We start from the raw sequence: 72089 nt of genomic DNA, 5'->3' as shown, positions 1-72089 counted from the left end.
GCCCGACTGTTTATATTCCCCAGTCCTGTGCCCCGTGAATGAAGGGGTTGTGGTGAAGATCATGTCAGACAGAGAATCAGGCCTTTTGAAAGCAGGGGAATATTTTAATGTGTGTGACAAGTTCTTAATGGGTAGGTGTCAGAAGAACTCAGGCTGCCTTTACTACCATACTCTGCTCCCGTTCTACTGGCAGATCTTCTCTAAGGAAAATTGCTCATGGTGCAGCCTCTCCTTTAGGACCCAACTGTACTTGGAGATGCTCTTTTCAAGTCCCGGTTACTTCACAAGGGTGTCTCCTAAATTGTGAGTACTGTTCCAATGGGGACGGGGAGCCAGGAGTGTAGGAAACCTAAAGTCAGGGCTAGAACCCATGTCAGAAGAGAACTGGATGCTTGAGGGGAAAACGATTAGCAGTGGAAAGAATGCAGCAACTGGGTGGCATGGGAGAGAAGGTGCTGGATTTAGAAATCTCAGGTCTTCCTGAATTAAAATTTTGCTCCAGACATTTATTACCTCTGTGGCTATGGGCAAGTCATTTAAGCTCTTCCTCATCTGTAAAATGGGAATAATAACATCTGTGCTGCAGGATTGTTTGGAGGAACAAATGAGATAATATAAGTAAAGCATGTGTTAAATCTGAAAGGTCTGTATAAATGTAATTCTCATCTGTAGGTCTGGTTTTGGCAGTGACTAGCTATGCGACTTTGAGCAAATTATTTCCTGTCTGGTCCTGAGTTTCCTCATCTGTAAAAGTATGTGTTGAAGAGAAGAGGGTAGCTGTGGGGTCTTTGCAGTAAAAGAACTTAATGTTCCATCATTCTAACACTTTTCTATGACTTCAGAGAAGGGAGGAAAGTCACTGAAGACTAAAGTGGAATGGGGGAGGAAGTAGAGAGGGGTCCAAAAGGATAGCTGGGACTTAGCTAGATAGACAAAAAAAGGGAGAGAGAAGATTCCACTTTGGAAGAAAAAAAGCAAAAGCATGGACTTTAGACAGTTTGAAGTTTAGACAAGGAATATTCAGGTAGGGGAGAGAGGCTAGAAAATAGCCTTTTTAGGAGAATTCAGGAAATGGTATTTCATTTGCTAGATAAAGGGGAGCCAGAGATTTTGAGTAGAGGAATATCCATTGGAACATCATTGTAAAATCACATTTTGGAGAGTTTAAATTGCCCTGTATAGGAGAGATGGGAGTAGGGAAGGAGAGCAGGAAATTCTAGTAATGCAGAAAAGAAAATGGTCTGAACAAGAAAACCCACAGAAGGAAGGAAACAAAATACTATTGTGTTTTTCAACCTGAGTGAATAGGACAATGGTGATTCCATTAACAGAAATAATATGATCAAGAGAGAGAAGATCATTTTCTTTGCTTTGTTTTTTATAGAGTTAGATATGATAAGGTGAGATAAGATAGAGGAAATTAATTCATTTTAAGAGATTGCATATGAGCTAAAGGTTGAACACCCAGCGGGGATGACTTCTCAGGACAAAGGTCGGAGATCTTGCTGTAAAAGCAAAAATGGGGAAGGTTGAACTCTCCAAAGTTGAGAGAAGGTACAAAGGAGCCATGGGTAGAACTGGAGAGGTGTCTACTTTTGGAGGATGAGAATGTTCAGTTATTTCCCAATCTATTAATGACCATCTGCTTCCCTCTACCCAGTTTATTGCTATGATGTTGCTGCTAAAAATATTTTGTCTTGCACATAGTGCCTTTTTTGCCCTTTTTCTTTTGGACTTGCCCTTCCTGGAGGCATATGTCCAATGTCCAATAGTAGGATTGTTGAATCAAAGAATGTTAAATTTATTGAATTTTTAAAATATTTTTTTAATTTTGAACTTAACACATTTAGATATGTAAGAACAAGAAAGAACATTATATGTAAACCTGTAACTATTACATAGTTAATGAAATATTAAATTTAAAAATTAGTGGCACACTGTTTTTGGAGCTCCTTCTAAATTACTTTTTCTTCTGAGTATTTATGTCTTTCTAATGTCACTCCCTATCAACTCACCATGTCCCAAGTATCAACAGTCCTCTCTTGTAATGTTCTAGTCCAGCAAAACAAATAGATAAATTATTTCATTTCACATCTCTCATCTGTCACTTCTCTGCCAAAAGTCAAAAAGCACATTTCATCACTAATATTCTAAAAGCACAACTGATTGCTAAATTAATCAATTTTAAAGTCTTTCTAAGTTATTCTTCTTTACCATATTGATGTCATTGAATAGATTGTTCTCCTGTTCTATGTATTTTGCTCTTCATCAGATCAGACAATCTTTTCCCCAGTCTTTTTCCCTGAATTCTTCCTGTTCATCACTTCTTCCAATACGATAATTTTCTTTAACAGATTTATACCCAGACATATACCATGATTTGATCAGCCATTATTCAATTAATGGGCATTGCTTCTGTGCTACCATAAAAAGTGATGCCAAGATATTTTTGTACATTCCTTGCTCCTCTAATTTATTTTTACTGTGATTTCATATCTAGGTCACACATCTATTTGAAGTTTGTTTTGGTAGTTGTTGTAAAGTATTAGTCTAATCCAAATTTCAGCCAGATTGCTATTCACTTTTCCCAGCATTTTTTTAATGTAAAGGTATTTTATTTTCCCAATTACATGCAATAACAATTTTCAACATAGATCATCCAAAATTATAAGACCCAATCCGTCTCCCTCCCTCTCTTTCCTCCCCCCACTCAGAGATGGTAAGCAATTTGATATGTACCATACATGTATTATCATGCAAAACCCACTTACCATCTTGGTCCTTGTTGTAAGAGCACATTCATACAAAACCAAAACCCCAAAACAAAGCCATAAATAAACTGATGTCCCAGCAGTTTTGGTTATCCACTCTAGAGGAAATGCATTCCATCATTGGTTAGACCTAATTTTAAGGAAGCTTTTCCTGATATCAAACCTAAATTAGCCATTTCCCAACTTCTGCTGTTGCTCTTGTTTCTGCCCCTGGAATCAAACAGATCAAGCCTATCCCTGCCTCCACATGCTAGCTCCTCAAATAATGAACAACTATCACACTCCCCTAGAATTCTTCTTTTCTAGGCTAAACATACACAATTCATTTAATCAAATTCTCATATTACATGGACCTGCCACCCATAATTACTTTGGTTGCCTTTCACTGAACAATCTCTGGCTCATCAGTGATTCCAGTACAGATCACAATCTTCCAGAAGAGGTCTGGCATGGATACAAGAATTCAGGAGGATGATTCCTCCCCTATTTTGAGAAGCGAGGGTTCTCCTAATGCAACCCAGGATTGAATCAGCTTTGGGTTGACACGTGAGTTTATTGGCCACTTAAATTTCAGATCTTTTTCAGAACAATTGCAGGCTAATCATTACTACCCTACCTTATGAAGTTGAATTTTTTTGTACCCAAGAGCAAGATTTTACCTTTATCCTGATGGAATTTCACCATAATAGATGTGGACCAATGCCCTAGACTATAAAAGCTCCTTTGAACCCTATTTGTTATCCAGTGCATTAGCTACCTCTCTCAGCTTTGGGTCTTTTGGAAATTTGATGAACATATCAACTATTGCTTTATTAAAATCATTAATAAAAATATTAAGCAGAACAGGATCATTGACAAGTTCCTGCAGTTCTCCACTAGAGGCCTCTTGATGCCTTGATCATAAATCATTGACACCTGATGTTTGGGGCATCTAACCAGTTTTCCATTGTTTCTAGGAGTTTAGCCCCTTTCCTCTATGTAAGCTATGAAACAGAGGTCTGGAATGGTTGAATCTTGCCCAAGATCACAAGTATTTAAAAAATAAAGTCAGGTTTTGAATGAATGCCTTTTAGCTCCAATTCCACGGCTCTTTCTGTTCTACCCATCTACTCTATAGCAGATGTGGCATTTAACTTCCACCCCTTTCTAAAATGTATCCTTGAGTATTCTCATTCACTGCTGTAGTTCCATTTATTAACTTTATATGGGTGATCTTTCATTTTGTTTATTTCCAATGCTTTCTATATTCTGAATTCCAAACCCATTCCTGGTATCTTCGAGGAATTCTCACTCTGATTGTCTTTCAAATATTTATCCAAATCATTTTATCCCTCAGATTAGCTGCCTTTTTAAAAAACCCTTACCTTCCATGTTAGAATCAATACTGTACATTGGTTTCAATAGGGATTAAGTGAATTGCCCAGTGTTGAACTGCTAGAAAATATCTTAGGACAGATTTGAACCCAGGACCTCTCATCTCTAGGCTTGGCTCTCAATCCATTGAGCCAGCTAGCTTCTCCCTATGTTTTTATTATATTATTTTTTTAAAACCCTTTCCTTCCTCCTTAGAATAAATACTAAGTAATGCTTAGTATTAATACTAAGAAGAAAAGTGATAAGGATTACACAAATGAGGTTGTGACTTGCCCAGAGTCACACATCTAGGAAATGTCTGGCACTAGATTTGAACCCCAAACTTCTCATCTCCAGGCTTGGTTCTTTATCCATTGATCACCTAGCTGGCCCTTGATTAGCTGTTTTTTGGTGATACACTTAGAATTTTTGTTGTTTTCTAAAATGTAGTTCAATATTCATTTTACTATTAACAAGAACTGCAAAGAATTACACACCGAGAAAGAACCCTCTTTTAGTATTTATCTTGGGCTGTCTGTCACGCTAACTTTTAGGAATGGTTATCTCTTTTAGGTATTTTTGAGACTTGAAGAGCAAGCAATGAATAGAACTGGATGAGGGGAAGAGAGATTTTCAAAGCATATTCTAGTGAGAAATATCCCATTATTGGGGACTGCTTTTTGCTTCTCTTTTCTCAGAAATGATGCAACCTCTTTTGTGGACATGGTTTTACCAACATTCTATCTTTCCTGTGATTTCCAACATAATTTCTACCGGAGAATCCCTTGTAGAGGAGACAGTTCCTTCCCCCCTATATATATCCTTTATTGGTTTAATGGTCAAGTCTGGAGCTACCTCAGCCAAGTAAGTATTAACAAGGGGAGAGAAAGAATGGGAGACTTTTGACATTTGACAACTGCAGAAGACAGGCATTTTCTTGGCCTTTGGAGTAGTCTGTGCTCTTTTCTGTAGATGAAGGTTCACTTAAACCTCTGGAAACTACCTGGTCACCTGGTATTTTGCCCAAACTGTATCTGAGATATAATCCTCTGGGTCTAAGTATACATCAAATATGTCTATGTGTTGCCTCAAAGAAGGGTATGACAAACTAGTAAGGGGGATATAAAACTCCAGAATAGTATCTATTATGAGAATCTTTCTCCTAATGCTTCACTATTACTTGAAGGTTCTTTAAAACATTTTTAACCGAAATCTTTTGTTCTAACATCACCTTCAATTTTCAATGTATTTCTACCTTCCTCACCTACCTGGTGAGTTATCTAGTTTAAGAAAGAATTTTAAAGGAGATAGGAAGGTGAGGAAAAGTGAAAATAACCAGTCTACCAATTGGGTTTTTTTCTCTGTGGTCAAGTTTGTGTGAATTAAGGTTCTCAAAGAGTGTATCAAACACATTTGAACTCCGGTACTTCCAAATCAAACTAGAAAACCTCAGGGATAAGACTATGATGTATCTATAGTTAACCTAAAGTAGGTCAGATTAGCCAATCTCAGATTAGCCAAGGTGACACTTTTTCTTTCTTTCTTTTTTTCTTTTTTGGCCACAGTTACTTGTTTGGCAAATGTAGAGGAGATCTGTGTCAGTGGAGGGAGCATGACTAACTACAAAAGTAAAGACCACTGAAAAAATGTCATAAGATTTGGTTAATTCTGCACTAAATGCTAGAGAAGATATAGAAACACAAGATGCAGACATGCCCTCAAAGAATTTAATCTAGTTGAGGGGGATAAGATTAACACATGTAAAAAGCTAAACAATAGCATAAATGAGCCACAGGGCAATATATGATTAATTGCCAAACGAGTGGTATTACAATTCAATGCTATAGGAATTAAAAGGAAAGCAAAATTACAAGTAGAGATGAGAGTAGAGCAGGAAGGTTTTATGTAAGAGGTGACGTGTGAATTTAGGACTTGAAGGAGAAGGATTTAGAGGGAGGATGCTTTGAATGGAAGAGGGAGAACATGAGTAAAGTCATAAAGGTGGGTACAAGGTGTATTTGGTGGACAGCAAGAAAAATAATCCAATTCCCATTATTTTCCTCTGTGAACCCTGTGCATTAGTTAAAACTGGAAAGACCAAGATTTCCTTGAATGACAGAAAAAAGATATTTGGATCTATCCTATAGGAAGCAGGAATCCATGAAGATTTTTGAGCAAAAGGACTTGTGGAATCACAGAAATCGAGTGGCAGAGTTCTTTAGAGACCCCTTAGTTGTCTAATCTACTCATTTTAGAATTAAGGAAATCGAAACTCAGATATTAAGTGACTTTTCTGAGGTAATTTAAGCACTTGCCTCAGGAAATCCAACAGATAGAGAGTCTTGGCCTTTTTCATAAAGCCAATGAGAATCTGAAGAGGTATCCAACCCCAGGTCTTCCTGCTTCCAAATCCAATACACTATCCATACTATCATAAACCCTAGCAACAAACTAAACAATATATTTTCAGAAGATTCAAAGGGAAGACAGTGGTATGTAGGATGGACTGAGAAAAAAGAGCTAGGCTATTTGAATAGTCCAGTTTAAAGATGATAAGGGTCTAGAAAAGTGATATTAGATGAAATACAAGGGAGGAGCAGGTCCTAGAGAAGACTAAAGAAGACCCAGTGCGACTTGCTAACCCAACACAAACTTGGTTTTCAGGTAAAACCATTGAGTCAACAGGTATTAATAAGTGCCAGAGGCAGTTGGTTGACATAGTTCACAGAGAATTGGGTTTGGAGTCAGGAAGAGCTAAATTCAAATCCAGCCTCAGACATTTATTTGTGATGGCAGGTAGATTGCTTAAATTTCTGCCTGCCTCAGTTTTCTCATCTGTAAAATGGTAATCATAAATGACACCTCCCTTCCAGAGTTATTGTAAGGATCAAACTAGGTATTTTTAAAGCTATGAAGGCAAATTGATGCTTAGTAAATATCTGTTTTTTTTTCTTCATTATTAAACACCTACTATTTATAAGACAGTGTGATAAAGTGAGAAGTTACTTCTCTCTGCTTAATTTTCCTTATCTGTCATATTGGAACAATAACAGCACCTCCCTCCTAGGGTGGTTGTGAAGAATGAGATCATAATGATGATGTGCTTAGCAGAATATCTGGTGCATAGTAGACGAAAAAATGCTACTTATAATGAGTCTCTTTCTACAAAAGCACTTACCTAGGAATATCAGTACCGAGATTGGGTGCCTACAAAGGAAGACCTTCTCATGGTTTTGTCTTTTATCTTACTCTATCTGATTCTTGGAGACCAGGCATGGACATGTGACTACAATTCATAGACTAGCTTGTCTTCTTAATGGGTGGGAGAGAGGAAAGAGGGAGCCAAGACTGGCCCAGCCAGGGTGGCGAGTGCTTCCTGTAAGACTAGGATAGCATGGAGAGTGGTTCTTGGAATCGTAATCTCACTTGGCTCTCACTTTATCTTCTTCAGAAAATACCTCATGAAACCCCCATTGTGGAGACCCAGAAGTTGGAAAGCACTAGGAGTTATGGGTCAGGAGCACTATCAGCAATGGCTTCAGGTCACCCTTCCCTTTCAAGCCCTTCTCCGTTACTAATGTATTGGCTGAAATACATTCCTCTCCATGAACTTATTCCTAACATAAGGTGAGGATTTGGGCATCTAAGTGGGGTTAGGATGGTCTTTCTACCTCTAGTCTCTTTCTTTGTGCCTCTCCCACTAGAGACAGGGATGGGATAGCTTCTCCAGAGCAGGTCTATTTAATAGCAGGATCCCTCTCATGCTGAGGACACCACCAAAGGAAGCTTCCTTTGAATGCAGTTCTGTTCATCTATCCCAATCCCTTTCCCTCAAAGACTTAAAGTGGAGAGGATCCTCCTCCCTTCTCAGGCTGACCAAGGGGTGTAAAAGCTTGTCTCTTCATTCTTTAAGATACCTTCCTCCATCCTGAGCTATCCATGACATCACCATATCCCAGCCCTTTAAGAACCTAGCTTTAGTGAGATGAGGAAGCCTTATGAAAGAGCTGAAAGAGTTCTGGATTTGGAATCAGAGGATCTAGTTCAAATCTTAAATATGCTACTGCATGAATATGGCCAAATGGCTTTGATTTTCTGAACCTCAATTTTTCCTTTCAAAAAAATGAGGGGGAGCCAAGCATGGTAAAGCACATCTAGAATCCCAGCCACTGGGAGAAGATGAAGTTGTTGGGATTGTTTGATCCTGGGACTTCCCAGCTCCAATGGGGCTAATGTCAAGTGGGTTTCCACACTAAGTCTACATTAGTATGGTGAGTTCTTGAACATTTGGGGAAGGAGGGACCAGGCTTCATAAGGAGAGGCAAATACATCCAAGTTGGAAGCAGAGCAGTTCAAAGCTTTGGGGTTAATCAGCACAGTCTGTGTAGCCACTGCTTTTTCAGCCTAAGTAAAGTCAGGAGACCTAGCCTCTAAATAAATAAATAAAAAGGTAGGGGTGGGGTGGTTGAAAGTTGAATTTGGAGGAAGTGTTAGAGACGAGAACAATTATTGTATAGGCTAGACTAGATAACATGTGAATTCCTTTCTTCTTTTAAAAAAGAAAAAAAAAACAACCAACCTATTTTCTGTCTTAGAATCAATACCAAGTATCAGTTCCAAGGCAGGAATGCAGTAAGGACTAGGCAATTGGAGTAGGGGACTTGCCCAGGATCACCCAGCTAGGAAGGAAGTGTCTATGGTTACATTTGAACCTAGGACCTCCTGTATCTTCAAACCTGACATTCTGTTCACTGATCCACCTAGCTTCCCCCAAATCTCTTCTAAATGTGGGAGTCTGTGACAACTTATTGCAAGCAATATGTACCTACAGGTGCTAGGCGTTTTGCTAACTGTTAAGCACACAAACCCCCAAATAAAACAGTCTGCCCATTCGGAGCTTTCATTCTACTGTAGGGTTGGAGAAGAAATAAATTAGACATGAGCCCAGCACTACCGAAGAAAGCCTCTATCTAGAAACTCAGAAAGTTCAGTTCTTGGAGCTGATTCAAAAGAGTCCACAGAAAAAGTTTATGTTCTTCACATATATCCAACCAATAAACATTTATTATCGCTATAGCTTAAGTACAGCTCAAGTCTAGGTTTCTCTGAAGGTAGACAAAAGGAATTCCCACTTCCTATATACGTATTCAACGTAGCAAATGTGAATCTTACTTGGAATAGCGCTTGCATCACCCCACAGAAAATTCAGAAAATACCAATAGTCAGAGGAGCTCATAAGGAGATATAAAAATACACAAGCATTCAAGTAAAATGCAAATTCTCCATATCTCCCTTCAGGGGTTGTATTTTGGAGTTTCTGAACAAACCACTCCTTCCCCTCAATATTGTCCAGATCAATTAGTTCATTGATCAGTTCCAACTTAGATTATCTAATAAGTGTACAATGTTCAACATGGTGTCCTTGGGGTGCAGCAGGTGCTCATTAAAGGCTTATTCCCTTCTGTCTCCCTTTTAATTACTCAGCTAGTGTCTTTATCATACTTCTTTTTTCCTCTTGGGGTACACAGTAGCAATATGTCTGCCAAATCCTCGTTCTCTTTTCCACCCTGCTCTCTTCTCCCTCAGCCCATCTCTGGCCCATTATGAATAAGCATTTATGAGCATCTATTTTTCAGCACCAACATACACAAACTCGCCCTTTTGTTGCTGACAGGGACACTAGACTATATAGAGGATTGGGAAAGATATATTCATTATTTGGATCATAGGATTTAAAGCTGGAAGAGACCTTAGCAAATATCCATTCCAGGGGAATAGAGAACTTTTAGAATTATGTTTTTGGTATATTTTTAAATTTTATTTAATTGATTAATTTAGAGCATTTTTCCAGGATTATAAAAATCATGTTCTTTCCCTCCCCTCCCCTTAACCCCCTCCCATATCCCAAAGCACAGAAATTGGTATTTTTAAGGAAAATTTTTCATTACATTTCCCCTAATTACATGTAGATGTAATTTTTAATATTCCTTTTCTGACATTGAGACCCATCTTTGTTCTCTCTCTCTCTCTCTCTCTCTCTCTCTCTCTCTCTCTCTCTCTCTCTCTCTCTCTCTCTCTCTCTCTCTCTCTGTCTCTCTGTCTCTCTCTCTCTCTGTCTCTCTGTCTCTCTGTCTCTCTGTCTCTCTGTCTCTCTATCTCTGTCTCTCTCTGTCTCTCTCTCTCTCTCTCTCTCTCTCTCTCTCTCTCTCTCTCTTTCTCTCTTTCTCTTTCCTCCTCCAACTCTTCTCCCCTCCTTGAGATGGTAGATAATATGATAAAGTTTCTACATGAACTATCATGCAATGCATATTTCCACATTTGACACATTGCGAAAGAAAACATAATAACTTATACAAGAAAAAAATTAAGATGGAAATAATGGGAAAATAGTATCTACCTAGATCTGCATTCAGACTCCATCAGTTTTGGTCAGGAGTCCCTTGGAATTGTCTTGGATCCTTACGTTACTGATAATAAATCATTTACAACTGATCACTGTATATTACTGCTGTTACTATGTATAACACTCTCCTGGTTCTGCTCACTTCGCTTTGCATCACTTCATATAAACCTTCCAGGGTTTTTGGTTTATCATCCTGTTTGTCATTTCTTACATTGTGGAACAGGTATTGGTTATAATCAGGAAGGTCAGGGCTCCCAACCTTACTCTAACATTCGCTGTTTGAGTGGAGACAAGTCAGTCTCCCTCTCTAAGCCTCCTATTGATACCTGTTCTATTTCACAGGGTTGTGGTGACATTCAAAAGAGGGCACAGGGTCAACATTGGAAAAGTCTTCTCATCAGTCCCAGTGATTGGTTTCTCTTTCACAATGTAGAAATGGTGTCTCTCCCCAGAGCCTTAGTTTCAAGTACTGTTTTGTAGGAAGAAAGGGAAGAAAGAGTTTGAAATTTCCTGTGAAGTGGAGGGAGCTAATTGGCCAAGTCTTGCTCTCATGGTCCTCTCCCAAATCAATCCCCATCTTATTGATCTTATCCACAGGGACATTTTTCTTCAGCAAGTCTTTAAGAAGTCTCATTCTCTCTCTAACATGATCATTCCTCGTTCTTCCTGGTATCCCTCTTTATTTGCCAGGATATGGAATTTGGAAAAACCAAAAGACCTATCTATTTGGGATGAAAATGCATTAGACTCGTGTTTGGAGAGTTACTCAGAGTTAAGCAATAAGGTGATGATACCCAGGGAAAAGCATTTCCTCCTGATGGAAATGCTGCCTTCAGAACCTGCGTACCAGTACTGTTGCAGACTCTTCTTTTGTTCCATGAACTGCAAGGAGTCGGCAATATTGAGGATCTTCCGGCTCTACAACCCCAAGCTGTGGAAGAAGTACAAAAGGTATGGGGAGAGAGGGAGAGATGGGGAAAGAGGGGTGTCACAGGGAAAAACTCTCCAATGGCCCCTTCCAACTCTTGAGAGTCTTCGGTTCTGTGTCCTAGGGGAGGGGTTAGGAAAGACAGAGATAACAAGTTCATGCGATGCCTCTCCTACCTTGACCCCCTCAGTCAAAAGGCAGAGATGGTGGCTTGCATGGCTTCCTTCCCTCCGGAGTGTCATCTCTTTCACGAAACTGCCATGAGCCTGGAGCAGCTGGCAGCCCATGGCCTAAAATCCAAGTTAAGCAGCTACAACGGCATCTTGGGTTATGGAACCTACTTTTCCTTGCGTGCTGAAACTGCCTCTTTAATGAACTGGTCTCACAAAACTGGTTTGGGGCATATCATGGTGCTAGCTAAAGTGTTAGTTGGAGAAATGACCATGGGGCAGCCAGGCCTTCTGTCTCCACCCCTTAAGCCAGATGGCCAGCAGTTTGATTCTTGTGTGAACAACACTGATATGCCAACATTTTTTGCTGTGTTCAAAAAAAAGCAGAGCTACCCCAACTTCATCATCGTGTACAAACATGCCAAGGACCCATTTAGTTTGACTTCTTGAGAGGGGCTCTGAGGAATTGGTCATCTCCCTCTTCCCCCAACACAAACTATGAATGACCCTGGCTCTTTGGCCTTTTTTTTTGGCTCCAGTGGAGTCCCATACTTTACTCTGAGGCCATGCTCAAGTATTTCCCTACTTCTCTACCTAATGACTCATTTCTTCTTTCTCTTGATATACTTCTTCCTTACTCTTTTTTCTTCTATTGATTGCTAGTCTAATGTAGCCTCCAACCAGGATCCAACAAGTAGAGTTTGGGTTAGGTAGTAAGACTCTTGAGCCTGAGTTGTGTTGCTTTGTGATGCTCCCAGATTTTACTCTGTAATTAAATATTCCACATTAAAGATTTTTTCTTAAATTACTAACTCTGTATGGTTTCATCCTTTCAAGAAGACTTCATATGATGAACCACATCACCCCCGTCCTCCAATCACTTCTGTGATTCTCCATTATCTCTAGGGGAAAATATAAATTCCTGACAGCAAATTAAAGAGCTCTGCACACCTTCCCAGCCTTCTAGTCTCCTATTCCACACACATTATTTTTTTCCAAATGAACTTATTAATGGTTTCATGCCCTGCCATTTTGCATTCACTTTAACTTGTCCCCAATACCTAGCATGTATTTCCTACTTTTTTGCTCTGAAACTTTATCTTCTACCAAAAATCAGCTCAGGTGCCACTTCCTCCATGAAGCCTTTCCTAGATTTCCTTTTGTCAGTGTTCTTTTCTTTGTACTTAAATGGAACATGATACATACATGTTGTATTCCTCAGTACAATATCTCTTTGAGAGCAAGGATTTACCCCCCAAATACCTAAAATGATGCCACAGTTGGTGCTTGATAGCAGCTGAACTTGTTTCTAATGTGTCATTTCATACTAGTGGAGACCTGAGTGCCCAGGAAGTTCCCCTACCATGGGATAGAATTTGTAAAATGCCAGGAAGTTGTTTGTCTCTGGCGAGTGCCTAAAGGATAGAAACCATCCTTATAGGACAGAGGAAACAGAAACCCACAAGATCTTGAGAACATTTGGCCAACAAAGCTTACCTAGGGATACAGATGAAGAGAATGCTTGCTGGTCACTCCCTATGGAGCGAAAGGGATATGTGTAGACATGTGCATATGTATGAAGGAGCATTCATTTGAGAAATATGAGCAGCCAAGCAAGACTCATATGTAGAGCAGCAATTTTTGCTGTAAAGTCTCCAGTGCTTTCTCCCTGCTAGCCTAGTAAGGCAGATAATTCTGACTTCTCTCCTAGAATTGCCTCTTTTTGTTGTTCTGATGATCATCGCTGGTTTCCAGGTTTGGCAAAACTGGAAATAAAATTGTGGAGCCTCATTCTACTTTAAGTTTTTGCTTCAGTGGGATTCTTAATTGAGGTACTATCTCTTTCCAGTAAGAGGAAAAGTAGGCTCCACTGTCCCTTTTAATTTAAAGCTCTGTAATGCACTCTATCCTCATCTTTCCCCCATAGACTCTTCCTTCCACACGCTGTAGCTCAAGCATTACCTTCTGCATGAAGCTTTTCTTTCTGTTCAATGGCTAGCACCCCACTTTGTGTTTTATATTTAGTTTGTATTTATCTTGTAAATAAACATACATGTTGTGTCTCCCAAAAGAATTTTAGCTCCTTAAAGGGTAGGAAATTGTTTTGTTTTGGTCTTTGTATCCCCAGAGCCAATCACCACATTGGACACATAGTAGACTTAATAAATTCTTGCTGATTAATTCTCACATTCATGGCATAAAGTAAAATCTTATTGTATAGAATCACTTTGCAGGATGTTGTTATAGCTTTTTTTTTCTAAAACATCATTTAAAATCTTGCAATAATATTTATTAGTGATATTGGTATATTCTCTTTCCATTGCCCTTTCCATTTTAGTAAGCTACCTCTTTCATTATAGCTCTGGGATTTAACCCCTATTAATCCATCCCCCCCTTTCCCCCTTTCTTTCTGTCTACCTCTAAACCAGAGGGGAAGCAATATATAGTTTCTGAATACCCAAATATATTTACTCTTTAGCTGAATGGACAGGGAGATATATTTTCTGCCATTTGGAGTTTTGTTGAAAGGAATTCTAAGATGGCAACTTGAGATAATAATTTACTGTATTTATGTAGATTATTTATAGAGGATGCTAAGAGAATGAGTGCTCTTAGCAGATGAAAATCTCATTTCTTGAACTAGAATGACATCATAATGTGAAATTCTCAAAAATGAAATGGTAATGCAAATATATAGTCATAATGAAAGTCTGGATATTTTTAAATCCCTTAAAATATGATTAACTATAGGATCATAGATCTAAAGATGGAAGGGACTCGAGAAGTCATCTACTCCAACTGCCTCATTCTACAGATGAAGGAACTGAGGTTTTTGTTCTGTAGCATAGTTTAGGTGAGGCATCTTCCCTCTGAGTGGTTAGGCTGATTCCTCCTTTCCTTGACCTCCTAAAGCACTATCCTCTGAGGAAGCCCCTTATCTCAGAAGAGACCCCATGGCTGGAAGCCAAGCTAGATTTAATCTTCTGAGGAGGCCTTGTGGCTGAGGCCTCTGAACTTCCCTTGGCTTAGGCTAGGCTGGAGAAAATCTTATACCCTTTCCTCTTTCTTCTTCTTCTTAATTTTTCCCTACTATTATAATTAAACCACAATAAAAATCCCAAACTGACGAGTATTTTATTGGGATTGAATTTAGTCCCTGGAGACCACTAAAATAATATATTCAGTCAGCAACCCTAATTTTTACCCTTAACATCCTTTTAGCTTTTATGAGTTCTATTCGCTTATTGGAAGGTAAATTCTGTGAGGGCCAGCTCCTGGTGCTCTGTGTGTGTGTCTGTCGTTCTTCTGGATCTTGTATTCCCACTGTCCAGTGTATAATAAGTGATTACTACATGCTTCCTGACCTGACTTTTGGGTCCGTTGCAATCTGGACTCTCCAGAGACTTCATTTTCCATGACTTGAATTCATAGGCGCTTTTGTAAGAACTTTTAGATGGGCAAATGCCTTATTTTCTGGCCACAACCTTGGAACTGGGACCAGGGTTCTCTGCTCCCCTCTGCCACAAGCACTGGTGTGTGCTAGTGCTCCTCCTTACCTGGAGACCTTAACCCAGGAGAGGGACCTGGACCTGCAGAAGGCCACTGAAACAAGAGTCTTGCACCCAGAGCCAGCAGAGGGACCCTTGTCATCTCTGAGCAGTTGTCCAACTCTCCTCACTTCATTATATTCATGGAAATATACCTCCTCATGGCATCAAACTTTGCACACCTCATTTGACCCAAAGCTGGATTATCGTGGAACGTAAAGAGCCCATATTTTAGAAGTGAGGCAATTGCTAGGACTAACAAACAAGGCAAATGAATTACCACCAAAATACTTAAAGGCTGCAGGAGACATATGATAACTAATCCCCGCACTCTGGTTCCCTGTGCCTTCCCACATAACTCCTTCATTCAGAAAAGGTTTGTTTCTGTAGAGCACTCATGAATAAGGGTATAAACCTTTCCCCCCCATCTTAAATATTCTTCTATTATTGTCTAATAACTTTTTAAAATTAACTAATTAACAAATATCACTATTGTCAATTGTGTATCTGACTTTAGGATTAATAAAGGATAGAAGTAATGCTAACAGACAACTAAAGGCAACAGAATTCAAACATTACTCCACAGGAAACAGTCAACAACTAGTTTTGACTAGAGGATTGGTGCGAACAGGTCTCCTTGCTGCCAGGGGATGGGTTATTTCAGAAACAACGGACTCCTATACTCTGAGGAAGACCGAGATTTGTCTCCCTGTTTTCGAGGCCAGGAGACTCGTCTGTTCACAGTCCTTTGGCCTCAGATATTTATGGACCTTTCCCTTCGGAGTCATGTCCAAAGTGTCCTGCATTCTGCAATCCCACACAGAAAAAAGTTGGTCGTCACTTTATTTTGTAATGAACCATCAAGAGAACTGATGCCATATGTAATTTCACCATCAGGTGGTGCCATGGTCAAGCTGCGAGCTAAGGCTTTGCATCCATAAGAGGCTGGGGCATCCCTCTTCTTCACCAGAGAGAACTCAGCCTGCAAACTCTTCCACCAGTCCCACCTGGGAAAATCAAGAGCTTGGCAAGCTCCTGGCGCTTTATGTGGGAGCCCTCACTGTCACGGGCAAAGTCTACCCTTGTCCAAGACTCCAGGGTATCCCGACTGGTGGTGAACGATCAGTCAACAAAAATAACAAACAGAAGACAGCTTAATCATAACAGCCATGGGATTGCTTTGCACCTGACAGCTGCTCCACTTTCCCAATGTCTGATCTTTATTTTTATACCCATTCTCTTGCAAGCATATACACAAAATCAAAGAGAGATCATTGGAAAAGTGATGCATCAACTTTTAACAAATCACTTGATTAACATTCTATATTCTTGTATTGTGATTACAGACAGAATAAAGGTTGCACACAAGATAAATGATTTTTGTCACAGGTGGCTTAATTTTCTCATTACCCTGTGAGATGTTTTGAGCTTACAAACAATCAAGGAAAATTACGTATTGCTTTTAATAAAATGGAATAATTAATCAGCAGTTCTTAGAAGACAATTCAGCAATCATATCATGGAGACTGAGGGGTCTGGGAACACAATTCAAATTTAGACTGGAGGCTTCTAGAGAGTTACTGATTTGTGTAGTGGAGTCACTGAGGCATACTGAAGCTTGATGTACTTGTACTTATCGCTTGGGCCTCTATGATTGATTTATGTGCTGGCTTCATGAGAAGGTTTCTGTATGTGGGACAGTTTTTGGCTTGGTCTGTAACTGCGGTTTCACTGGGAATTATGCACCTAAATAAAAGTTAACCCATGATAGTCTTTTGGGGATTGGGTTTAAGGGTCTGGTCTTTTGGTGATGTTTAGGAGAATTAGGGTACAGGTGTTTTGCTCTTGCATTATTTCTTTTGAGACTAGGGCGAATAATAATCATGTCAGTTCATAGGTAAGGGGCATTGATGAAAGAGATCATGCAAGGGGGATAGAGTGGGCAGTCACATCTCAGCAAGGACCAGTCTGTGGTCTCCCCGGCTACCACGCGTGACTCTGTCAAGGCATCGTGGACTGATGGCTCCCAGCACCTCACTGAACACTTACTGATCCCGAGTGGTGATCCTCAAGTCTGATGGGTTGTTCTTCAGTTATTTCAGTGGTGTCCAACTCTTTGGGGTTTTCTTAGCAAAGATACCTGGGGGAGGGGGAGGCTGTTATTTGCTTCTCCAGCTCATTTTCCAGAGGAGGAATCTGAGGCAAAGAGGGTTAAGGGACTTGTCCAGGATCACATAGCCAGGAAGTGTCCGTGGCCAGATTTGAACTCAGGAAAGGGAGACTTCCTGAATTCATGTCCTCTCTACTGGGCCAATTAGCTGCCACTATTGATTACCCCATATGTTTAGAAAAAAGTGCCTACTCTCACGATTTATTAGTGCTCTATGTGTGCTACTCTAGGAATGCATTATGGAATAGGAATATACTGGATTAGGAATACAGGAATAATATGGAATAGGAATATAAAACACAAAGATGGACAATTTTAAAATGAGATGAAGAAATAAATTACCTTTACATGTCATTTTATTCATAGCAATACATGTATACATATGTTTATGTGCAATATACATGTATATGTAGGCACACACATGTATAAAGTGGCCTGGCCAAGCTCTTGGATTAACCAGAGGGGGGCAGATTGACTAAAAGGTTGCAGGATCACAGATTTGGAACCAGAAGAGGCCGTCGAGTCCGAGTTCCTCATTTCGGCAGATAAGGACACTAGGGTCCAGGAAAGGGAAGCGCCTTGCTTCAGGGTCACCCAGCGCATACTGGAGGCGGGATGGGAATCCTGGTCCTCCGACTCCAGAGCCAGAATGTTTTCTTTCTGGCCATACAGACTTTGGGACTGGCCTGGAGGCTCTGAACCAGTCCAGGCAATATGATGAGTGGGGATGGGGACCAGATGAGCATATCCCTTATGGCTATATGAGAAATGAATGAAGGCTAATTAATTCATCTGGGAATGGAAGTCTGGGTTCTGAGAAGCACTGAATGTGGTGCAGGTGCCTCAGACTAGGCTCTGACATGGACACCGTGAGCTTGTGTTTCAGACAGGTCTTGGGGATGGCCGTCAGGGCGAGGGTGGGAGGCTCTGGGGCAACCACATCTTTCCTAGCTGTCCTGCAAGTCCATGGCGGTAACAGGCAGCGACCATGGGCTGATAGCCAGAGGCCTAGCCCTGGTTTTTGCCCCTGCTCTCCTGGGAAGAAAATAATAGAATGGCAGATTGGAGTCCTTTAAGGGCCAATTCAGAGTTTTCTCAAGGATTTGGGGATCTGTGTACACTGATCATCTTTTTCCTCAGTTTCCCCCCAAAAAGCCTCTAAGAAGGATGCATTCATAACTGCATTTAGTAATAAGAAATTTAAGGTTTACAAAACACTTTATAAGCACAGGTTCTCTAGAGCAGTGATGGTGAACCTTTTAGAGATGGAATGCCAGACCCTGCCCCCACCTCCACCCCCCCAGACCAAGTGCTGGGCATGCCCTGCTCCCTCTTTACCCTTTACCTAGAGGGCACCAAGCACTCTGCTCCCCTCCAACTCTGCCACCTGTATGCTGCCTATCTTACTCCCTGCACTCCCATTGGGGGGAGAGGTGAAGAAGGGGAGAGGAGCAGCTCTGCCCAAGTCCCTCTGTCTTTCTAGTAACCAACTGGTGTGGGGGAGCAGCCACATACCCATGGTGAGTGCTCTGCATATCTTCTTTGGCACCCGGGTCCATAGGTTTACCATAACCGGCCTAGAGCCCTCTCGGTGTGCAGTCCTGATTCACTCCCCATGTTAGAAATGGGGAAACAGAATCAGAGATTACATAACTTGCAGATTCTGTGTGTGTCATGATTTGAATCCAGATTGTCCTAATTCTGTCTGGAATTCTGTTCTCTACAGCAGACTTTATAATGGATTGGGCTTAATTTTTTTATTTTTTCAGGGTTGTCAGGTTGTTGTTCTGGGCCCCTTTTCTCAATTTCCCAAAGACCAGCCCCTGTCCAATGATGTAGTTTCCAATCATGTTGCTCTTCTGACCTTGGAGTTCAGCCTCCCATGAAAAACTCATTTCCCCCAACTATTTTCCATGTAGCTCTCCTGAAGGACAATTTCTTGTGCTGTACTTAAATGTGATTGAGTTTAGCGAAATCCCAGGTTACTCCCCCAATGCCACCAAGCTGCTTCGTCTCTGATAAGAGGCCAGAGGTGCCCTAGGAGCCGGGCATCCGAGGTCGTGTCATGTGCCTCCCCTGCGGGCAGGGAGCCTGAGAGCCAGAGGCCAGGGCAGGGCCAGTCAGGAGGGAAGCTCCAGGGTCCACTGGAACTCCACTGGTCTGGCCCGCTCGGCCGCTTCTCTTGACACTCTCCCTTTTCTCCCCCATAATGTCACTCCTTGACTCAACAGTAATCAGCTGATTCTAATTCTGTTGCCAAAAGTTAAAAACCTGAGTCAAGAAGGAAGACTTTCTCCAGTTTGGCGGCGCCCGCCAGAGGCACGTACACACCTGTATGTGTATAAATAGATAGATAAGCACACGTGAGCTTGTACGCAATCGCTGTGCCTAGCACAGTGCCCGCAGAGAAGGAATACGCAAGGCTGGCACATGAACGGAGTTCAACGTGTCTCCCTCCAGGAAGCAGGACACATGGAGAAATAGGCTCCAAATGCATCAGGGCGGGATTTAGAATAGCAGCCCGACGCGCACCCTCTAGGCTCTGGCCGGGCCCTCTTCTCTTCTCCCTCTACACTACGGGACCCGGATTCAATGCCCATCTGTTGCACAGCTGAGGGCTGGAGCCTTCTGTCCCGGCCTGACCACCCTGCTGCCTCCAGTCCCTCCCGCCCTCTCAGGCGATTGTCCGGCTGGACTCTGCTCTGGCGCTTCTGACTGTGCACACCCTGTCCCCACCCCCACCCCATTCAGGGCCCTCCAGTGGCTTCCTGTCACCTCGGAGCTAAAAGGCTGAGCCCATCACAGCCTGTCAGCTCCCAGCCTTTCTGACAGTCTTCAACAACCAGCATCCTTTGGAACCCACCGGCATTAGCCTCTTTGTCTCTCCACTCCAGGCATTTTCATTGGTTCTTCCCCAGGCTAGAATTCTCTTTCCTTTTCACCCTCATCTCCTAGCCTCCCGGATTTTTTTCAAGCTCCAGCTAAAACCCACATTCTTAAGATCTCCTCCTCTTCTCGAGCCCCCTTAATGCCAAGGCTTTCCTTCTCCTCATTCTCCAGTCTCTCCTTTGTATATCTTAATTGATTCCCAACTCCTCCAGGGCAGGGGCTATTTTTGTCTTTCTTTTTTATCCGTAGTCACCTGACAATAGTCTTTAGTCTGCCTTCCAAATACCACATACTATTTCCTATTTGCTGCGCCTTCAGCTAAAAGAATTTAAAATCTTTCTGCTTTTAAATGTACATTCAGAAAAAAAGTAGAGAGCAGGCACAAGCATCCTGTTCTGCATTGTTTCCCTTTTCAACCTAGACCTGTGGCTTCATTTGTAAAGGGAATGCTCAGTAAGGAAAGGACTGGACAGCAGTAACAACAGCAATTACCAACACTACTGGAAAAGGTTACATATCAGAAAAACAGATCAGGGGCACAAATGAAATAAGCGAGAATCAGAAGGAAGTGAGCTCAATCCTTTAATAAAGGCAAGAGGACAAACTACTTGAATAACTACCTAGAAGAGAAGAACTGCTGAGAAAACTGAAAGCAGTTTGGGAAAAAATCATGGAGTCACCACACACATCACTAACTTCATCATAAAAGGCCATATTCTTTTATTTTGATTGGAGGAAAATGGGTGAGGATAGCTTTCAAAACTATGAATAGGAAAATTCTTAAACAGGCCTGAAAAGATCACAAAAATAAAATAGATCATTTTGATTACATGAACATTTTTAAAAGCTTTGTGGGAAAAAATATGCAATCTAGCTAAGATAAGAAAGAAAATTTCCAGTAGAATGTATCTGGTAAGAGTATCATCTAAGAGAAATAGAATGAAGCCAAATATATCTCATGATTCATCCTACAATGTATGAACAGTCTAAGGCTATTAACAACCATGTAAAAAACTGCAAAAAGTGCTAGTATCAAAAGAAATGAAAATCAAAACAACTTTGAACTTTCATCTCATCCTCAGCAAACGTAATGATAACAAAAGAAAGGAGCTCCAATTGGCCTTTGAAACAGAATTTTTTAAAAAAATCAAAGAATAATATGCCCAAGAACATAAGCAAAAATGCTTCCTTAAAATAGAGCTGGGAAAAAGCAAAGGATGATAGAATATGGATGTAAAGACTGTCACGTATACATTCTGCTACATTGGGCATTTCTTCTTCAGGTTTCTTATCGTGGCCATTTATTAATTTCTAACTAATGCATAACATTTTGAATTTTTAAGTAACTTTAAAGTTGCTTGTAAACTAATAGTTTCCCATCTTTGTTTTTTTCCTATATGTGCACATCTATATATATATATTTTTTAAATTTATAAAACATATCTGGAGTTTTCAGTAAGGATTAAAAAAAAAAACTTTTGGCAATTATTTATACCTGTTGGTATCAAAGGCAAGGGACCATGATAAACTAATTATATTTTTTAAATTTCAGTTCATAATTACCCAAATCTTTCAATAAAGTATGTTGATATTAGGCATATCTCAACTATCTGGAATATTCTAAGGTAACTAGTCTATTCTGAAGTCTTTTAAAACCTTTCCAAACATCTCCAATAGTTAAATGCTTACATTTGCTATTTATTAGTATATTTAAACACTAGGCAACTTTAATCATTCATTTAAATTTTTTAATGAAATTAAATTCAGAAATCAATTAAAAATTGAAATATGTTTGTTAAATGTAATAACAGAGAAATGTTTATACTTTTAATGAGATGGATCAGAAATATAACCAAAGGTTTTGCTGATTTGATTGACCAATTCCTTTTAATGATCTAATTTCTTAAATATATTAAGTATGAAAGAGCTCATCAAAAAAGATGAAAAGTATAGCCACTAGTGACTAATTATGTTTTCTTCTCACTTATATTCAGGTTCAGTGATTTTCTGACCTTTCCACAATCCTTTAGACTCGGTTTTCTTCCTGTTGGGGAGTCTGATTTGATCCTGGGTAATATTCTTTTGATACTGTTTCTTTCTCAGTTGTAATTAACAATATATCTTTTTCTAACTGTATATTTGGAAACTTATGCTGTAATAGGAAAACTATTAGAACAGCCAACATAAATAAAATGATTCTAAATGTTAAACAAGATAGGCATCGGAGATCACACACAACTGGTCGAGGTACTTCCCATTCTGGGTACCAAAAAGGATAGTCTGTAAATAAAGAAACAATTGGATGCTTGTTTTCATTTAGATAGGGCAAATTGTAAAAGAATTAGAGGATAATAATACATACGTTTCAATTTCTCACGTTCACTGTTACCTAGAAACATAGAGAAAATGTGTGTAAATATGTTAAAGGAAAGGATATTTTTAGAATTACAAAATCTAAATTGGAAGAGACCTTAGAAGTCATCTAGTCCAATACATATCTGAATAGGTGATTCCTCTGTAACATGGCCTAAAAATGGTAATGTAGTCTCTTCTTAAAAAATAATCAATGCTGGGGGCAGGTAAGTGACTCTGTGAATGGAGAACCAGACCTAGAGATGGGAGGTCCTGGGTTCAAATATGGCCTCAGACACCTCCCAGCTGTGTGACCCTGGGCAAGTCACTTCACTCCCATTATCTAGCCCTTACCACTCTTCCATCTTAGAACCAATACACAGTTTTGATTCTAAGATGTAAAGTAAGGGTTTAAATAAAGAAACAAATAAAAATAATCAAAGCAATCACTTTTTTTCCTTTAAGATACAGGTTTTTCTGTAGTTCAGGCTTGAAGGTGAAGAGCCACATTTGACTCCTATCTCTTTTTGCTGCAACATCCAAATGGAACCCATTTCTCTCTCTCTCTCTCTCTCTCTCTCTCTCTCTCTCTCTCTCTCTCTCTCTTCTCTCTCTCTCTCTCTCTCTCTCTCTTTCTCTCTCTCTCTCTCTCTCTCTCTCTCTCTCTCTCTCTCTCTCTCTCTCTCTCTCTCTCTCTCTCTCTCTCTCTCTCCCTCCCTCCCCGTCTCTCTGTCTGTCTGTCTGTCTCTGTCTCTCTGCCTCTCTCTCTCTGTGTGTCTCTCCGTTTGCCTGTCTGTCTGTCTGTCTGTCTCTGTCTCTCTCTCTCTTCCCCTCCCCCTTTCTCCCTCTCTCCTTCTCTCCCTTACCTTCCATCTTAGAATCAATACTGTGTATTGGTTCCAAGGCAGAAGAGTGGTAAGGGACCTCCCATCTCTGGGGCTGGCTCTCAATCCACCGAGCCATCTAGTTGCCCCCATGTATTGTTCTTTCTACAATCTTATAACTTTCTTTTCTTTTCCATTCCCAAAGCTACTATACTAGTTTAAATTCTTAACATCTCACTCTAGGATAGTCATCTCCCCACTTCAGGCTCTTATTGCCTCCTGCCAGTATCCTACCCACTGCCTTATCCTTTGTCTCTCAGGCTGATCATTCAAAGCAAAACAAAATATTTTCCTAAAATTATCCTAAAGATATGCAGGGGTTCCTGACCACCTTTGGGCAGTATTCAAAATCTCACAAATCTAGAACTCATAATATATCCCTATGTGTATGTATGTATGTGTATGTATGTATGTGTATGTATGTGTGTGTGTGTGTGTGTGTGTATAGGTTCTAGGTTTTTACCTATTTGCCTCTAACCACCTCCATGTTTGATCTAGGCTTTTTTGCCCATAGTAAGAAAAATACAATCAATCTACTAAGGATCAGAGGTTCTGGCCCATCTCCATCTGAAGGGGTATCCAAACACAAAATGACATATCCTTTGGTGTAGCAAAATGAATAGGTGCACGTGTTCATTTGCATGTATGTGCATACTGCACAGCCTCTCAGATAACTTGTAAAGGGGTATTTAAGTGAAAATAAGGATGCCTAATGATATAAACCTTTCCAGCTTGATATATATGGTATTTCTATCTTTGTCAATTTTATTTTTTGATACCTCAAACCAGTTTATAATTTACAAGTCAAAGAGTTATTGCAAGAGTTCTACAAATTCATAAATGAATTTATAAATAAGTAAATATACTTTCTCTATTAAACTGTATTAATCTATATATTAAGCAATTAATGCCTTTTAAATGTTACTTGTTCCAATAAATCGATGTTGCTTTCATTAATAAAACAAATTGATTTAAAAGCCAGAAAAAGTCCATTACTTTGTTCATATTCGTGTCTCTGGGCCATCCTCATCCTCTACACCAAGAGGTTGAGCCAGGAAGGGGAAGAGATGGAGTCCATAGAGGGTGTAGGCTTGGGAAGGTCTGAGGGATGGAGAGATTTGGAGCTCTGGACAAGAATAAAGGAGAGGACTAGAAATAATTAAGCAAAGGACAATATGGTATGATAAATTATTTTGATTGGGTAAGGGAATGTTAATGTCCATGGACATGGGAACGCAATGCTTTAGGATGAAGACAATATCTAGAGGACGACCATCTGTGTTTTTGGCTAAAGTGAAATGAGAGAGAATGAAGTAGGTCAAGAGAACTGACATATTCGAATGTCTGAGGGAATGTTAATGTTAGTTACCCCTAGTCACATGCTCCTGCCAATCACCCTGAGGTTTGCATCTCTCAGTTTTTGCCAACTTTTCATCCCTTATCACAGTTGAAATTCCTCAGTGAGGGCAGGAGTTGGGCTGAAGAGCAGGATTGCTAACACTTACTAAGGCACTGGATGCATTAGGAAAGGGAGGTATCCTGGGGGTTGGTAGATAATGGCTGTCGGAATTTTGATTGGATGATCTATTTGGGTTGAAAATATTTGAAAGGGTAAGAGGTTACTGGGGGATGGTGGTGCAGAGAGATTCTGGAAATGAGAATGGGTCATAGAAACACTCAGGGGACATGACTGAAAATGCAACCAGTACTGAAAAGAGTGGCCAAGGATGCCATGTTGGCAGGAGGGAGTCAAGCAACAGTGAGGGCCAAAAAGAGGGCAGGAGTGGGGAAGGAATAGTTTGTAGATGTAACCCAGTCGGTTAACTAGGCAGTGGATATTATAGAACACATAGTGGAGGGGACAGATAGATTTAAAGTGAGATTTTTTGGGGGGGGGGAAGAAATGTTGAGGAATATGGGACTAAAAAAAGGAAGCAGTAAAGGAGAGGGAATGAGGCTTGTTTTGAATTACTGGAATGTAGACAGTTGTTGGGGTTTTTTTTGGGGGGGATGGCATGTTCATCATTGAGGAAGGAATCCAAGCAGAATATTGATGGCTGGAGGGAAGTCCACCGAAAGAAGCAGGAAAATAGACTATTTAAGTTTTTCCCTTGAGGTTCAGGTTCATAACCCCGTGGAGATGTTGAGTTCAATGAGGCTCAGGAGGCCAAATCAACATGGCAGGCAGGAGAAAGCAAAAGTATAGCCTGGAAGAGACTAGACAGGAATTGGGAGGCAGCAATTCTGAACATGATCAAAGAAAGGCTCTTGAACACTGTAGCTGGGCAAAGACAGGGGCTACAGGTCAGTGGCCTGGATCTGAAACTGATGTAGATGTTCCTGAGAAAAGTCTCTGGAGTAAAGAAGGCACAGGGAAGGGGCCCAGATCCTACTTTTTAGTTTATTAAGTATTCCTTCAGAACCGAACTGTGAAGGAGGGAGTACAAATGTGATTATATTTTAGATGAAGAATCTGAGCTGCAGGAAATTCACACAGGGTCACAGAGCTAGTTACTGTTAGAAGCAGCACTCAAACCAAACCCCACCTCTAAAGAAAAGACTATAACCAAGACAGGAAAAAATGACTACCATATTGTAAGAAATTTTAAATGGAAATTGACCAAACATATTTGGAATAAGAGGGTAAAATTAAAACAGAAAGAGCTCAATGGTTATCTCCTGAAAGTAATACCAAAATGAAAACTCAAAAACTCATAAATAAAATCCAGAGCTTCCAACTCAAAGGGCAAAAGTATTATTAGCAGTCAAAAAAGAGCTCAAATATCAAGGAACATCAATAAGTGATATAATCCTTAATAGTTGTCACTCTAAAGATGACGAGAGTTTGAAATGATATTCCAAAAGACAAGAGAGAATGCTTTATAACCAAAGGCAACTTCATAACAAAACTAAGTATAAAAATAAAGGAGGTAAAATGGACTTTTTTTAAAAAAGGAATAGAGGATTTCCAAGCATTCCTAATCAGGACAGAACTGAGGGAGCCAATCTGTTTAGTCTTGAAAAGGAAAGACCTTGCTACTGACATAATTGCAATCTTCAAATATATGGATATCGTTTTCTCTATGTGGATATATGATATAGTTTTGTATACATTATGTGGATATAGTTTTATATGTGGATATAGTTTTATATACGTATGTAAAACTATATCCATACATTTGAAGACCGCAATTATACACATATTACACATTTTTATATATTCACTTTTATATATATATGTATACGTATGTTTGTGTCTAGATACACATTTCTAGACACACACACCCTTTTATGTGTGTATACACATAAACAACTAGAAGGAAGATCACACTTATTCTGTTTGGCTTTGAAAGGTAAAAACTAGCTCAATATTTTAGCCCGATATTCAGAAGCACAACTAAAGTGCTGACAAAACTAGAAGGGGTTACTGGAGGAGTAAAATTTATTCTCAAGTAAAGTTGCTGCTTGATGACTTGTTGGAAGAGAATTAATGTTTTAAATGAAATAGAGCATGATATAGATATAGGTGAAGCAAATTACTTTTAAGGTAGCTCCCAACTCTACCATTATATAATTCTACTTTGATAAGTGAAACAATAATAACATGGTGGCAAGAAACTATTATTAAACCATATGATTATCATCTAATACATTTGTGGATATTATTCTTTTCATTTTTAACATATTTCCTTAATCTTACTGCATAGCATATCCAGGCATTTATCCCCTTTGCTACATTGAGTACAAAATTTTCCTTCTTTATAAGGCCTTCTATTAGTGTTCCCACTGTAAAAACAAAACAAAACAAAACAGAAAAATATTATGTTAGGATATCAATTGTCACAGAAATTTAAATAGCAAAATTTTAAAATAAAAAATAGCTATTAATTCTTAATAAAATACTAATTTTTAGTTAAGAAAATTAACTCAAAGAAATACTTAACTAAGAAAATAGATCCTAAAACCAATTTTCTTCATGTACCAGTGACAAAGTAGCAAAATTTAAGATGAAAATAGATTGCTTACTCTTTTCTACTTTTACCTTACATAAAAATTTTGCCTCCCTCAGCCACTGATCCACCTCTCCTCCAATTTATATTACAAATTATACTCTAACCCCATGTTTTTCTGAGTCTCAATTTTGTTTATGAATAATAGTGTTTATCCTACTTTCTTAAAAACATTTAAAAAAGTATTATATGCTTGTTTGATGGAAATATGACAATAATCAGACTTGCTTACTGACCAGTAAAACGGAATAGATTTAGATATATTAAGTATGCCCAATAAATATGGAATCAGAAAGAATGATATAAGGTAAGGGGCAGATTTCTCTAATATGGTGAAGAAAATTATGTTAGCAGAACAGAATCAAGCAAATAGAAAAAAGCTGTGCAATAGTTTCTAAGTGGAAATGTACAGGGTAACAGAATGAATTTTAGTGAAATGACATTATTTTTAAGCAGTGATAGCAGGCGGGGCAGCTAGGATAGAGAACCAGGCCTAGAGACAGAAGGTCCTGGGTTCAATTTGATGTTAGATATTTCTGAGCTGTGTGATCCTGGGCAAGTTAACAACTTAACTGGGCAAATTGCCTAACCCTTGCTGCTCTTCTATCTTGAACTAATATTTAGTATTGATTCTAAAATGAAAGGTAATTGTTAAAAAAAAAGTGATGAAAAGGAATCAAGGGAAGGATAGACTAGATCAATTCAGAACTGGGTGGCTGGGGGTATTCCTTCTTGGAACTGAGACATTGTCTTGAGGCCCAACAAGAACTTGATGGGTAACTCTGAATGTTAAGACTAGAAGAGTCAGCCAGTCAGGCAGGAATAAAGCTCCAAATTCGTATACTCATGGATTTCAAGTTTTAAAGTTGGAAGGGATCTTCATCCAACCTTATCATTTTGTTAATAATTGTCTGGAAGCTCTGTTAACAGGTCCCAAATCATGTGCTGCAAGTCAAATGCCCCCAATTCTATGTATAGCAACCAGATAGCCTGAGGAAACCCCAAATTTCTGACTTCTTGTGGGCTAGCTATATCTATTCCTTTAACTCTTCATAAACTTATCTTTAAGTTTGTTGCAGATTTAGCAGTCAGATCTTGGTACTACTAGAAAAAAATCTTTCTTGCCCCATCCCTTACACCATTTCCTAATTATTTCCACAATTTAATCTAAGTATCAAGCAATAAAGTAGGCATAACAATGAGTAGCAGCATCTTCCTTCCTTGCTTCCTTCCTTGCTTCCTTCCTTCCTTGCTTCCTTCCTTCCTTCCTTCCTTGCTTCCTTCCTTCCTTGCTTCCTTCCTTCCTTGCTTGCTTCCTTCCTTGCTTCCTTCCTTGCTTGCTTCCTTGCTTCCTTGCTTCCTTCCTTCCTTCCTTCCTTCCTTCCTTCCTTCCTTCCTTCCTTCCTTCCTTCCTTCCTTCCTTCCTTCCTTCCTTCCTTCCTTCCTTCCTTCCTTCCTTCCTTCCTATTAAACATGGCTCAAAAATCTCCCACCGTCAACAAATTGGATAAGAAAAAGACAGTGATAAAGCAGCAGTTTTTATTCTCCATCCAGCAAGTGTGGCAGATTGCCCTAGTGACAGTCAACTGGTGTGACAGATGTCACACAAATTGATGAAGGGAAAAAAAGTTTAAGTAATTGCCATTCAATAGCCATATAGCTGGAAACCAGGCAAACCTCTTTGGTGGTAGTTAATAATATGAAAAGTAGATCAGTGAACATACTGCATAAGAAGAATCATACACATGTACCTGTGCTATAAGAAATGATGAATATAAGGAATTCAAAGAAATAAAAAACATCTCTCTGAACTGATAGAGAATTTTTAAAAAGCAGATCTAAAAGAACAGATTATAGCACAGTAAATCAAAACATCATCTCAAAAAAAGCTGAACGCATTTTAATAAGTGAACAACCAACAAAGGTCCTGGACAACAGATAAGAAAATTTAACTACTTCTTCTCCAGAGAGGTGGGTAACTATGAAAATAGAATGTTACTTGTAGTTACTGCACTGAATGATTTTGCTTAATTGTTTTTCTTTATTAAAAGAGAAATTTCAAACTGAAGGGTTAGAGGACTCATGCTATTAGAAATGACTTTTATATAATTACAAAAAGCATAAATGAAACATGTTTATTTTTAATGGAAAGGAGGCAGTTTTTTCTATAAATCCTTGAATAATGTAATGTAAAGGAACCTGTAAACCATAAGCATGATACAAATATATGTCATTAGTTTTAAGATCATTAAGTTAGACTGAACTTAAAAAACTTTTATATAATAGTGCCAATAACCCTCTAATATGGAGATAGTGACTAAGTAAAGTATCAAAGCAACTATTTTTCTGGATATTTTTATTTTTTTCTAAAAAAACCAATCTGCTAATATTCAGAGATGACATAGTAAAATGAAAGTGGCTTATGTATGTGTGACTTTTAAATATGACTTAGACCACCTTCAACCTCTGTTATAAAATCCAGGAGTTGACAATGACATTGTGTACTTTAGTTTATAAAATGTTGTTTTCCCAACCAAAAAAAAAAAGAGGCAAATCTTATTTTCCCACTGATAGTAATGACAAAATTAGAACTATCTTCACCCAGTGATAAAATACAAGTAATTCAACAACTAGTGCATAGCTTTTGAAGTCTAAACTATAGTAAAACAGTGAGGAATACCTCCACAGTTAGTGCCAAGAGAATTTCTGACTCACGTCTCTTGTTGCCACTATGATAAGAGAAAGACTGAGAAAGGAGATCTGGCTCAGACTTCTATGACCAGAAGAGGACGCTGCCTCAGTCTCTATAATGAACTTTTAGACATCGTTCCTGGAAGCTCAAAGGTCACAAGATAGGCAGAATCAAGGCTGGGAAGGAAGCCCCAGCTCCTGTCTGGTCCAGTTGGCAGGCGCCCTTTTCTTCCCCTTTCTCTTACTTGTTTCCAGACAGGTACTTTCCTATCTGGGCAACTAGGTGGGAAAGTGCATAGTGCCAGGCCCAACAGAGTTCAAAACTGGCCTCAGAAAAATATCTGCTCTGTGACCCTGAGTAAGCTAATGCTTGAGGTCCACTGATTTTTCATACTGACAAATCAGTGCTCCAGACCTAAATAAAATCTGCAGATAACTATTTCTGCATGTTGATTCAGTAACTGGCAGCAATATCTAATTAACAGACCCCTTAATAAAATTTTTATTTCATATTTTTCTGGTACTATGACTTTAAGACCATGACTTAAGGGGTTCCTGGGAAACAATATTTTGACATACTTCTATTTACATAAAATGATTACTTCTTAAAGAAAAATTAATATGTCTATAGTGTTTCCCTGTATTCTTTTTTAAAACATATTTTTCATTTGCATAGCATTTTAAAGTTTATAAAACATTTCAACATATGGACGATATAATTTTGGGAAACAACTTAGGAAAACATATTGGATCTTTAAATAATTTACCAAGTTACCCCAGCCGAACAACGACAACAACAATAATTATTTTTTTTATCATTTTTTGAACATTTTTCTTGAACTTATATTGCAGTTTTGGACAAAAGTAGCTCAGTACATCAACAGGAATACATTCAAAAGCTTTTCAGTCTGGTAGGACTTAATAGAGATTGTATTGTGTTGACATCATTTTTGAGAGCCTGAGGCTACCACCACACCATGGTGAAATATGAGAGGAGAACTTTTGGTGACCTGTACCAGTGGAGTTTATTAAACAAAGTCAAAGAAGCGTTCTAATCTACACTGACTGATAAAATTACAGAAGTAGAAATATCAAAGCAAACAACCGTAAATCATTTACCTTAGTACATAATTACATATGAAATGGATCACATCTGTCAAATTTCCAACACGAGGACAGGTAGCAGCAGCACAGCCAATTTTGTAGGTAGTGTCCCAAACAACCTAGAGGCCAATTTCAAAACAAGACATACAACTTAGTCCTTACAGTTTGTATTGTGAATGCACATGCAATGAGTGCCAAACTTTAGTGTTTGTGTGTCAAAGAAAGAAGGGTGTTGGTGAACAATGTGAGAGAGTGTTTATTGCAAACGGGAAACTGTATTATCCAGCTAGAAGCAAAGCTTGTGGGGACTACAATCATTTTCTGTTAACAGTTAGACAGTTAGAGCCTAGAAAAGATTTAATGGGGAACATGTTACAACTAATACTATGGTCGACTGTGCTAGGAATAATTGCCATTTACTGGGGCTACTGTATCATTTATAATACAGTGGCAGGGATTATAGACAATGTTCTGGGGACATTAACCAATATGAGTATGGGATGGACACAGTTGCCAATGAATTATCTAGATGTAAATTGACTCTGGCAAATCATACCCCAAGTCTATTTTGTGTTCGTGGCAGAGACTAACATCTTAAAGAATATCAAAGCTGGTGCCAACCTGATCTTCCCAAAGAAAACTGTACATGCTCTAGTCATTGATAAAAGATTGCAGACATTATTTGATCGGATCACTATTTTAACTGAGATATGCCAGGAATACATGCAGAGAAAACAAAGCATGAGGAAGGGAACCAACGAGGAGACTGGAGACGTGACAAGACAGACTAATAAGGATGATGTAGTTATTAATACTAATACTGGGACACCATTAGGTGCAGTAGGGGGAAACGACCTTGTCAATAATATACAGGCACCAACTGATGCATCTGCTAACAATCTGGCAAATACATCAAAGGCTCAAAAGATTATGCCTTTGCGTGATGTAGCTAAGGTCACTGATAGCTCTGGCATTTTACATGCAAAGGTTCATAAGTCGTTTACCACCCATGACTTAGAATCTTTATGTAAACATATGCCTAAATTTTTATTAGAACCTCATCTTGCGATTAAAGAACTGAAAAGAGCATTTCGCCTCTATGAACCAGATTTTGAGGACGTAGAAATTCTTTTATCTGAACTTTTTGCTCTCCAGGAACATCTTCACTCACGAACTGGCCAGAAGTTTTTGAGGATCTGGATTTTTCTAATCCGAGATCAATAACTTATTTAAGAAAATGCCATGAGGATCTATTGCAGGGGATGAAGCAACTGTCATAAAGACCCAATGCATGGGGAAAATTTGACAGATTATCCCAAGAAAAAAAATGAATATCCAAGCTCATTTATTGATTGCCTTATTGAAAAAACGGAGGGACTGTTAGGTTTTAGCCCTGATTCAAAAGAAGCAGAAGTACACGTGAGGAGACAAATTTCTCAAGGGCTGTGATAAGCACTTGAAGGATTTCTGCAGGAACTATTGCCCTAAGTTTGACACCATCTCACTTAATGAACTTAGAGATATAGCTACCTATCTTCATGATAACAAGGTAGATCAAGGAAAAGAAAAAAATGATTTAAAGAAAAAAAACTCCAAGAGACCTCTGAAATATTAAGGCAGAAAGAATTAGAGGAGATTAAAAACCTGGCTACAATTATGACATTTAACAGACACACCCCATAGTATAGAGAGACACCCCAAAGTCAACAGAGGGTGCAAAGAGATACCAGGACTTGCTTTTTGTGTTCTCGTCAAGGACACATAGTAAGAAACTGCCTGATGAAACATTGCTATGAACAAGGCCAAAATAAGAGAGATGGGAAAGGTCAAAATGCATATTATCAGGGAAAAGTATATAATAACAAAAACTATGGGAGACAGGACTCTAATAGCAAGCAATGTTGCTCTCACTGCATACTTAGAGAACAGGAGACCCCAGACCTAAAATCCATGGAAGCAGCAATAGCTTCTGGAGCAAAACCCCATTATTCAGAAGTTGTAGCGAGAAATGAGCATTATACCACATGATGCCAGGTTCTAGCATTATCTAGTGAAAAAGAGGAGAATTTGGAGGGTACCCCAGGGAGGAAACATGAGGGCATAAGCACCAAAGGAAATGGTAAAAAGGAAAATGAAAAATTTTAAATTGTAGGGGTGGAGAAACAGATAGTTGGGCAAGATACCAAGGAAAGCAACTTAAGTACAGAACAAAAAGCTATTATTGAGGTAGAAAATGAAATTTCACAGATAATAGCAGTCATGAAACACAACATTTATGTTTCACAATACATGGGCACACAAAACTGCATGGAGAAAAGCAAGGGACAGATTAAATCCTTTTTGGAAAAATTTTTAGCTTGCAGAATAGATCTAGGCAGTGGAAGATCAAATGGGGCTAGCAAATCTTTCAAGTATCCAGACCATTCTGACAAGATAGCTAAATGAGACATTGTTGCTAGAGACTTTGGAGGTAAAAAAATTATACATCTAAGAGGGGAAAGAAAGGAAAATGAGGGGAGAACTAACTTAAATCCCAAAGCCAAAGACTTTTACTCACAAAATCCTATGACACTCAAAAATACCAGTCCTGGGGATGGGTTTAGTACACATCAATACCAAACTTCCAATGACTGTCTATTCCCTGAACCAGAGGCTGCAAAACAATGTAAGGGAGTGGGAACAGAAGAGTCTTTGATAATGAAACCTCATCCAAGCAGTTCTCAAACTGAAATTAATACAAACACAAACCTTTCCTCTGAGCAAACTGTTAGCTCATGGACAGCAGTGGTCCAAAGTGATACTAGTGTATTACAAACCCTAGGTCAAGAAAGTAAAGATGATAATAGAAAATCTATGTATGTAAACACCATAATAGATAATTGACAAGAAACTCCAGAACCATATCTTGGGAAAGAAGTGGGAGAACAAAAGCACAAACCTCTCAATGATATGGGCAAGTGGATCTGTATTGAAGTCATTCCCAGAAGATACCACCATATAGGGAATGGTTTCTATGTCAACAGATTCATAAGAGGGAGTAGATACATGGAAACCTGATACAAAAGATATGGTAGAACCTGTGCACTCCAGTAACATAATTGCAGATCTGCAGGAAGCAGTAAACCCACAAGAATCAAATTTGTCAACACAGAACTCAGAATCAGAGCATATTACTGGTCAACAGTTAGAAAAAGATTTGGGAAATATGGAAATCACTAATATAGGGTCAGATCAAGAAACAAAACCTGGGTTAACCACACCTGACACAGAATTACAACAGGTCACTGAACGAAAGCTAATGAAGACCTTGAAGAGTACAGAAATCAATGACCAAGAGTCAGACTCAGACCCAGATGATACGGTACCAAATGGTACAATAATAGTTGAACAAAACAGTAATGAAGAACAGGAACCTTATGAGTGCATTAAGCTTTATGATAAAGTTCATAATGATTTAGATGAATGGGACACAAATTGGCATAGTGACACCTGAATTCAGAACAAACAAGCTTTTCTGATTCTGATTCTGATTCAGCAATTGAAATCATAGGTAACTCATTATCAGTACAGGAAATACTGTATATTACAGGAGTCAATAGTTTTGAAGAATTTTGTAAGAAATATAACTTAGGGGACAGTGACACCGAATTGGAAGTAATATGATAGAGAACTTGGTACCAGGACTGGTTTGAGTTCTATAGGGTAGCAAACAACATGAAACCTTATAAGAACCCAGACTGGTACTAGGCATAAGATCTGACACATGATCCACAAAGAAACCTTATTCAAATCAGGAAAACCCCTAAGCCCATAGTGACAATCCCCGGCTGAAAAAAAAAAAACTGAGACAAGTCCATGAACCCCAGGAAATGTAGATGAGAAACATATGCTATTGGAGCATCTTACCCAAACAAAAGTATTTACATGAAACCAAAAACATAATAATGCCTAAGACAGATAGTATAAATTTGGGTTAGTCAGATCAGGGAGGATTAGCATAGCCTATGAAACACAGGAGAAGTGGTTCCTTGTAGAATCCAAGAGTTTATTTGGGTGGATTTAGGATCCCTTAGAATTATTAAACCTATATACAAATTTCAATCTCAAGCCTATACTAAAATATTATTAACCTGTACAATCAACCACATAGGACTAGAATAATCACCTTACCATTGCACATTATGAAAGTTACCTACTTTCATTACATACAAAAAAAAAGAAATCTCACTTGTACACATGAGGATGGCACAAACATCCTGTATAAAGTTTCACTCACATGCATCAAAATATTCACTCTTACATGCACGCACATGTTAATCTTACACACATGCATGATCCTGTAGTTCCAGATACCTGAGATCATCTTTCAAGCTGAGATGACAGGCAAGTATGTTTCCTGTAAAGGAGAAGGCACCCCAGACCTGTTACAGACCTCAAGCAACACCAAAGGATGGAAGACACACGGACAAATGGAAAGAACTTTGAATCAAAGACATTATGGGAAATGAACTTCGGGAAAATGGGTCATGTAAGATTAATTGCCAATCACATTAATTATATATATAGGGAAGTACATCCACATATACATTGGAATAAATATGCATCCACCACGACATATTTAGAACACAAACAAATTTCACATTGACATTAGGGACTGTACTGTAAATAAGGACAGCCCATGAATTGTATATCTGTAAATAAATCTCTAGTGCCAGAAGATGTATATGTATATATGTATTTAAATGACATGTGACATATGTAAATGTGTAAGAATAGCAAATGTATATATATATATATATAGCATAATAATGATCTCATCAATGAATGTAGATAAAGAGGAAAAAGTTAATATGCTAACTGTTAATAGACAGGGACAGAGTAGTTTAGGGTGGAAAAGGGAATATTGTACCTCGAGAGGGAACATAGAGACAGGATAAATCAGATTTCATTAGATACAAGTTAATATGTATATATATACCTATAAATGTTATGAATTGTTACATTAGTATTAGCATTATATAAGGCACAGAATAGTTCAATTTTACTTAAGATTTAAATTTTATATTGATTGCAATAGGAATGATTTTTGTATTATGAAATTGTTAGATTGTAAAAAATTTTTGTTGGCACATAATCCTAACCCTCTTCCCACAACTCAGTCTTAGCATAAGATAGGAACTTAGATTAGCAAATAGACAGAGTAGGATAAAATTTATTATTTTGGGAGGGGGGAGGTTAGATGGGAACAATAAGTAGCATAGCTATATTAGAATAGACATAGAAGGTAAGTACCTGGCATGGGCCAGGATGGGCCTGGGAACAACAACAACGGGAACAACAGGAAATGGAGGGTTTGTGATAGAGGCTGGCACTAGAGAAAAAAGTGTCAGACTGAAGAGAATATGAACTTGATCACCTCAACGGGGGAGGGGCCCCAGGAGGGAATTTCCTGAGGAGAGAAGGCTGGCTGGAGAACAGTGAGGGTCTCTCAGTCCTGAGACTTCGAAGAGAGAAGATGGATAAAGACTTTCTCCTGAGGATTACCCATTTTTCCTGCTGGTGACTGGAAATCTTTCCCCCAAACACTTCCCAGTTAAAGGGACTTTCTGAAGAGAAACCTGAGCAGACTTTACCTCAGCTCCTGTTGCCCAGGGGTGAGTCAACCTGACTTTCTCTTGGGGGGCTTAGGCTGCCAAGGCCTGAGTTCCCCCCAAACTCAAGGAGGGTGGGGAAAGGGTTTAGATAGAGACAAGGACCCCCTTCTCCCCACTTTCCTGTTCCCATTCTTCCTTGCCCGTTATTCCCTTTGTATTACCTGATTTGAGTTAATATTAAAAGTTATCTATTCCCCAAGCTGAGTGTGAGTGAACTGATCTAGAGAGACCTTTGGGTCTCGAGTAGTGGAGGGGGGACAAGAGGGACAAGAGAGAATTGGGGAGAGCAGCTTTAGCTAAGGAGAGAAGGCAGAAGGGGGAAATTCTTCAAACCTCCTCTCCTCTCTCTAAGACAACTCGTTGTAGCTGCTGTTTCCCCTGAACCCCGCTTTATGAAAAGGGGGGTTTCTCCTCTCCTCTCTTTCCCTCTCTCTCTATACCTCAGGGTACAAGCCTCCTCCCTTGGAGTACATCCCTTCCCTTCCATTTTTTTTTATTTTTGTAAAACAACAAAGACGAAAACATTTTGTTCTTAGTGACATCACAGTTACTAAGGCTGTTTGTCTAGAAGGTGAATAGCCAAAGTCTCTCCTATCAGAGGGTGCTCCAGGTAGTGTTCTATATTCCAAATAGTCAACATTACAAAAGGTCTTTTTACTAACTTCCTTGACAAAACAGTTCTATCTTGATTTGACATTCTTTACATAAGGTCCTTAAACATAAATAATTGCCAGGATTGATTTTGAGAACATAAAAAGGCTACTCTTCATGTTTATTTTCTAGATTTCTTAAAACTACTGAGTCTGACAACTCTCTGTGAAGACTGATCATAAATCAATATGCCTCTAACAACACTGATTTAAAATATTATGTTAGACTATTGTTGTCTAGGCTCGTATTTGGCTTAATCCAACAGACTCCAGGCTTGTTGTTTTTTTCTTTCAAAAAAATCAACATTCACTCATGAACCACAAAAATCCAATGAATATTGCTTTAATAATTGAAAATTAAAAATACATAAGGCAAAAAAATTTAAAGGGTATAAAACTCCCCTTAAAAATCACCAAATTAGAAATGGAAGGCGACAACTGGCCCACAACTAGAGCTCAGGAGAATATTTATGTTAATCTTCCCCACCTCCAAACTAATACTTTTATAGTTCTAACCACCTGAGATTTAAAAAAAAAAAATTCAACTTCTATAGGACCTTTCAACCAATGAATGTCGCATGTATTGGAGCTTAGTTTCCTTTCATGTGGAGAAAAAAAGCGATATAATTCAGTGCCAGGGGCAACATCATTTCTAGCCACTAATACCTTTTATGGAATTAAATAACTTAGCGGGTGACTTCTGAGCACCTACTTAAGTCATAGGGGAAAAGAGCAGGGCATTGAAAAAATAATTAGAAGACAGTGAAGACTGTCATTTTATCATCATTACTCTACCCTCCACACTCCCCTCTGCTCTCCCCACACCTAAAAATAAAACCCTCCTTTGTAACATACATATAGCATCACAAGACAAGCCCACAAAGTAACCATGTCTAAAAATATGTTTCATTTCACACCTCCAGTTCATCATGTTTCTGCCAAGAGACAGCAATTAAGTGGTACAGAGGAGGATGGGCTACGCCTGCAATTAGAAGACCCAAGTTCAAATTCAGCTTCAAACACTTACTAGCTGTGTGACCTTGGGCGAAGTCATTTTATTTTGGTATAACTCAGTTTCCTCATCTATAAAATAAAGGTAATAATAATAGCATCTACCTCCCACGGTTGTTATAAGCATTGTTAAATGCTTAGCACAGTCCCTGCCCCATAGTAAACGCTATATGAATGTTAGCGTGTTATTATTGTTGCTATTCGTATTTGTTACGTTGCAGGGCTAAGGTGAGAATCAGATGAGATACATGGAAAGCCCTTAGCAGAGTACCTAGCCCATGGCAGGTGCTATAGAAATGCTAGCTATTATTATTATACTTCTGAATGTATGATTCATTGTTGCATTTTAGTTCTTAGCTCTTTCAAGTGTTCTAGTAATTATCTAAATTATTCTGTCATTGCTGTTAATATCCTCTAACTATTTATCTATTGGTGAAGGATCAAATTTTAGTATTTTTTTGTCAAATCTCTATAAACTTGGTCTTCAAGTCTTTGTCAGAAAAATTAGGTATACAGTTTTTTGCCCAGTTAACTTTTCCTTATAATAGCATTACTTTCATTAAATGACGAGGATGGGGTACCTTTTAGTGTTTTTTTATATCAACATTGTCCACCTTATACCTCAATTTATAATAAAAATCTCTCTATATATGTATAGATAGAAATGGTATAAAATATTGATCTAAACTTAATTTTTGCCAGTCTTTCCAGTTTTCTCAATATTTTCTGTTGAACAGGAAACACATTTCAGTAGCTGGGAATTAAGTTCTGTAAATGCTTTAAAAATGTTTGATTACTTTTGAGTCTTGTGTGTCTAATCTGTTTCATTGGTCAACTTTTTTGATGTATAACTTCAGAGCTGATACAGATATCAACTTCCCTACTACCAGAATTTCTTCTCAATTATTTTCATTATTTCCTTCAATATTCTAGATATTTTTCTCCAGATGAATTTTGTTATTTTTAAGATTTTCTACAGGTCAAAGGATAAAACTGGCAGTGTTCAGATGAGGAAATCAAAGCTATTTATATTATGAAAAAATTCTTAAATGAGTATTGATTAAAGAAATGCAGGGGGTAGCTGGGTGGCTCAGTGGATTGAGAGTCAGGCCTAGAGATGGGAGGTCCTAGGTTCAAATCTGGCCTCAAACACTTCCCAGCCATGTGACCCTGGGCAAGTCACTTGATGCCCATTGCCTAGCCCTTACCACTCTTCTGCCTTGGAGCCAGTACACAGTATTTACTCCAAGATGGAAGGTAAGGGTTAAAAAAAATGCAAATTAAAATAATGCTGAGGTACCATTTCACATCCTTCAGATTGGCTAATATTAAAGAAAAGGAAAATGAAAAATGTTGAGATGATGGAGGAAAATTGGGACACCAATGAACTGTTATTGGAGTTGTGAACTGCTCTAACCATTCTGGAGAGGACTCTGCACCAATGCACTATAAAACTGTGCATACTCTTTGACTTAGAAATATCACTACTAGTTCTACAGCTATAACCCAAAAAGAGCAAAATAAAATAAAAGGACCTATATTTACAAAAAATATTTATTGTAGCTCTTTTTATGGTGGCAAAGAATTGGAAATTGATGATATACTTATCAATTGAGTAATGAGTGAACAAGTATGGCATGTGATTGATTTAAAAAAAATTTTTTTTTACTTACATAGGGAAACAACTTTTAACATATTTTTTAAATTTAAGTTCCAAAGTCTCTCGTCCCCTCTCACCCTTCCCTCCCTGCTCCATGAGATGGTAAAGCAATCCAACATAGATTTTACATGTTTGATCATGTACAACATTTTTCCATATTAGCAATTTTGTGGAAGAGAACTCTCACCCTGCCCCCCCCAAACCCAACTGAATAAACAAAAAAAACTTAAAAAATGAAATATAGTATTGTGAAGATTAAATTTAACATTTCCCTGATTATAACAGTGAAAATACTTAAGTCTCCCCTGATTGTGATGATTAAATTGTAACCCCTGTCTATTTTTAGATTTAATCACCAAAGGTGCAAGCACCCTAATTCACACTTGAGTAGGGGAGGTCTGTTACCCACGTGTGCGATAGTGGGTGATGAATCAAAATCGACTGATTGCCTTCTGGGCAGTCCTAGAGCAGAGTGTCAAATGTGATTGGTAGACATAAAATTAGGGAAAGACACAGGAAGTGACACAAAGGCAGCGTCTTTAAAAGGAGCTGTTATTTCCTCTGAGAAAAAAAAAAATTTTTCATTCTTTGGAGTGCTGACTGGACCTGAGACCCTGTTTCCTGGTGAGACTGATAAATCTGCTGAATGGACTGACACATGGTGAGTGAAAAAGCTGACTTAACTGCTGGTTTTTCTTTGAAAAGACCAGCCTCAGGAAAGAGCTATTCTCTTGAGAAAACTTCCCAGTTCCTCTGCTGTGTGGAGGCCGGCTGAAACTAACTCTCCCTGCCTGGAGAGGCCAGAGATAAATTACTTAGTGTTTAGGCTAGATATCTTACCTTATCTTCTCTCTGATTTCTTGCTTCACTCTTTCTACATTTTGTAAATAAATTGTAAATAAAATCTCTTTTGGAATTAATTAAAATTCCTGGCAACCACATTCTTAAAATATAAAATACAACCCTTTAAAAAATAAATTACTTTTCCCCTTTACATGTGTTTGGTCTGCATTTACATTTCATCAGTTTTTTCTTTGGAGATGGATGGGATTTTTCATCATCAGTCTTTGGATTGCTGTATTGCTAAGAATACTAAGTTGTTCATAGTTGTTTATCCTACAGCATGCGAAGTTCCTCTGGTTCTTATTCACTTCATTTTGTAACAATTCATGAAAGTCTTTGGAGGTTTTTCTGAAATCATCCTGCTCAGTCTTTCTTACAGAACAATAGAATTCCATTTCAATCATATACCACAATTTGTTCAGCTATTCCACAACTATTGAACATCCTCTCAATGTCTAGTTCTTTGCTACAACAAAAAGAACTGCTATAAATACATTTGTATAGTTATGTTCCCCCCTCCTTTTTATCTTTTTGGTATACAGACCTAGTATAGTATTGATGGATCAAAAGGTATGCACAGTTTTACAGCCCTTGGACATACTTTTACATTGCTCTCCAGAATGGTTGGATCAGCTACAAATATACCAATACTGCATTAGTGTTCCAATTTTCCCACATCCTCTCCACATTTGCCATTTTCCTTTTCTGTCATATTGGTTAATCTGATAGTCATGAGGTGATATCTCAGGGTTGTTTTAACTTGCATTTCTCTAGTCAAGATATAGAATGTTTTCCCATGACGATAGATACCTTTAATTTCTTCATCTAAAAACTGCTTTGTCGTATCCTTTGCCCATTCATCAATTGGAGAATATTTTTTTATAAATTTGAAAATTCTTTATATATTTGAGAAATGAAGTCTTTATCAGAGATGATTACTATAAATTTTTCCTGCAGCTTTCTGCTTTCTTTTAATATTAGTTGCATTGGTTTTGTTTGTGCAAAACTTTTTTAATGTCTTATAATCAAAATTATCCACTTAAAATTCCATAATGCTCTTTATCTCTTATTTGGTCATAAATTCTTTCCTTATGCATAGTTCTGACAGGTAAACAATCCAATGTTCCCCTGATTTGCTTATGTCTTTAGACATAAGCTTAGACATGCTTTATGTCTAAATCATGTACTCATATTGACCTTACCTTGACATACAGTGTGAGATATTGGTCTATACCCAGTCTCTGCCATACTGTTTTCTAGTTTTCCCCAAAGTCTGTGAAATAGTGAATTCTTGTCCTAAAAGTTTTAATTTTTGCATTTGTCAAATACTAAATGACTAAGTATTGTGTTCCTAATCTAGTCTACTGATCCACCACTCTCTTAGCCAGTATTAGATTTTTTTTATGATTATTGTTTTTTTATACATTTTGAGGTCTAGTAATGGTAAGCAACCTTCTTTCATATTTTTATTGTTTCCTTTGATATTCTTGACCAAAAGTTCTCTCAAATGAATTTTTATTTTATTATTATTATTATATATCATGTATTATAGCTCTATAAAATAATTTTTGGCATTTTGATTGGTATGGCACTGAATAAGTGGATTAGTTAAGGTAATGTTATTGTTTTTATTATATTCGCTTGCCCTAACCATGAGCAATTAATATTTTTCAATTGTTTAGATTTCACTTTATTTTTTGTGAAAAATGTTTTGTAATTGTGTTCACCAAGTGTGGTATGTAATTGTGATGGAATACTATTGTATTATAAAAAATGATGAGAAGGATAGTTTCAGAGAAAACTGGGAAGATTTACACTAACTGATACAAAGTGAAGTGAGCAGAACCAGGAGAATATCATGCACAGTAATAGCAGTATTGTACAAGGATAAACTGTAAATGGTTTAGTTATTCTTCGCAATACAAACAGCCAAGAAAATTCTGATGAAAAATGTCATTTGCTTCCAGAGAAAGAACTGGTGAAATCTGAATGCTGATGGAAATAGAGTGTTGTTGTTGTTTTTAACTTTATATTTTTCTGTTTTCTTCTTTAACCACATAACTAATATGGAAATGAGTGTTACGTGACTACATATGCATAATCTTTATCAAATTACTTATCTTCACAATGAAGGGGGAGGAGAGGGAAGATAGGAAGGTATTTGCATCTCAAAATTGTAAAGAATGAAGATCAAAAATAACTGGAAAAATAAAATATTAAAACTTTAAAATTATTGCTTTTGCATTTCTTAAGGTTGGATTTCCAATTCTTTGATGTACTCTTCCCCTCTTTTGATGATTAAAGCTTTCAGAACTAAGGATTGCTTTGATTATATCACATAAGGTTAAGTATATTGACACATTTTTAAAAATAAAAATTATCTGTTGTTACTATGATTTTTTTCTCTGACCTTATCATTAAGTTGTTACCATTTAAATTTGAATACCTTTTTAAAATTCCTCCTTTTTGAATTTAATTTTAAGGTATCATGGATCATAGAAGGTGTAATTTATAGTTCTGCTTTTTTTGTACCCATTTATGATGCTTTTGTAGTCTATGAATATTAGGTTTGGTAATGGTGTAATGTACATCCGAGAAACATAAATATTTATTTCTATTCCCATTTAGTGAGCATTGCATTGGACTGACCTTGCAGCCAGGAAGAACTAGGTTCAAATCTTGCCTTTGATTAAGTGATCCTAAGCAATTAATTTTATCTGCTTTATCATGCTCAAGACAACTTTTTAAAATTATAAATTGCAAAGAAAGTGTTAGTCACCATTGGTGGAAAATGTTTCTTCACCCAGGACTTCCTTTTACCAAAGAAATCATAGGTCTGTTCCCTAAACTTATTCCTTCATTTGGTAATCTGCAGATATTTTTCCATCTTATCTAACTTTACTAAAATTCTATTAAATCTTTAACTTTTTTGTTGTTGTTGCTAAATTCACATAGGTTAAAAAGAAAGACCTTGAAGTCCTCAGACCTTAAACCTTTCTCTTTTGTCTAAAATTAAATTAACTTTCCCGTTAAGTACTTAAGGTACCATTCTATTTAGTACATAAGTACTGATACTAATTCATTATCAATGATTTCTTTAAACAAAGTACTTTAATAATTTCTCTTTTAACTGTTTTTACTATTGCTTTGGGAAAATTTCTACCCCGATCTTTTTGATTTAGCCTAAAGTACAATGAATTCTGCTCTGCTCCAGCCCCTGATTTTAATTATGACACAACTATTTCTTATCAATAAGTATAGTACTGAATTCTGTTTTTTTATTCATATGGCTAGCATTTTCTATTTTTATGAGTTATTTAATCACATTGATGTTAACTTATTTCCATGATAATTTTGTATATTTATTCCATTCCTCCCCAACTCTTTATCTTTACAAAGAACAAAGTGAACAAATTTGAACAACAGAAACCAATGACTAAAAATATTCAGATTTGTGGCTTATACTTTTCTCTCATTAATTTTTATGACCAAATCTTGAACGCCGAAATTAGTTTTATGACTATCCCTTCTTTGATGCTACCCTCCCCTTGGATTTCCCCTATTCTTTCCCTACTCTGCTTTTTTCTATGTTGAACATAATGTGTATATGTAACAGAGTATATAATATATATCAATCTCATTGAATATATGTTCTACCTTCCTTTACTCCCCCCACTTCAATTCCTCTCATCATTTCTTTTCTATACATTCCTCCCTATATCACTCATTTTTTCCCTATTTTCCTCCCTTTTCTTTCATTTCTTAAACACAAGAAAACAAAACAAATTCTATATCTCCTATTTTTCTTATTTTTTAATTCATTCTGTGACTCTTTGAGAAAATAGGATTCTAATGAGTACTTCATATTCATTTAGTTCCTTCAAATTTCTTTGTTGTATTTAGATTTCTAGGTCTCTCTTGACCCTTGTGTTTGCATTTTAATGTTCTATATAGAACTCCTTACAATTAGGAATGCTTAAAAATTCTCCATTCCCTTAAAATCTACTTTCCTTCTAAAAATTATATTCAGTTTTGCAGGTTTTATTCTTTATTAAAAGCTGGCATATATTTAGAATCCTAATTTTTGTTCAGGATTTTTTTTTCCTTGAGGCCTAAACCTGTACTTAATTAACCATAATAATAAAACCTAGATTTTTATCTCCAGAGTTTCTGAATTATAGTAGATCTATTTAGACAGCAGTTATGTATCACATGCACACAAAAAGGAGATATTTCTCCAATAACTATATACACATATGTATATTCTTTTTTTAAAACTCTTACCTCCCGTCTTAGAATCAATACTGTCTATTGGTTCCAAGGTAGAAGAGGGCTAGTTAAGTGACTTGCCCACGGTCACACAGCTAACAAGTGTCAGAGGCCAGATTTGAACCTAGGACCAACTATCTCTAGGCCTGGCTCTCAATCCACTGAGCCACCCAGCTGCCCCCTATATTCTTCTTTTTTTTTAATCTCTTGAATTTGTTCTAAAATTACTTGTCTCATGGAGTCACCTTGTTCTGTTCATCCCATTTTGTTTTACAAGGCATCTACTACTTAGTTAATCACTTTCTCTTCTAAGCTATTTATTAACCTTGCAATGTTCCCCTCAAACTAATTTCATTTTAATTTCTTTCTTTATTTCTTCCAACTATAATTGCAATCCCTGTGCCCAAGTTAATCCATTGTTCAGAGTACTGAAGACTTCAAGATCAATTACAAGAATTCTCATTGATTTCCTTAACACAGTTCTTCTCTTAGCCACACTCGAGTCAGCCAGTTTAATACAATCTGTGCTAGCTTTTATGCTGCATTTCCATTCACAGCTTCTTTTAGCTCTGGTTTGTCTTTTGGACAGTTGTGAATGAGGTAGATGAGCCTACTCTTATTTCCCTTAGATTTAATAGGTTGCAGATCTATCTGGGTTCCTTTCCAGATATCTGCATGGAAAGACTGTTCTATGATCTTAATCATCTTAGTCCTGGTCATTCTTTCTTGTGGTACAGTAATATTCTATTACATAGGTGTGCCACTATTTTTTGTAGTCATTCTGCAATAAATGGGCTTAATATGTTTCTATTTCTTTGCTACTGTAAAAAAGTACAGATAGAATATGTTGATATATATTGGACCTTTCAATTTTTTGTTTCCTTAAAGCATATGGCTGTCATTTTTATATGCCTTAAATTTATTCTATTCTTACTAAGTAGGTGACGAGCAAGTTTCTCTTTTTGATTTCTATTTGTGGGAGTGGAATAAATAAAAAGAGAAGACAGCCCATTTCTAATTCCTCCTTTTTTTCAATATCAAACTCTGATAGATTAAAACTGATTTTGAATAGAGAACATTCAAAGATTTGGAAAAGAGAAACATGAAGGAACAGAGATGAGATTAAAACTTCTTGTACTGGTACAGCAACAGCAGACTTGACAGGTATGGAAAATAAATATGAAAAAAGTGGTGAGAAAAGTGAATTAAGAGATTCTGATAAAAAAAGATACGGATGGATTAATATAATAAACAACTTGTTTGACTTTTTTATAAATTTGGCAATATGAGTGATTCTTTCTCCACTTCCCCCCAGTATCAAATATTAAAGAGGTGCTTATAGATCTCATTTAAGGAGTTTTGTGGTGTTCCAGAATTTTATGCAATCAGTACAGTGTTACTCACGAAGAGATGCATGTGGAGAAAGTCTCCATAAATAGGTAATACCTTTCCTATTTAGAGTGTTCACAAGACATTCTATATGATGCGAATGCCCATAAGTATACATTCCCTTGTTTTACACCTTGCTGGGTATTGATACCAAATGTCAAACAAAGTTCCATCCAACCTGTCATGGAATTCTGTGTCAAGCAATCCATGATTTTAAGCATTTACTAAACATTAGCCATAGTGCTGGCATTGGTTATACAAACACAAGAGATTCAAGCCTTCTTCTTAAGAAGGTTACATTTAACAGGGTGAGACAAAGAGTTGCATATAAAGGTATATACAAAATATATCTAAAGTGTTTTCACCCTGCTAGCTGTTTCTGGTGTCTGTCCTTTTAAAACTGTGATCACAGTCATGCTTAATGCCGACATTACAGATGACTTGCACATAAGAAGCATAAAGATCTTATTGATGATATGCACAACCAGAAAAGGTGGGCCAATCTTATAGTAAGAACAGTGTCATGGAGAGAGGCTAAATGCTATCGTATACACAGTGCTGTCGTGTTGTAGGCACAGCCCTAAGCCCAGAGCCCTTTCAGTACAAATTGGATCTTGGGATGAAGGGAGGCCCTCGTGAGTCACTGAACAGAGGAGATGTACTGCGTGCAGACACAGCAAGCAGACACAGCGAGAATACGGTGACACTTGGCTTCCCTGAACTTTCAGCCCCTCTTACATCCATCTGGAAATACATAAAGTCAGTATGTCATTTTAGGCAACCACCAGATCTGAGAATCCCTGACTACATGAGGAGAAAGAGAAAGGAAAGGAATTAGCATTTTAAGTGCCTATGATGTGCTAATTACAAATATGATTTCATTTGATCCTCAGGACAACCCTGAGAGGTAAGTGCTATTATTGTCCTCATCTTAAGGTTCAGGAAATGAAAGCCATAGAAGTCAAATGACTAGGTTATACATGGAGTAAGTGTCTGAGACCCAGCACTCTATCCACTGGACCTTTTATGCCCCAGGCCAACCTCCTGGGTCAGGGAAGCTGGGACCAGTCAGCTTGTATGGTGAGGAAGAAGTCAAAGAAGCTAGAGTACTCAGAGATGTTGAGTCAAGAAAACGTCAATTCTGTTACCTGCAAGATGTTAAAATAATCGTTGGAAAGTCTTTGCATGCCATTATTAAGCACTTATGGGAATATGAAGACAATTCTACATAATATGAAGGCATGAATGGTAAAGAGAATACTTATGCTGGTGAAATGATGAAGCTGAAGCTGAAGCCAAAAGCAGAAAGGTGTAGCTGATAAAGGTCTTGAATAAATTTGAAGGAATGTAGGTTTCATAACAAGCCACCAAATTGTCTAAAAGGGATCAACGTAACTCATTTGATGTTTGAATAAGATGTTTTTTACCCTTCCAAAGCATAATGAATTTGAAAGAAGAACTGAAACAAGGCCTCGATGCAATAGAGAGATATAAGGCTGGCATATACTTCTACTGAGATTCATTAATAGTTCAAACCAATTTTTAATATGGAGCAGTTAAATGGTGCAGTGCATAGTGTGGAGCTTAGAGTTATGAAGAGTTGAACATAATTGGACAACAAAAAATTTTTAATGTGCTCCAGACTGCTTATAGTACAACCTAATCATGAAACTTAATAATACTGTGTTGAATCTAAATAATTAATGCATAATTTACAATTTACAATCTGGATTACAAAAATAATCCAGATAGTAGAACCACTTCTTTATCTGAATAGAGCTTACAGTTTTCCTAATGTTTAAAAGTCAACATTTTAGGAAGATATTTTTTATTCCTAATTAAAAATTATTTTTAAGGGGGTGCTTTTCACTTTTTAATGTAGAAAAGGTTAATGATATTTTAGAAATCTTGATTTTTTATATATCTTTTAATAAAATATGGATCTTGTATACAAATTACTTTAGTCTACACAGTTTTGAAATGAAACTTAAATACTAAAATAGTTTCAGTCCTATTAGAATTATTATAAAAATAATTTAATCTACTTAAATTGGTATGCCGCATTACTAAGAATTTAGGCCCTTTAAACATTTCTAAATCAACGAGATGATGAAAAAATACATACCTGAATATAACTAGAACATACACGTGAACATGTATTTGTTTGAAAATCGTAGAATTGCTCTTCACTGAACCAACTTTTGACAGCAAGTCTGGGAGAATACAAATAAATAGGCCCAGTCCATATATTTTCACCAAGACCATTAAAGATAGGATGAGATTGTCTTATATTTTCTAAATGAGTATTATGTCCAGGATGACATCTCTTTGCCCAGGCTTTGGCAGTCTTTGCCAAACCCTCATCCCAAGTCTGCAAACCAAAACAAATACATATAATTATGCTTTAAATTGTTTCAGAATTCTAAAATGAGATATTTAGTTGATCAGAAATGAGAGAATCCAACTAAAAATTTACAATTGGTAGCTAACAATGAAGGACTGGAGTTTGAAAAGGATAATAAGGCTTGCTATATAAGGTGGTGCCAGGTGATGGAATTTAGATTTTTGGATATCAGTTTATCATATAAAATTGACAGATTTCTGGGCAGAAATGAAGTACAAATGATGATAAGAATATATTTGCCACATTATCATTGATGTTTTCAAGTCAATTTGGGTGTGGCTGACTTTCAGTTTCAAGACAAGAAATGGAAGAAGCCTTTTTTGTAAATAATTTTTTGGGGGGAATTTTTATGAATAAATTAAAAAGGGCTTTAATAGGAATGTTGGAATGAGAATACTGCTTTCATATATTGTCAAAGTTAGAAATTATAGAGAATAGCCTCAAAGAACTAGGACTAGCAGCTAAAAGACAGAAATTTACAGGTGACAAAAAAAAAGAGACCAAAGAAAAATCCATGGCCTTGTGGATGGTCACACAAATGTTCAAAATTCAGGCAACAACAACAACAAAAAAAGAGTTATACATTCTTACAATAAGGGGCAAATTTGCCTAAAAAGCTATCATTGAGACATGGTGTGATGAAACTATTTTTTTCTGAAACATAACCATATGGCAATTCCTAAATGGCTTTAGTATTGCATATGATTTGACAATTGTAATTGTCATATGAATTGACAATATGTAATACTAAATACTAAAATAGAAATAGCAAAATATTTTTAAATGTCAAAAAGGTTTTTAAGTTCATTAGCCTTAAAATTAAAACACTCCTAGATCCTCGAGGATCTCCAAGATCCCTTGTAGGTCTTTGGCCTGTTAAATCTTTAGCGGGATGAGGGTGAAGGTGGAGGGTGGATGGAGATTGTTTTCTAAGCCCTCCCACTCCAAACAGCCCAGGGTTCCTCTGCCAGAGGAAAGACTAGGCCTGGAGCCTACAAAGAGACTGCTGTATCTGCACACTCACTATGTACTGCAAATTGGCTGCTGGCGGGTGAAGCTGTGTCCGCAGCAAATTGTGCACATCGACACACTCAAAGATAAATTCTTGATCTTTGTAAATTGGTGCATAGCTCAGGCTCTTAGACCTCTGGCAGCTGAAGAATAGAAGACAAAAAATACGCAACCAAATGCTCATGGTGCCAAGTGGGCCACTCGGCCTCTTGTCTCAGGGCCTAACGTCTCCAGGCATGCCCAGAGCTCCAGAGGCTTTGATTGGAGAGCTCCAGTCCACCGCCTCCCTGCCCCTCCCCTGCTTAGAGCTTCTGAAGCTTTCATTGGAGAGTGAAGCCTCCTTCAGCCCGCCTTCGTGAGAACTCTGTAGGCTTTGGTGAGTTCTCCTCCCAATGCCCCGCCCCCAGAGCATCCGAAGCTTTGATTGGAGGGTGCCAAGGGACGCCTCTTTCACAACGCACTCTCTCTCTCTCTCTCTCTCTGTCTCTGTCTCTCTGTCTCAGTCTGTCTCAGTCTGTCTCTGTCTCTGTGTGTGTCTCTCTCTCTCTCACACACACAACACACACACACATTTCTGTTTATCTTTTTGGGATACAAACCCAGCAGTGGTATGGCTGGGCAGGCATTCTTTTAAAGCCCTTTGAACATGATTCCAAATTGCCTTTCAGAATGGTTGGATCAATTCACAACTCCACCAGCAATGCATAAGTGTCCCAATTTTGACAGGATACTTACTTAGGACCCGCTTCCCTCAACCCTATCACTTCTACCTCTACCGTTTACCTGCCAGAGCTTGCTGTGCTTTGAATGGCAGGGTCAGTCAAACCCTACTTAGCTGAAGAGGAAGATAGCAAACTTCTAAGGCAAGAGTTCTTAACCAGGGGGTCCATGAACTTTATTTTTTTTTTAACTTTTAAATAATTGTATTTCAATGTAATTGGGCTTTATTATAATTTTATGAGATTTCATTTTATGCATTTAAAACATTCTTCTGAAAAGGGGTCCACAGGCTTCCACAGATTGACAATAGGGTCCATGACACCTATACAAAAAGTGAAGAATGACAACTATAATAGCCCTGACTTGGAGTTCTGAGGAAATCCTTTAGAATCCTGTTCTTTCAATTGATATTTGTTGGGAAAGGAATAGAGCCTTGGATCTAGAGGTTGGGGTCCTCTTCCCAAATAATGAAGCCATCAGAAGTTAGCCTGAACCTGAAAATCAACTCTCCTAGACTGAGAGCATTTTAAGGGTTTAATTGGTTCAATTCTAAGCCAGAATTCCCTCGGAGGAGCACAGAATAGCAGTGAACTTCCCATCCTGCCCAAAATTAAGTCTCTTAGAGAATGGTAAGGAAGAGGACAGAGATGTCTCTTGTGCCTCCCCTCAAGCTGTTCAATGACACCTGTATGCCACATGTCAGGAATCAGCCCTTGACAATACATAACTAGAAGGCTCCCCTAATTGGTGGAGAATGTCTGGTGGAGAGACCCTTTATCTGTAAGGACCCTCCAAACTATCTAAACTTAAGGCATACCCTAAAGTTTCTACTTCACTTGGATATAAAGAGCTACTGGACACTGGCAGCCAGTCTATCATACTAGGGTACTCCTCACTGATCCAGGAGGCAACCTAATTTCCATGGGAACCCTTTGGTCCAGCAATCCCACTACCAGGTTTGCACCCCAAAGAGATAATGAAAAAATGTTTGTACAAAAATATTCATAGACATGCTCTTTGTGGTGGCAAAAAAATTGGAAAGTGAGGGGCTGTATTGTAGCATATGATGGTGATGGAATACTGTTGTGCTTGATTTCTATATGAACTGGAAATAAGCAGAACCAGGAGAACATTTGTACACAGAAAGGGATACACCAAGGGATGATCAAGTGTGATTGTCTTTGTTACTAATCCTGCGGGTCTTTTTGCTATCCACATCTTAAGAACTGTGGGGAGGAGAAACACAGAAAGTATAGGATTTGGCGTTTTGGTTTTTAAAAGATTTTATTACAAAAATGAATATGGAAATAGGTTTCAAGTGATAATACATGTATGACAGTAGAATTGCTTATCAGTCCTGAGAGTGGGAAGGGAGAGAACATGAATCATGTAGCCATGGAAAAATATTTTAAAATTTTAAAAATCTAATTTCCAAAGGAATTTTGGTAAGCCAGACCCTGTTCCCCCCACCTCTTAGAGGAAGGACATAATGAGCTCTTGGGAGTTGTTATATGTTTTTGCTAATAACTATGTTAATTCTTGTCGGAAGGGACAGATGGAGACCTTGTAGTGCCTTGAGCCTTACCTTCATAGTTGACACTAAAGAATATTGGGTGTTAAGATTAAAAGCTATTTCCTCTCTTGAGATAGAGTTGGAGACAGAGGGTAGAGTACATCATCAGATTTTTACAATGTCATTGTGGCGAATGAGGAATGTACATGACCCCAGGTGACTTACCTTGAATGGCAAACACTTGAACACATTTGTCCTGCCAATGGATCAGACCATTCCTAACCTTATCAATGCAATGTTTGAGGTAGTCTGGCCACTAGTGAGTGGTATGCACTTATCCACTTTTAAGTTTTTCTATTCATATGGTTGAGGAACAGTTGGCTTTCTTTCGAGAGACAGTCCAGTGTTCCCTCACTGCTACATAAACTCTACTTTGTATTTTACAGTTTGGTTGGCAAATGTTTTTGACAAGACCCAATAAAACCATTATGCTCAAGGCCCTAATTTAATGATGTTCCCTATGAAGGACAGTAGGTAGATTATCCCCAAGAAAATGCAAGATATAGCCCATTCTCTCAACTTAGTGGATATGGAAGAGACGATATACTCTTCTTCCTCCGTCTATAAAAGTCTACTGGCCTTCCTGTCTCACCTCACTTCCATGATTGCCTTTTCTGGATGTCCTTGAAGATCTAGAGCAGCCCCCCCCCCCCCTTAGGACTCTTTGGAAGCCTGCATCCAAGGGTAAGACGAGGAGCCTAGGAACTAAATGACTATAGGTTTCTAGAGCCCAAGGCTCCCCATAGTGCCTGCTTGTGAAAGCACTTTTGGGAAGCAGTTCCTCTCCTTTTATTGAGCCCCAGGAACTAATAAACGAAGGACGAGTTGGCCGTTTTGAGGTAGATGATGCAAAGTCATCTAAAAACAGACAGAGCTATTGTTTATTGGAAACAGCCCATTCAAGAATGCGCTAACCCAGAGAGGGTAGCTATCATGACCTCAGACCTAGCCACAGAAAAGAGAGTCATGGTTAAAGACGACGCGAGAAACTTGGGCAGCCTAGAAGAAGAAACATTGTGTCATCTCATCTTTAAACTGGGGGTCCCTGTGCCGGGAGCAGGGCGGCTATCCCAGGTTCAAGGCACATTGGGGGTATCCCTTGGATACTTACATTTAAAGGGATGACAGTAGATACAATGAGCTCCAATTACTTTAGCTTTTTTCCTCCACAACACAATAAAGATGAATTTAAATAAGGGGACTATCAAGAAAAGATTCAGGACTTAAAGTTTGAGACCCAATAGTATAATGCTAAAGAAGGTCAAATAACTAATCATCCTCTTGAATTTCCTTCCGTACCCCTGGCCCATACACCTCTTGTGGGCCCTCCTTCCTCCGCCACAGACCCCCCCGAGAGCCTGGGTATTGTGAGCCTCCGCCAGGGTGCACTCGAGGAAAGGATCCACCTCAGTTTGCTTTCTGGTCCCCTTCTTTGGGGGGTCTTTGGCACAGAAGCCTCCTCCAATCTAGCCAATTTAGGGATCGCCGTGTCTCCCCTCCACTTCCCCCTTTCTTTCACACAGATGGGCAGAATTCATGTTTCCTGCCGGTTGTGGAAATGAGAATAAGCAAGCCATCCCGACTTGACCCTGTAGGGGAATCAGGCAGGCACCAGCCTGTGAGTTTGCCTGGAGTGATCTTGGGAGCGGGGTTTGGAGGGGCAATCTCCACATTGTTTCTGGGGTGACTGCCTTAGCTTGTGGGTTTAGCTTTCAATCCTATAGATTCGTTGAATATGACCTGTGTTTCTGGAAGTTTTTAATTGGAAACGATCTGAGGAACAGTAACTATTCTTAATAATTGTCATCCCTGAGCACATGATCGGTACATAGTCATGAAATTCTAACATTTAGAAATGAAGACCTTGCTCGGTACGTTTTTTTGAGAGTTTTATTCTATACAGTAATTTTATCTTTGGGTTATAAAACACAATTAGATAAATATTCACATTTGTTAAAATAAAGACTACTGATTACTACATACTTTATGAACAATGAATTGATTAACTTAATTACATAGCCCATGTAGTATGCCATCAGAAACTCTGTATTTGATTGGCTATTTTATAATTATACATGTTTTTAAGTTTAAAAAGTCTTAGCACTAAATCCTAAGCAAATATAGTGCAAAACAGATTATTTCAAATTATATTATATAGGATCACATGCATATGAATGAACATATGGGGCTAAATATTAAATATTTGTCATATCGTATGGAAAAATTAAATTATTAATCTTTCATCTCTATATTATTTCTCTACATTACACTCTTTTTCAAATAAGCCGATAAACTTTTAAATAAAGTTAATTAATCTGAGCAAATGAAAGACTTCTGTCCTAAAATAAGTAGATTATATTTTAACTGTACATTTAATTTTAAACAAAAGTTTATTAAGATAGCATGACAACAAATAAAATGGCAAATAGAGAGCAGACAGGTAGAAAAGTAATAATTCTGACATTGTGTTGAATTCATACATGAATCTGGCTTTCTCTTATCTAATAGGAGCCAGTGTTAACTCAGTTTTTAATAATGAAAGGGCTTAAACCTACACTATGCCCAAACTCCAGATTCAAAAGAAAAAGAAAAACATATTAAAGAAATATTGCTTATGTAATATAAATTATTCAGATACATGGAAATATCCAGATGCTTAGAAACACAGACCTTGCAGATTGACAGTTTTTACTTTAATATCAATATTTGTATTGTGTAGAAATAACCACTAATCCAGAGGCAATATAGGCACTTGCTAGCTGAGAGATGCTGGTATTTGGGCTGAAATACATAACAGGGAAGCTACTCCCTCCCTTACCCCTCTCAGCAATGTATTTCTAACATTATAATAGAAGATAATAAGAAAAGATTATTTGTTTTACAACAATTCATTTTACAAACTCCTTTTTTTTTTTAACAATTTTGGTTAAAGAATGACAAAAATTGTGTCAATTTAGTATGCAACAATGTATGCAACAATGGAATTTTGAAAACCAATTATTTTGTCACAATGAAGGAAAATGCTAAATTAAGTATTTGGACTTTTTTTTAGAGATAATGGCATTGTTTATGTCAGAGCCTTAAAGGGTCATTCATTACTCCCATTTGTCTTGTAAGCTTAAAAAGATTTCAAATGTTCACACTAGTATCTTAAATTGGTCAGAATAATGCAATTTTTGCTGGTTTGTTCTAAAATGTGATTTGGAGTTTTGAAGCCTGCATTTACTTATAGATATCTTGGAGATTTCCACTTCAATGAACTGAATCCGAAATGCCATTTTAAAATTCTTATCCAAGAATTGCAAATTGCTGTAACAGACTTAACATTTACTATTTTAATATTATTTTAAAATGTTTACATACATATGATGGGTGAGCCCTATGTCACTCATCTAACTGAAAATACCCATATTGTGAATTATGGTGTTGATATTTATTCTTAAAGGCAAGTTTTGCAGCCAAAGCAAAATACATCAATTCATTCGTTTTATAGTTGACAACCACTTAATCTTTAATGCAATGGCACTTAAATTCTCTTAGGAAACAGGAATATGACAATCTTTTCACATATATGTCAAGTTCATAAAAGTTGCTTTATTATCAACCTTACTACCCGATTCCACTAGTCCTTTTTTTTTCCTCTACACCATCTCCTCTGGCCTGCTTTTAATTCAAAAGGAAGAGACATTTCAGGCGTGGAGATTTAGTAAAGAATTAGATTGCTGGTAGCTCAGCCTTAATCATAAATTAGGCTCTAAATGCATGCCTGGATATATTATTTGTAGAACAAAAACACATAAAACTGATCCTGCCAACCCTACCAATCTAATTATCACATAAGTTTGACAGAATAGATTACAGTTAATCCGCCGAGGAAATTCCCAACTTGGATTCCAATATGGGTAACCTGTGACAACAACACCACCAAAGGAAATAATTAGATTCATGTTAACTAAAGAATCATTAATAATTAAATATTTTAATATATACATACTTGAGATTTCTTCACGTGTTGAATTTCCTAGAAAGAAGGAAAAAATACTAATCAAAAGGTTTCTTTGTTTTTTTGTTTTTAGTTTTTAAATAAGGCTATCCATCTAGAAAGATAATTTTTAAAAAATTTTTACACAGCAATGACGATTTAGAGATAGCCAAATACAGTACTTTTAAAAGTTCATGTTTTCAAATCATTGACAGCAGCTGTGAATCAGAAAACACTTGTCCAATGCCTTTTTATGACCAAAGTTTGTGTCTGTCCTAGCTAAAATTGTGAAGGTTTACTTATCAGTACTTTTCCCCTCTTTTCTTGCCATCCAGGCACCTGGGAGTGCCCCATTAATGCCGTTTCCCAGAATGTCCCCACCTCCCATCTGCATTCCAGCCAGTTTGGCTGAACAAAACTGACAATGTGGGAAGAGTTGCATGTTTCAATAATTATACCTAATTTTGCTTATCATTTGCAAGTCAATAAAGATTATATTTTCAGTCCTCCTTCCTAGAAAAGTCTGAGGGAAGGAAGGCCCAGCACAAAAGGGAGTGGGAAGTCTTGTATCTGGTGTTTTTTAAAAGGTAGAAAGTTTGGGTGACAAAAAAAAAAAGAGTATTTTCCTTAACAGTCTATTAGGATGCCTAAAGTTCCTACCAAAGGCAGCTGGATGTTGCAGTAGACAGAACACTGGGTCTGGAGTTAGGAAGACCAGAGTTCAAATCCAGCTGCAAGCCCAAATGGGTTGACCATGTGCAAGTCGCTTAACTGCTCTCAGTTTCCTTATTTGTAAAATAGGCCTACTAAGAACACCTCCCCCCTAGGTCCTTGTGAAGACCTCATAAAGCACGTGGCACAGTTCTGCTCTCTATAAATATTTCATCCCTTCTCTTCCCCAGAATAACAGTAAAGCCGTCTTTCCAGAGCACTTTTAGGTCCTTTCAGACAAAGCACGACACATGCACGGTCCCATTTGGACCCTGAAGATCCCTCCATTCTGCATAGGAAGAAATACGTAGGACAAGCCAGTAAGGGCTGGGAAGGCCATTGGCACTCAAGTTTCTTCTGACTCCAAGTGCTGCACTGTTCTGAGATGAATACATCGAGCTCGAGCTGGCCATTGCTCACTCACACCCTAAGCAGCTTTCTGGTTGGCTCACTCAACAATGGCGAGCCAGTGCTCCAGCCATACGACCTGGCCCTTTGGAAGAGGCCAATAGTCTTACTTCCTCTCCTTTTGAGACCTATGAGGACAGACACTGGGGCTAATATGTTCATGGTCAACATGTCTGAGAGGCTGCCTTGTAGGACAAATTCAGACCTGTTCTTCTCGCCCCTTTGGGGACAGAAGGACCAGCAATGAATGCATATTTCGCTCAATATGAGAAAAAAAAATCTGAACAATTAGATCCCAAAGTGGAACAAACTGCTCCCAGAGGCAGCGAGTTCTCTGCCAAACAAAGGCTGGAGGACCACGTGTGGAGTATCTCTTAGAGCGCATTTTTGTTCAGGAATGGGTCAGTGGCACAGTGGATAGAGCACTGGGCTGGCATTCAAGAAGTCAAGGAGTTTAAATCTGGCCTTAGAGACAGAGCAAATCACAACCTCTGTTTTCTTATCTATAAAATGGGCATAAAAATAGCATCCACCTCTCAGGATTGCTATGATAAAGTGAGATCATCTTTGTAAAGGGCTCACCAACCTTAATGAACTATACAAATGCTATTATTATTATTAGTATCATCCCTTCTAAATCTAACATTCTGTGACTCAGAGATACTTTATCAGCTATAGAGAAGCTAAAAAAATTAAACTCATTCAATCCCGGAAATTCTTTCCCATTTAATTCATTTCGTGATTTGTTGTTGTGGTTGCTTACTGCATTGCCTATTTTCACAAATATCTCCTTTCGCACAACCAGTGCATGAGTTTCCTTGCGTATAAGGTTTCCTTCCAACCAAGTTTCCTCTATAAAAACAATAATATTCATGAATTAGATTGATATCAGTGACTATCATTTCTATTGTGTTCATTTTTAAATTCTATGAGTACATCATGATCAAATAATTAAGAAAATATGCTGATTTCTGAAAGCTCTGTAATTTAATTAATTTCAGCAAACTTTAATTGCTTGTTATTGGGCTAGGATATATTTTAGATCAGGAGTTATGCAGTCTACAAACTTTTAAAAAATTTTTCAGTCTATATTTCAATAAAATTGGATTCATTAAAAAACCTATGTATTTGATTTTTAGGCATATACAAAACATTATTCTGAAAGGGTTTCACCAAAATGGAAAAACCACAAAAAAGTTCTAGACTCAAGACTCTTTAAAAACAAACAAATCCCAATAACTAGTCTTTTTAGAATGGCATGGTATATTGAATTTGAAGAATTTTTTTAAAACAAGAAAGTGTATTTTCATTTTCACTCAGTATAGAACAGTTGCCTTTTAGAAACAAGAAGACAAAGCACAAAAAATTCTAATAAAGAGAAAAGAGATGTCATCATTTATTTTTAACTAATGTTCTTATTGGGAATGGATAGTAAAAAGTGATGTGAATGGATTCACCTCAAATTCTTGAATTAAATTGACTGTGTTGCTGCCCCTATTATGTTTCAACAATGAGCCTAGACATGAACTTCAAACTTTTCATTCAATGGAATGGAGCACTTTGATGGGACCACTTTTGGTGGCATATATATATATATATATATATATATATATATATATATATATATATATATTTTTTTTTTTTAATAAATGTTCATTTCTTGGCTAACAGAAAGACCTCTGAAGCAACTACTCTACCTCCAAAAAAAAAAAAAATCCAAATAAACCTTGATGTTTTTATGGGGAAGTAAAAATAGTGGGAAATGACATAGTAGTTGTGTGTTATTTATTCAAATAGCTATATCAAATATTACCTTCCAATTTCTCTCTATGATAATTTAAGTGATGTTTTCCATCTCTCTAAGGCCTGAGACTTAATTTTAAAACTAGTGAAAATTAATAATGAGGAATGTAAATAAATAATAATGAGGAATGTAAATCAGCTTCAAAGTTCCATTTCACACTCATCAGACTGGTAAAAATGACAAAAAGAGAAAAAGACAGTTGTTGAAGGGGCATAATGTAGTGTTGGGGAATTGCAAAATGGCCTAACCATTCTGGAAAGCAATTTGGAACCATACCCCCAAATCAATATACTGTGCCCAGCCATACCACTATTAGACATATATTCCAAAGAGATTCAAGATAGAAGGAAAGGAGCAAGGTATTAAAAATAATATAGCAGCATTTTTGTTGAGTAAAGAATCACACAAATAAATTTTTCCATTAGTTGGGTAATAGATGAATAAATGTGAAAGTTTTAGGACATCACTGAGCTTTAAGAAATTATGAAAGTGGTGGATTCACATCTGGGAAGACTTGTAGGAACTGATGCATAGTGAAGAGAGCAGAACCAGGAGAACAATTTCTATAATAACTATAACCCTGTCAAGGAAACAACAGAGACAGAAAGACTCACCACTCTGATCAATGCAATGGTTTGCCACAAATCTCTCCTAATGGTGTCAAACTCAAATAGAAACCAGGCCACTACACCATTCATGAAGATCCCTGCTGGCCACACATTGACTCAGAAAACCACTAACACTATCTAGTCTACTACATTTTTATTTTTTGTCAAATATTATCCTAGGGAGCATGGTGGGCCATGATTGTTCTTCTACAGAAGATTGTTGATGAAGCAGCTTCCCATCTCTTAGCAGAGGGATGACAGATTACTGTTGTGGAATGAGACATGAGGTCAGTCTGTGAAGTTGTTTTGCTCAACTAGATTTATTACAAGAATAAGCATGTGTTTTCCAGAGGCGACAGTTGTAAGGGGCCACTAGTAGGAATAGGAAATAAACATGAAGAATGAAAGGAAGGAAAGAAGGAAGAAGAGAATGAGAAAGAGGAAAGAGAGGAAGAAGAACGTAGCAGTGAATCACTTAAAAACACACAGACAAGACAAGAGTAGCAAAGTGTTCCTAGGAGGCAGAGAGAAGTATTGGTAGGACTGTTTTAAATTTCATGTGTGCTTTTAACAAGGAAAATTCCATGAGTCTTTTTTTTTTCTGGTTGTAAAATTTACAGTCAAAAAGGAACTGGGAAAAATTAGTGAATGGATGTGGTAAAATATTTTTAAAATCATACCTTTAACTGAGAAAACTTTCTAATTAAAAACACTGTTCAATAAGGCAATAGAATGAAAATATAGTATATGCCCTCTTTTAAACCCTTACCTTCCATCTTAAATCATTACTAAATATTGGTTTCCAAGGCAGAAGAGCGGTAAGTGCCAGTCAATTGAGGATAAGTGACTTGCCCAGAGTCACACAGCCGGAAAGTGAACCCGGGACTTACGGCCTCTAAGCTAGCCTCTCAATCCACGAGACCTCCCTCTTCCTACTAGATATCTCTTCTACGGTAGTTTTGTTTTTTTGCCCCGTCGTGAGCTAGTGTTCCTTGTTTACATGATCATGGCTGCAGGGGGATGTCATTAAGTGTTAAAAAGACCAAAGGAGACAATCTGCCCAATAGCTGGCTATTTGGTAGGAGGGGTTTGCTTTTGATTTAGCTAGACCGTATTAAAATATGGTGAGGACTTTTGAATTGTGCGAAGAAGCCCATTTCGTGGCAGCCGACATCCTGGCTGTCAGAATGGTCTTCCCTCCGGCCTTCTGGGCGGGGTGTTCTTGGGTGCCGCCAGCCCCGGGCCTTCCTCCCCTCCGCGCAGAAGGGGCTGGATGGTCCCAGTGCCAGGACATGCGCTTCTTAATTTAGCGAGCACTACATGAGTGTTCGGAGCCAAAATCGAGCCTCCCAGCCAATGAAAGAAACGGAGCGCCTCAGCCATCCCGTCCTGGACGGTGACAGAGAGAGACAAGCACCTCCTTACTTGGTTCTCCAGTCTCTGTCCCTGCCTCAGAGATCTCTGGAGGAGCTGAAGCGAGGCCCTAGGCAGGCTTACACACTTGTGGGTCTTCTTCCACACAGTGCTGCTTCCCAACCATTTATGAGCCAGCTCTATTCCCCCGAATAACCGTCCTTACGGATTTTAATATCACCATCCCTAATAACAAATGATGCCATTGCTTATTGCCATTTAAAATACTTTTAAACAACAAAATTACTTACGGAGGAGCATAATTGCATACAAATATTGCAATATCTTTTCCTAAATTAGGACACAGCCTAAGAGCACAGCCAATTTTATAGGTTTCGGCCCAAACAACCTAGAGGAAAATGGATTTAAAAATAAAACACCCTGAAAGTTATAAGGCGATGCCTACATTACATGGCCATCAGGAAATGAAGTATACTTGTGGGGGCAGCCATGAAATGAGACATTAAGGCCTCTGGGGGAGCGGTCATTTCTGCAGCCTCCCTTCTAGTCCGAAAGAAGAGTTTTTTCTGAAAGTGAACTAAGAAGACCCTTCTTTCTACTGCTGTACAATTATAAGGTATTCTATGGGTCAGCAGGGTAGAATAAACAATGAAGTAAGGTGCCTTTCCCTTTGGGGTTCCCTTCAGGTATAAAAGGAGGAGTATGGCCAATGGTTTGAAAGAGGAAATGATGATTCATGGAACCATTCTGAGTGTAGATTGATTTTTTAAATGCAAATGAATTAAAGACACACACTCTGGACAATATTTAGAATATTCTGTTCCTTAATTTAATAATTTCTGACATTGTGTCTTTGCTTGCATTATTTCTCATTAGGCACGCCCAACTTCCTCCTCTTTCCCAAACTTTGTGCATCATTTTCTTCAAGTCCCTGATAACATTTTCCTCTAGGAAGCATCCTCATGCAAATATTTTCCAACACTGATTAAATCTATAAATACCATTTGAGCTTGGACTTGAAAATTTTGCAAAGCTAATGCATTATTTTCATCTCCTAAGTACATTGTAAATATTTTGAGAGCAAGAGAACCTATAATTTTGTATACATAAGAACATATAATATTGGTAATGATCAAGTTCTCATCTTTTTTCTCAGATTTTAGAGTCTCTACAGAATGAACACAATATCAAAGCATAACAATTTTGTCAAAAATGTTTCTTTAAGTTCTATTTTATTCATGGTTTTTAGTTAATAAGAGAAATAGGAAAAAAATAGAAGATATTTACCTGTGTGAAATGGCCACAGACTCCTGAACATGCATTGTTGCCTATATCAAAATGTTTGCCTTCATTGTACCAAGCAGTAACAGCCATCTTGGGAACATATTTGGTTAGGTCACCCATCCATAAATTTTCTCCTACATTTTTAAAATAAGGATGGCATGCATGTTTCTTGCCTATGTAACTATTATGTCGGAAAATACATCTCTTTGACCATGCTCTAGCAGTCTTTGCTAAAGCGGTATCCCAAGTCTGAAAGAGAAAAATTAAAACACCAATATTGTGTACATTTAGGAATTAATGTAAAATAAATATTTTTAAAGTTTACATTGATTATTCTTGTAAAATAAAAAGAGGTCATTTTAGCTGTTTGTTCTTGAAAATCATACTCTAATCTCCTTGGTTACTTGAAGGAACTGACCATGCTTTCTACAATAGCTGGGCTTAGCGAATTGCTGTGACTAAAAAAAAAATAAATAAATCATCACCTTACAACCAACCTAGAGGTGAGTTTCTTTGAATTTAATTAGGCTGGTTCACAGATTACAGGTAGATTGTCCATCGCCAGGTTGGTACTTGTGTAGGTGGTCTTTCCTACTTTTGTCAAACTTGTCTGCTGATCCTTCTCATAACTATAAGATATCTTTGGTATATGAAACATTAAAATAAGTCTCATGTAATCCATTCTACAAGGATATACATTTTCAGTTCTGGAAAGAGGTTGAGATTTGCCTTAAAAGAACAAAGACGGTTGCTATCTATCGGATCTATTCAAACACTTAGCTACAATTTCCACTTCTTTACATAGGAAGATGAAATATTTTACAGTATCATTTTTGTATCCATGTCTTTTATTTCCTTCAAAACCAAGCAGTCAATCAAGTATTTATTGAGCATCTCTGTGGTGCTTAGCACTCTTCTTTGATGTTAGAGTATTAAGCATGCATTTTTCATGGCTAAATAAATGTCCTGTTTTAAAAACACACTTAGTGCTCTTATTCTTGAAGTCTTCACTAAAGATGTACCATTCATCTGTAAAACAACAATTGATTCCAGTACTTAGCATGGAGTCCAGGGCATATTTATTACTTAGTGAATGTTTACTTTCATCCAAGAAATGTATAGTTGAATAAAAAAGGAGAAAAATGTACAATTAACAATAATGCATGTGAGGGTGTGGTAAAAGCACTTTAGAGAGACCAAAGAGGGATGAGGAAGTGGAAAGAAAAATTCAGAATTATATGATAGCAGTCAGTGTGGAATGGAAGGCTGGATGCAGAATTGATAGGAGCTGCAGTTCTGTGACATTCAGCTGAAATGTCAGCCTTTTTGCTTATTGTAGTCCTAGATAGGTATGGCAGAAAGATGACAAATTCTGCTTTGATTCAAGTAGGAGTACATCAAGTTAGATTGTATTTGAAAAATGACACAATTATTTCAAAGACTCCAAACTAATCATTACTGAAAATAATCAGCATTCTCCTCATAACGCTATATGAATGTGAAAAATGGAGAGCGGTCAGCTAAGAAAAATGAAAATGACAACCCAAAAAGCAATGGTGTGTGCAATCAGCTTACAAGTGTTACCAATGGTGATTTTCTTGTAAGAAGTGGCATAAAAAATATAATCTATAACATATAACTCTGAAGAAAAATCTGGAATTATACTCAAAGTTATAAAATTATATATTTATACCCTTCAACCTAATAATACAACTATTAGGTTTATTTCCTAAGGTGATCAATGAAAAAGAAAAAGAAACTATGTTTTAAAATATTTATAGAGTAGCACTTTTTGTTGTGGCAAAGAACTAGAAACCAAGGGGATGTCCATCCATTGGGGAATGACTAAACAATCACATTACACATTACTATTATAATATGTGATTGTAAAAGAATACTATTGTTCCATAAGAAATAACCAACAAGATGATCACCCAAAAAACTCCAACAATCTGGAAAGACTTATATGAAGTGAGCAGAACCAGGAGAATGTTGTACACAAAAATAATGTCTGATGATCAACTGTGAATGACTTAGTTATCAACAAGGGAAGGATTCAAGGAGTCCAAGGGACTCATGACGATAAAGGATTTCTACCATCATAAAAGAACTGAAACTTACCATTCTTTATTTTATTTCCTCCTTGAATTTTTCTCTAGTGTAATATGTATCTTGTTTCACAACATAATGAAAGGGAATATGATAGCATGTGTACAACCGACATGATATTGCCTGCCTTCTTGGGAAGAGGTGCGGAGGGGGGAAAAGGAACGACACATAGATTTTTGGACATAACTAATATGAGAATTTTTTTCTTGGATAAGCATATTTATGATAATTTATTACATAAAATACATATTATGCTACATACTACATATAAATGATAAAAAAGATAATAGCTAGGATTTGTCTATTTCAAAAGGGAGTGAGTGGGCTGGTCTAACAAGAGTGAGAAATGAAGAGACAGGAGATAGAGGAGGAAGGGAGGAAAGCATGCCATGATATCCTGAGATACCAAAAGAAAAAGAGAAAATTCTCCAACCTATTTCTTATGGAGGTCTTCTATGAACATGCCAATTGAGATTTATTCAAGTAGAACTCCATGCTTTTCACTTGGGTGTGTTTTGTCATTTTGTTTCCACAATGCTAATAGAAGTTTCCGATCTTTTGGCTGGGAAAGGGAGAATAGTATTCCTTTAGAGACCTTAGAGAATGAATACACCCAATTTAATACCCAGGGATCATTTCAGCAGTTTTAAGAATTCGATTACTTTCTCTCCTCTGACATTTTGGCCATGAGCTCTTTGAGAGCAGGAACTCTTTTCATCTTTTTTCAGCTTATTTTATTTGATTAACTCTTTGTCTCTTTTTAAATCTTAGGTACTTAGCAAAGTGCCTGGCATATAGTTGCTTAATAAATGCTAGTTGACTGAAAGATTGGCCCTAGTGCATGCCCTCCTGGGGCTTTTACACTTGGATTATTGGAATAGTCTGTTTTTTGGCCTCTCCCTACTTGCTACCAGATTGATTTTCCTAAAGCCCAAGCCTGACCATGTCCACCCTCCCTAGTATTTCCATTCAGTTTACTCCAGTGCCTCCTCATTGCTTCCAGGATGAAATGTCAAGTGCTGTTAGCTGTTCAAAGCCTCCATAACCTGCCTCCTTCCTCCCAACCCCCTGATGCATTCTGGGACCCAATGCCACTGGCATCCTTGCCTGGGCCCATACTGTCCCATATGCCTGTAAATCTCTCCTGTCATCTCACCCTCCTGGCTTCCCTGGCTTTCTTCAGGTCTCAGCTAAAGTCCCACTTTCTGCAAAAAGCCTTTCTTGGTCTCCTAATCCCTCTTAATGCCTTCACCTTCCCTGAGAGCATCTCTAATTAATCTTGTATACATCTTGTTCATACATTCTTGTTTGAATGCTCTCTCCCTGACTAGAGGGTGAGCTCCCTGCCAGCAGGCTGTCTTTGGCTTTCTTTGTATGTCCTGCACCTACTCAGCTATGTGGTGGGTACTTAAGGAATGCTAGTTGCCTCATTGACACTAAAACTGATGAAAGTCTTTCATAAATCAGTTAAATAATTAGATGGTTTATCTATGCACACCCAAAAAGCACACTTGTAAGTTCCTATAATGGACTAGACTTTTCATTTTTTATTTTCATTTTTTTTTGTATTCTGGGGATATTACCTTGGGTTTATTTTTCAGATCAACAACAACAACCACCCCCCCCCCCAAATGGCATGTTAGTCAAATACACCGGTTTTTAAAAAATCCCATGTTTGCTTACTCACAGAATTCTGCTTCAGATTTATATAAAAGCTTCCCCCATAGTATATGCTAATATTAAGTAATACTTAACAGATAATTTAAAAATTGAGCCATTATTTCTTTCCCCAGAAAGGAACCATCCCCATTTCAAATTCATGTAGCATCACTCTCTCCTGTCTGGCTACCTCAGGACAATTTCCCATTTTTTTTTTCCTTTGTCTCTGATATAAATCATTAAGATAGTCTGGAGGGAGGACTAAACATGTAAATTTGAGAGTGATCTCACGGCCGCTAGATGGCACAGTAAATACAACACTGGGCTTATCATCAGGAAGACTGATCTTGAGTTCAAATATAAACTCAGACTCCCTTACTTAAGGCGGTGTCGCTTTAACCCTGTTGACTTCCGTTTCCTTACCTATAAAATGAGCTGGAGGAGGAAATAGTAAACCACTCAATACTTTTGCCAAAAAAGCCTCCTTTGGACACAACTAAAAACGACTGAACAATCTTCTAATAGGTGGTAATTGAAATCACGCATGTATTTGAACTCCCTTTAGGGATCCAACAAAATATTGATAAGGATTACCCGTAGAGCACTGGTTTCAAACTCATATAGAAATGAGGGCCACAAAACCAAACACCTGGGACCTTGTGGGTCAGGTGTAGATTAACTTTGATAGCTCCATATCTTTATGGGGGAAACTTTCAATGGATTGAAAGCCAGGGCTGTCCTGGGTTTAAATATGATCTCAGATACTTCCTTGATGTGTGACCCTGGGTAAGTCCTCTAACCCCCCAATGTCTAGCCCTTACCATTCTTCTGTCTTGGAACCAATATATGACATTGATTCAAAGATGGAAGACAAGGGCTTGTAAAAAACAAACAAACCACTCTATAAGTTTATATATTTCTCTTCTTTATTATTACATCAACACATTGAAATCAGAGGACTGTATTTTAATTAGGTTCAGGCTGCACTCTGGAGTGTTATGGGCTGCATGTGGCCCTTCCAGTTATATGGTGGACACTTTTGCTCTAGGGAGTACATTTTCCCCCCAAAGGACAGAGATTAAAACTCAAGTGATTCAGAAAATAATTGTCTCTGGAGTCTGAGGGTACAAGTTCAATTTTGCTTCCAACACTTACTCTCCATATGTGACCTTCTCTGCAAGTCATTCTCCCCAAGTCTTGTCTATAAATGAATGAGTGGGACTCTTGACCTATTTCCTTGCCTATAAAATGACTTGGACTATAATGGCTTTAAAGGTCTCTTCAAACTTTAAATCCAGATTCTAGTATTAATGGGTGGGGGAAAGTAGTATATTACAGGGAAAAGAACATGTTGTAGGGAAAAAATGACACTCAAATGGTTATTGAAGAAACCTGGTTTTTAGTCCCAGCTCTGCCACTACCAGTATAGATCACTTCATTTCACCTATAAAATATTCTCAAGAGGGTTAGCTGTGATATTGCTAAGGCCCCTTCATATTCCGATATAGATATATACACACACACACATGTGTATATGAATATAAAATGAATATTATATATTAATACATATAATTTGTATTTAAACATGTATGCACATGTAAAAATATAAATATAAAATATATTGACACAAATTATACTTAAAATATTTACACATAAATAAATATGTAATGTATAGAATGCATACTTACACATATGAATTATATAAAGAGATTTGCAGATAGATAGTAAAGGGTTGGTCAGGGCAACTCCCTTTTCAAATAGTACAGGGAGGTAGTCCTTTGTTTAGAACCTTTCTAATAGTTCCCTATCAGCTCTAGGATCAAATATAAAGTACTCTGTTTAGCACTAACTGTTCACAAACTGATCCCTTCCCATCTTTCTTCCCCAGTATTTTTTAAGTCTTTATCTTCCATCTTGTAATTGATACTAAATATTGGTTGTAAGACATGAGTGGTAAGAGCTAGGTAATTGGGGTTAAGTGACTTGCCCAGGGTCATATGGCTTGGAAGTCACTGAGGCCACATTTGAACCCAGGACCTCCCATCATCAGACCCCACTATCCAATGATCCACCTCACTGCTGCCTTTTTAGTATTCTTACACTACACTGGCCTACTTGTTATTCTTCATATGACCTTCCAGCTCCCATCTACAAAGTCTTTAAATTTGCTGTTCTCTATGCCAGAATGCTCTCTCTCCTATTCTTTGCTTCCTACATTTCCAGGCTTCTTTCAAGTCTCAGCTCAAATCCTACCTTCTGTAGGAACCAAAAACCTTCCTCTCTGAAACAACTTTTCTTCTACTCTGGATAAAAGTTACATGTATCTAATTATTTACATTTTATCTTTGAGGGAAGAGATTATCTTGATCTCTCTTTGTATCTCCAGGACTTAGCACAGTATCTGATACTTACTAAGGAAGGACTTAATGTTTCTTATGGATAATGAGTCATTCTCAATAACTTTATAGTGATGATTAAGAGCATCTTGTGACATTAGGGTTGATTTGATTGGCTTAAGTTTTTTGGGATCAGAGCTAGCCTTTCTTGTTGGGTCTGAAGGGAACAGCTGCTTGTCACAAACCACAAGCTACTGTCAACAGGCCCCTTTCCTCCCTCCAGTTGCAAACCACAAGCCCCTTACCCGCCAAGCTACAAACACCTGTCAGTAGGCCCTAAGTGGAACAAGAAAACCACAAAATGTTGCAGGAAGGGCTGCTGCTGCTAGCAGGGAGTGTATAAAAACCCTGTACTTGCAATTCTCGGTGGAACTCTTTTATCGAGTTCCCCTGGCGTGCACCAGTTAATAAAAAACCCTTTCTGCTTCATTGCAATGTCCGGTGGTCTTCCTTGGTGGGCTACAACTCGGACCCTAACAGGTCTATAAAAGGGATTTTGGGGGTCGATTTGACCTTTTTTGCATGTTTTCATTGTTAAGAGGGTCTGAAGAGCATTAGAACTTAAAATTGATGTGAACCCTCTTTCCCTGACCACCAAACAAGAACTAGTATGCCAGGAAGTAGTTAGGCTTTTAGAGAAAAAAGCAAGAGTATGAAGCTCCTTATAGATAAAGTAGTTGGTTGCTAGGGACTACATCTACAACCTGGTAAAGCAGAATATCTTGACATCGACCCACATTGTTCCTCAATGATTAGGATTCATTAGGGTATTAGGACAGAGCTTGTGTTATAACACTGTTTCCTTTTTGGAGGAGCCACATTTCGTACATATGATGGCTTTCTTCATGAGATATTAACATGAAAGCAGAACTCACTGGATGCCTCTCTGGTATCTGCCATGGGCAAATCAAGCCACAAACAAGATGAGAATGAATCTGAGTTGCTATATAGGGCCCTGGGGAAAGGTGTGAATCATCAGAGGAAAGAGAATTCTGAGTTTTTGATGCATTTTCTGTGCTGTTCATGGGCCTCTACAAGTCTTTTGAAATTCTTATATTTCCTAAAGGGGGAAATGAAAATTCTTTTGCATCCAGCATGTGCAGTGTTGTTCCAAATGTGGTGAGTCAGGAGCTCTTTTATTTACTGATGGGGACATTTAGATATGAACTACATTCAAATTATACTCTAAGATTTCCCAGAGACTACTCTGAAGAGGCAAAATGAACCAGAGTGATCTTGAGAAGATGGTCATCCCTGAGATTGAGTCTATTGTGTGTACCTCCAGAATTGGAGGCTTAGAACATTATATATAGTCATGATTTCTCCACAGACTCCTACTCTGTTGCCTCACATTAGCATGGAGGTGACTGGCATGTGGGATGAGATTCAGTGTATAATTCTCTAGTTTATAACACCCATTTTCCAAGACCCCTTAGTATTACTAGTCCTTAGAATAAAACTGCCCCCCCCCACTTTATAACATTTTTAGTTTTCTGGCCTATTTTCAAAAACCTTGAGGAGAGTTTATCTGAAGCCTGGAAGAGAGCCAAGATAAACTGAAGTAGTTAAGAACCTGGAGTTTCAAATATCCCATACTGAAAAATTGCATGATAGTTGAGTTTTTTGATCATGAAGATCTTTAGGGGGTGCCTAATGTACCCGAGATTTGAAGTGTAACAAGTCACCCCCCTCTGTGCAATTAGACAGAGAGAAAGAGGAGAATCTTTTGTCCGGATTATTCTAAAAATCTGTGACTGTAGGTAGAAGGAGAGAGGCTATTTTTGCCCCTAGAAAACAGCTTGTGTGGGTAGAATCTCTTTTCCTCCCCTTCCCAGATGTTCTCTCCAAATAAAGGCGCGTTTTTCTCTGCTAGTTTCTTATCCAGTCTCCTGTCTGCTCATTAAGAGTGATTCTGGGGGTGCTAGCTCCGACAAAATTCCACTCCACACACGGGGCTCTCCAAGTCTAAGCCGGGGGAGTAAAATGACCGGAAGGGCCACTCCATCTCAAAGTTTATGAAATTATGGACCTTTTTAAAGAGTTAATCTCTCTCGTGGCTTTGGATATCTCCTCTGTAAAATGGAGATAAGAATCCCCCATCCTTCCCACCTCCCAGGATTGTTCTGGGGTCCAAACCGTTGCCTTTATAAAGCAGAAAGTGCTAGGTGAGTGACTAATTATCACCACCTCCGCCAGGTTCTTTCTCACCACGTATTTCAGGTCGGCCCCCTCGGGGGAGACATGCTCCCGCAGCTCATTGTGAATGCTGACACACTCCTCAATAAAGTTGGGATCCGTGACGGGTGGGGTGTAGATCTGCTCCGGAGAGGCTCCTGTGGCCAGAAGGCCCAGGCCCAGGACCCACATCCAGGGGAACCTCTGATCCAGTATCATGGCCGGCTCTTTGGGTTGGGGCTCGAGTCCTTGAGATCCTTCTGGAGGACTTTGAAACATCTCAACAATCTCTAGAGCAACGCCGCTAACTGCCCCTCAACGGCTGACTCTGTGGCGCCCGACCGCGCCCGGTCACGCCCACACACGTCGCAGCACTACCTCCCTCCTAGCCGAATTTGTCTCCCCCCCCATCCCCGTGCCCTCCCAGCGTGGTGGAGCTCCTCCCCGAGTCTCGCCTCCGACCTTGTATGTGTTAACTCTTGGAGCCTCGTTCAGAATAGCTAACGTTGCGGTCCAGCAAACCTCCTCCACCTGCCTCGCCTTAATCCTTCCCAATTCCTAACCCCGCCACGTCTTCTAGTGGCTCCTCTGCTCCGGGAGCCCTCTCTGAAATCGCCAGGGGTCTGCTTTCGAGCAAACTTTGGGAGTCGTGTCCTTTGGTAGCATGACTGAGGACTGAGTTGGGCAGAAGCAGGAAACTGTTACCCCAAATCTCGGGGGGATGAGAAGGAGGATGAAGATAACATCGTAACAATCTCTAGAATTTGTGTAAACTTAAAGATTTGCCAAAACTTTACCCTTGATCTCAGAATTTGTTCCGTATAACAAACTTGTAAAGTAAATGATGTAATTTTAGGTCATTTTATGGCGCAGAGAGGTAGAAGTTAAATGACTTGTCCAGGGTCACGCATTTTCTGGGACGGGATTTGAATTCAAGTCGCCCTGACTCTACAAATGAGCCTATCAGTAACTCACGTCTCAGTAACACAATAATAGAATGTCATTTTCCCATTTCCTGGGGGAATGGTGTAGCACAGAGGGCTGCATTAGGTGGACAGGAAGACCAGACTTCAAATCTCACCCTCGGCACTTATTTCTACAAGCGTTGGCAATTTTCTCTGT

At 38.1% G+C, this 72089-nt stretch overlaps 2 protein-coding genes across 3 annotated transcripts; both read right to left on the bottom strand.

The window, feature by feature from the left end:
* Positions 1 to 21966: 21966 nt before the first annotated feature.
* LOC100017717 (GLIPR1-like protein 2) lies at positions 21967 to 50438 on the bottom strand. Its single transcript, XM_007503066.3, has 6 exons — positions 50178 to 50438; positions 48875 to 49120; positions 31289 to 31392; positions 27169 to 27254; positions 22595 to 22621; positions 21967 to 22512 (listed from the first exon to the last, which is right to left on the bottom strand). Exons 1-6 carry the CDS (start codon positions 50346 to 50348, stop codon positions 22259 to 22261), a joined length of 888 nt encoding a protein of 295 aa, XP_007503128.1. The 5' UTR covers positions 50349 to 50438; the 3' UTR covers positions 21967 to 22258.
* A 4390-nt stretch (positions 50439 to 54828) lies between these two features.
* LOC100017609 (GLIPR1 like 1) lies at positions 54829 to 71330 on the bottom strand. 2 transcript variants are annotated; one of them, XM_007503067.3, is made up of 6 exons: positions 71001 to 71330; positions 62632 to 62877; positions 61635 to 61732; positions 58322 to 58410; positions 56452 to 56478; positions 54829 to 56364 (listed from the first exon to the last, which is right to left on the bottom strand). In XM_007503067.3, exons 1-6 carry the CDS (start codon positions 71244 to 71246, stop codon positions 56198 to 56200), a joined length of 873 nt encoding a protein of 290 aa, XP_007503129.1. In that variant the 5' UTR covers positions 71247 to 71330; the 3' UTR covers positions 54829 to 56197. The 2 variants fall into 2 exon arrangements, with proteins under 2 accessions (XP_007503129.1, XP_007503131.1); XM_007503069.3 differs by lacking the exons at positions 58322 to 58410; positions 61635 to 61732 and having other exon boundaries at positions 71001 to 71327.
* Between the last annotated feature and the right edge of the window lie 759 nt (positions 71331 to 72089).

This window comes from Monodelphis domestica, chromosome 5 (genome assembly GCF_027887165.1).
Source record: "Monodelphis domestica isolate mMonDom1 chromosome 5, mMonDom1.pri, whole genome shotgun sequence".
Lineage (NCBI taxonomy): Eukaryota > Metazoa > Chordata > Mammalia > Didelphimorphia > Didelphidae > Monodelphis > Monodelphis domestica.
This window is presented reverse-complemented; position numbering and strand designations above follow the sequence as displayed.

Excerpts from the sequence above, each read along its gene's own strand:
- LOC100017717 (XM_007503066.3), bottom strand. The coding sequence starts at position 50,348 with ATGAGCATTTGGTTGCGTATTTTTTGTCTTCTATTCTTCAGCTGCCAG. Across the intron at positions 49,121-50,177 it reads CAGCCAATTTGCAGTACATA|ACTTGGGATGAGGGTTTGGC; the intron begins GTGAGTGTGCAG and ends TTTGGTTTGCAG. Across the intron at positions 22,622-27,168 it reads ATGCCTGGATATGCTATGCA|GTAACAGTGAACGTGAGAAA; the intron begins GTAAGATTAAGG and ends CTATGTTTCTAG.
- LOC100017609 (XM_007503067.3), bottom strand. The coding sequence starts at position 71,246 with ATGTTTCAAAGTCCTCCAGAAGGATCTCAAGGACTCGAGCCCCAACCC. Across the intron at positions 58,411-61,634 it reads GTATGCAATTATGCTCCTCC|AGGAAACTTGGTTGGAAGGA; the intron begins GTAAGTAATTTT and ends TTGTTTTTATAG. Across the intron at positions 56,479-58,321 it reads TTGTGAAAATAGGCAATGCA|GAAATTCAACACGTGAAGAA; the intron begins GTAAGCAACCAC and ends CCTTCTTTCTAG.